Raw genomic sequence first — 67,985 nt, forward strand, 5'->3', positions numbered from 1 at the left:
TATCAAAGTGGGACAGAGGGAGTAGTGATTAAATCTAATTTCATTTGTATTTCCTGAATTACTATCCGGAAAATACTCAATTACGTGCACAAGCTTTTGTTGTTTATTGGAATTTGTTGATATACTCTACTCTCCATAAATATTAGTGCAAAACGTCGTGATTATGAATTATGAATAATTCATTGGTCAAATAAATGACCGGAAATGCGTAGGAAAATGAATCATCATTGCCAATTGACTAAGGCAGCACATGACCACTGACGAGGAGACCCAATTAAACTAAGGGCCTGTTTGCCAAACAACTTTTTAGCCAAGTTTATCTGTTATAAGTTTTTTAACAACTTTATTCAGCTACAGTAACCTCAAAAATTTTTCAGAATTTTTAAACTATTTTAAAATATACTTCAAAATATTTAAAAATTTACGTACATCAAAATTTTTTTTTTTTATAACTTCTACAGTAAAGTTTTGGACAAGCATTCAAAAAATTCATTTGGCAAACGGAGCCTAAACGAAAGGTTGAAGTATTTATATTTTCAGGTGTGCTCCAGTGTTATGTCGCCAACATTACCTGCTGTCGTCAGCTCAAGTGACGACGCTATCCTTTCCTTTGCTACCATTAGTTTTATTTTCCACCAAAAATTAAGTTGTATTAAAAAGGACAATTAGTTTTAAAAATGAAACTCCAATCTCCCTTCTTTGACCGTTGCCTGGGAAGCTGCCGGAAGAGGTGCCACTGGATTTTTGGTTAGAGGAATTGGACAGCAATTTCCAGGGAAAGAACACAACAAATATTTGTTGTTGTTGTTGTTTTTTATTTATTTATTTATTAAAATACCCTTTTGGCTGCATAAGAACAGTAGAAATTCTGAAATTCATGCTGTATTGGAAATGGCATCATTACGGTTAAATTATCTACTATTTGTTCCACATGCCTTATGGGACGAATTAGACTCGATCGATTCAATTATGAAAATAACAATTGGAGAAGTAACTGCCATAAAAGTTTACAGGATAGTTTGCAATTTGCCTTATTTATTTATTGATAAATAAAAGTTTGATGCATTCGACTCCGATCACTATCAAGGAGTAGTACATACTCGTGAACTCATAAGTCGTTTATAAAGGTTCTTACAGACCGCTCATTAATACAGTTGTCAGATTAGCAGAATTCAAACAAGATCGTCCTTGAACACAGCTCTTATATCATCAACAGTGAAATTCGAACACACGCCGGCCTCGTCTTTAATAATTAAGCCACCTTGTATTGATGCCCCTATTCCCAACTTTGGCCAGCACATAAGATAAGATAGTTAGATTTGTGTCCCCCAATACACACAACAACCCAAGCCCACAAAACAAAGGGAGAGCCAGAGGTCCTTTGATTCTTTTTGCCAGCTCTGGCCGGCCCAATTAAAGTGAAGCTAATGTTCATTCATTCTTCACACGACAAGTTGAGTTCAGCAACAACTCATTCCATCGATCATATTTTCCGTTTCTCCAACTAACAATCGATAATGGCAGATTCCTGATGTTTGATCTTAGACATGATTTTGACAAGTTATAGTATTCGATGAAAGAAACCCAACAAAATATGACACAAAGTGCAACCTTCATTGGAAAAGGCCCCGCCCACTTCACTTTATACTGCTGAAACTGAAAACCCTGTATCTCTTTTATCTATCTCGTGTTTTAGAGTAATGAAGTTTTGTAAAATAGCTTGTTTTAATAATAATTTTATCACCTTTTTTTTTTTTTTTTTATCTTTCCTATCATTAAAAGTGTTATAGTAATTGCCCTATACAATTTTTCCAAACACACTCAGCCTGTTTTGGATAATATTCCAATAAATATACAATCTCATTGCACCACCTATTCCAATAAATACACAATCTCACTACACCACCTAGCTAAAGGTTTGGAGTAACAAACTTGCTTATTGTACATACAAGTATATGTATTAGAAAAAAGGTAAATATTGGGACAGAAAAGTGCCAACATTATATAAACCTTCAGCAAGTTGTCATCCATAACCTGCAAACAATCCAATTCTCTCTTTCTGTATGGCCACATCTACATTGAGAACTTATAAATCACAGAAAATCATCCAACGAAGAGACAAAAAGGCAAATTTGGCGAATCATATAGGAACAAGATCATCAACTGTATTCCAAAATGATCAAACTCTAAGATGGAATAATAGTTTAAGTTAAGTTGAACCTTAGTATCAAAAAGCAGGGCATATGGTGAGAGATATTTTTACAGTTTCCATATGATGATTCCTTGTTGCTTTAATCCCTAATTGTATTTCATGCTCTAAAGCAAGGATAATGTTCGAGATTGGTTTTCAAGAGCTCTAGCCCTATGCCTTCTCTTAAAGATATCTTGCCTGAACTTTTTGGTTTCCCACTGTATGTCCAAGAAGGGCTTCTTCTCTATGCTTTCTTTTTCACTTTCTATCATTCGCTGCCTTTTTGCCACTGCCATTGCTGCAGCTTCATCCTCCTCCAGCTGCCTTTTCACCTCTCCCTGCAGATAATAACCATAGCTACCATTAATCATTCTACACACGCACATGCAGTGCCACATGCAACCCTGCATTCATAATTGATTAGGTTGTTTGTATCTTTCAATACGATAAACGCTATTGACAGAAGTCCAAAAGTACCTTTAAAGACTGATTGTATGTGATTTCATTTTCCCAACCTTAAAAGCATTCACATAATTATTTTCAAATGCAACTTGAACCAAAAGTACTACCAAGGCAACAAACCCTTGGTAGGATAAATGCATTTGGGAAGCATAATGTGAATCATGATATGTATTGCACCTACGCTAACCTGCTGAAAAAGTGTTTAAAATACCAAAAAATCTGTGTTAATCAAGATTGGCCATTGTCTACTTCATTCTTCACTTTATACTAGACAGATTTGGTCTAGATCCTGAGGAATTTGTGGCTGCTTAGTCTCGACTCGCAAAAGACAGGGAGTTAGGCCAGACAATCCCCAAAGCACTCCAAACCTCTCACAGTTTCATTAGAATCCATTTGCAAGAAGGTGACTTCTGAAAATTGGAGTAGACTGCTGAAAGAAAGATCTATAAATATGGAAGAATTCTAATCAAATTAATTAGATCATTCCTAAATGAATGTAAACGCAACCGAAGATAACATTAACAAACAGAGGATCATAAACCTGGAGGTCCTGAATCAGACTATCAAGGGATTTGATTTTTCGATGTGGCCAACGAGGAATACCAAATTCTCTGCACTTCTTCTTGAGTACTGTAAGACCAACTTTAAGATTCTTTGAAGCTTCAATAATTGGAAGATCAAAGTACTTGGCAAGATCTTCCAATGCAAGTCTTGCTATATCTTTGGTTGCAGCCCTCTTTTGCTTCTTCTCTACTACACCTGCAATCTTCCATCTATTTATAAACCAGTAGACATTAACAGAAAACAAATTCCCACATGGAAAAACATTTAAAACTTATATCCAATTATCTTCTATCGTTCTGGTGAAAATGGTAAAAGAAACCTTCAAGACAGACTTGTTTTCCAACATGCAAACTTTCTCAACTGGTCTACAGGTTTACATATATGCTGACACCATTTACCTGTGATTAAGATCAAAATTGAGTTCTAGCTCTCATCCTGAAACCTTGCTAATAGCAACCTTCTTAGAACTCATGACTTGAGCTCCTTCGGAATTATATCTCAACCATGAATCTTATAAGGAAGTTAGGATTTTCCAGAATTTCAGTTTAGCAGGTTCATTTGTGAAAAGAAATTGGATGATATGGAGTTCATGCCAAAGCATTCCAAAGAGGCGATAGAAGTTAGAATACATTTCTGTCAACTCCTTCAGAGTTCTTATGTGTATCACATTCTGTAGAGGACCACAACTTCAATCGGATACCATTGAGAACGGATATAGATGGAAAAAAAATCTCTGACACCCTCCTTCAGCTTATTTTGGCGCATTAAGAAGGATAGTAATGCAAAGCAAAAATGTCTACATCAGACCATTTTCTCAATAGATAAGCCATCACCTTTTATAATTCTTGGAGCTTGTCAAACCTCTTCTTTTCCATTCCACGGGTTTTAGAAGAAATTGATTTCTTTGAATAGTAAGAGACATGTGTTTTTCTTAGTAGCATGAACATCAATTACAAAGCTCTAGTGACAGCTGATACTTGGACAAGTATGATTTTGTGTAACTTTTTGAAAGTGGAAAACAGATGTGCTACTTGCTAATACAAGTTATTCTTTTTTATCCTAAAACAGCTCATAAAGAATTGATTGGGTATAATATAACAACCCTAAAAGCCTTTTCACCAAATGACGAACCACAATGTGTGTCATTCCCATTCCTTCTCATGACACCATAGTCCAAATGAGAATGAAAGTGTAGCTTTCTAAGATGTAATTGGTTATATAGTTGAAGTAAAATAAATGTAATTGGTTATATAGTTGAAGTAAAATAAACATTAAATCATTGAAATACGAGAGGTAAGTATTTTAAGAGAATTCCTTTCTTCATGCCTAAATGTCAAGAATCACATTTACAGCAAACGACCGTGTGAAAATTTCAAGTCTCTAGTTCAAAGACCACCTGTCCACCACAAATGAGTGAGGGGTACCTAAAAACCATATTAAGCATAACATTTGTTTTTTAGGGTACATAAGTATATTGTTAAGGAAAAGGGTAGTGGGAGAGAGACAGGTAGGATGCTCAGCTTCAGGTTTTGGAGGACAACATTGATCATACACCTTAGACATTCTCTTTTCTTTTCAGAGACCACAGAAGTTGAGCGGTTCAGATAGTTGCATTTTGGTACATATTCATAGTATATATAATGACCACAATTCATGTATACTTGCGTTTTAAGTGTCACTCTCCATCTAAGGAAAGTAAGTCATTGTGATCTGAATTTATCTATTTCGTTTAATATGTCAAGGCCACATACTTTAAAAGCACACTTCCCACGTGGACAAGGCGTTCGGCTTCAATTCTGTGGATCACTGACGCAACAAGGAAAAACCAATGAAAACACTTCACTACGTCAGTCATATTAGTGACCTCTACTAATCTACCCCACCCTTGAACTTTTTCCGTTTTCCTTGCGTAATGATAAACTTTATTCGTTTGTCATAGCAAATAAGTATATTCTGCGTTCACATAATACACATGGACTTTACTTCAGAATCACCGAAGACAAGCTTCCAAACTCACTGATCATCTTTTGTCATGGAGAAAGAAAATGACTTTCTCTTATTCATTTAAATAAAGAGTTTTGAAGTTTAACCTGCTGCATTCTGGTTATTCTCTTCATTATCAGATCCAGAACACGGAAGTGAGTTAAGATCCAACACAGGCACATGCTGAGCCCTTTGAGTAAGATGACCAACATCACTGTGAATTTCCTCTCCTTCTTCAGGTAAAACTTTTGATGGATCTCCACATTCTATTTTGTGTCCCAATTTGAAGATCATTTCAAGATCATTTGACAAGGACGGGATTGATGCCAGCTTAGGGTTTCTACATGACAATGGGCAGCAACAAAGCAAGTTAAAATGACCATTAATGAAAGCAAGATAACAACTATCAAACTTGAGTGCAGAAGAAATCATTGTGTCTTTGGGAAGACGTCAACGACATGCTAACGTGAATTTGAATTTCTAACCCGTCTTGACTCTTGAAGAGAAAGCATATCACAATACAGCATGATGTTTGATGTAATTGTCAGACAATTACAGAGCAGAAATCACTTCCACAAGGAGTAGGCCTTAGCCAAAAGTTAAATACTAGAGCTTAATTTGTGAATGTTCAACAAAAATTCAATTGTTAAAGGGGAGAAGCTTCAATGACGTAGATGGAGATGTTTTGATTGGGGCCAAAGACAACTTTTAAGGCTTTTAGAATACGACTGGTGCCACAAATCAATACTAATTCTGGTTTATCGCCCACTAGTATCCTTTCAGAATCATCATGTAAAAGAAGCATTAATAACACGAAAGTTGAATTTTGAAGAATTCGTCCTGAAACAATCTTGAAAATAATTTTGTCATCAACTCTTATACATTCAAGCCATATCACTGGTGAAATGGATGAGGTATAGAAGGATCAAGTTCCAAGATATGGAACAACTTGGTGGATGTACCCTATCTTTTCTTAGAAATACAAACACCTTAATCAATCAATTTAGCAAGTATACAGTAAATGTTCAGCCAGCTCACAAGCTTATGGAGCCATAAATGACATCAACAAGTTTTCCTACTGAATAAATCAGCCTTTTAGTTTCACTGTCTGCCTTTTACAGGAACAAACGTAAGGGGAAAAATGTGCATTTTTACCATGTTCAGTCACCCGTGTTGCTATTTTTCTCAATGTTAGTTTCATCAATTCATTAAATTTCTGAAGTCCCACATCCAAGAACCATTGCTAACAGCAGCGAATTGCACAGCGGGTCAAAATAAACAGTTCTTGTAAAATATAAATAATCAGAAAATTAATTAGACTTAATCAGGGATAAATATTATTAACAAAGAAAAAATATAGGAGATGGAGAACTCAGTAAATTTGTGATACCTAGTAATTGACAAATCCTCCGGAATCATTTCCAGATTAGGCTGCTTGTCTAAGTCCATGTTAAACACATAAATGCAATCCCAAACACCATTAGCCATCCCTGCAAAATGTGCTGAGACATCAAATTTCTGCAGAGTGAAAACTTTGCCAAGGAACTTCATCTCCTCATATTCAAGATTCTCAAGAAACAGATACTCCCTCTCTACGACCTCCTCTGCCCCTCCCTCCAATTGGTACACATGAATACTCCTGATCAGCTCTGAGAGAAAAGTTCAAAAATTTCAAATAAAAAAAAGAAAAAGAAAAACATACATGCAACATGAAAAAATTGGCAAACATATTTTATCTGCATCTTTAAGGATATCCCAAATGGAATTTTTTTTTTTTTTTTAGTTAATCATGCAAAACAATTCAGAACCAATGAAATCGAATAAAGAAAAAAAAATAAAGAGTGAAAATGAAAAAGACTAACCTTTGTGAATGCGGTTTCGAAAGACAACAAGTGCTTTGAGAGGCGGGGATGCTTGGAGTGAGGCCATGGAGAAGAAAGTGGGGAAGTGATATTAGTAACTGTTTTGGGAGAAATGAGAGAACAGAGAAGAAAAAGAAAAAGACGAAGTAGTAGAAGAAGAAGAAGAAGAGGCTTAAAGAGTTAAGAAGAGGCTTGCATGAGCCTCAGTTGTCACTTCCAAGAGGAGAGAGAGAAGCAGAGTGGAGAAAGGTGGTCAACATATTTATTGCAACCTTTTTTCTTTTTTTTTTTTCTGTGCGCTGTATTTTGGTTTCTTTTCTAACCTCTTTTGTCCCTTGGTGCAATGAAGACATGGCATTGAAAGCTGATGAAGAGTTCATCTTTAAAACTACTTGCTACCAGACGCTGAATTTCACTGGATTTTGATCCCTTTTTACCCGTCTTTGCAAAGATTTTTCCCTTTTCGAGACTAACGATACGAGTGAGGAGTATCTACGGCCTAATGTACAGGGTCAGATTTTGATAAATGTGTGTGTTGGCGGGTGGGGGGGGGGGGGGCCGGGGGGGGGGGAGCTATTTGATTGTATTTATGGAACGTCTATAATAACATAAGCCACGAGCAAAAATGTAGTTATCTTTTAATTTATCTAAAATACCCTTATTCAATGTAGATTGTTATTAGTACTCCCTCCGTCCTACTTTGATAGTCATGTATTCCTTTTTCATTTGTTCCAAATTGTAGTCCACTTTCCAATTGAAGAATGTAGTTGTATTTTAATTTTTCTAAAATACCCTTATTCAATGTAAGTAGTTATTACTATAAACCTACCCCATTTAATGAGAGTTGATTCTTTTTTTACCATCAATTAAAGTTCCCATAAAGTTGTACCATATTTAATGTGACGGTATTTTAGGAAAATAGCAATCTAAATTTACTTTTTCAACAAAGTTAATTATTTTTTTTCTTAAATTGTGTGAAAAAAGAAACATGACTATCAAAGTGGGACAGAGGGAGTATAAAGTATTTTATTTAATATAGATTGTTATTGAATATAACCTACCCTATTTAATGTAAAATGAGGATGGATTCTTTCTTGATCATCAATTCAAATTCCCATAAACTATTAATTCAAGTTCCCATGAATAATTAATATAAAGTTGTACTCTATTTAATGTAAGAGTATTTTAGAAAAATAGAAATTTAAATTTATTTTTCCAACAAAGTTAATTTCTTTTTCTTAAACTGTGTGGAAAAAAAAAACTAAAACTATCAAAATGGGACAGAGGGAGTAACATAATCCACTAGGATATTACATTCAACTGGAACGTCTAAAAAGGATAATTAGTAGTACATTAATGAAATAGAAAAAAGTAATTAAATACTAGAGCATTTATTAGTCAAAAAGCATATGGTAAAGATTAAATTTAGTCATGTATCCGTAACCTTATTTTTGGTGGAGGTTTCTTCTAGTACGAAAGATGTGATTTCGAGAGTCATAGTCACATATACGAATTGAAATTATGAGATTTTAAATAATTATTGCATAATTGTCTATCTAATAAGAGGTGAATATGCCATCATTATTCTTGAGAGATTCAACATGTAATACCTGTCTACGCTAGTAATTTTCCCAGGAAAGTTGGGAACTGATATCGAATTTCCTTTCCCACAAGTTGTAGTAGTTCAATAATGCCTTTAAAAGCTTGTGGCTTTATGAGATTACTGCTTTCTCTAACAACGACGACCTTTAAAGGCGTGTTCTTGCACTAGTTCCCAGATTCTCATGCCTTGAAACCGTCTCTTGAAAGCTGCATTATTCCCAAATGTAAATTCTGAAGGCGCAGGCTCTGGCCTCCAAGTATCGAGAGTCTTGTTAGATTTGCCAACAAAGGCGTGCTTTCCCCGCTTCACCCCTTTTTGAATTGAACTTTTCCCGGTTTGAAGGAAGGTTTTATCCAAGACCAAGTGTTAAATATTTCTTCATTCTGTTCCTCGGTCGAATTAATCCTCTTCTTCATGTTTAGAGTAGGAAATGAACATCTCTGAAGATGTTCACATTTTTCTTTTTCTTTTTTAAAAAATAATAATAAAAACTGGCGTTGTTTGCTTTTGCTTCCCTTTTGAGATGTGGATAGGTACGATGCTCTCTCTGAAAAGATATCTAAATTAAGGCAAATTCTTCATGTATCATCTAAAACCAATTTGTGGAGAGGAAACAAATGTGCAAAATCGATGCTTTTCTAATGATCAAATGACTTTCAACATTTTGCCAAATTGGGCAAAATATGGATAGATAGTAACACTCAATGAATCCATATTTTTAGTAAATGGTTCTTGTAGAATGTGAATGAAAAAGAAAAGCTCAACTTCCAAATGTGCATAGAGGAGTCCCAATCCCATTATTGCCTTGAAAAGATCGTAAAGATGGAAAAATGACCCCTTGCACCAATGCACCAGCTTCAAAATCACAACTTTTTAGCAGCTTCACTTCTCCGATTACATTTTCGAGGCTCGAAGGGCCAATCCCAACAAATGGAAGATCATTAAGTCCTGGCCCAATAATCAAGAGCCTGGAATCAAAATGGCTAAGCGGGCTTTCTCACAAGCCAGTTCCTCACCTGCTGGCAACATCACGGGGCTGGACCTTCCACTGTTAGTGTTGGATTAAATTTGACAGTCCGACAGGCAATCCTCTGCGCCTCTCAATATCATTTTTACTTTTTATTTGGTCAACCAGCTGACTCTTTTATTTTGGGTCAATGCCGATAAATTTCCTCAGAAAATGTCTAATTAAATCAATTCACCTCCTCTTACAACAAATTTCTCAATCAGCTACTGCAGAGCCCAATCTCAGGCTAAATTTGAACATGTGCAGTTGACCATTTTCGCGCGACAGTTTGGATAGCTATTATTTGGTACATCACAAACACAATTTTCAACGCACCTTTTTATCTCATATACATCATATCATAGAAAGTACTACAATAATTATTTCAAATAATGTCAAATCCAAACACAAGTGTTGATACACTCGAGTACTAGGCCAGATTGAGCGCAGTGCGTAGCGAACCGTTTAGGCAGACATAGCATCTCAATTATTATCGTACGTATCTTTTTTGTTCTGCCAAACTAGAAATGCGTTAAAATTTGATCGAGCCAGTTGCTTCATTATACAAGAGACTAAATATGGGCAGGTTGGGACTCACCTGCGCTAAGAATGAAGCCAGGTGACAAACTGCAAGAAAAAGGAAAACAAAATCATTGGCATTAAAGATGAAACTGTCCAATAGTACAAGTATATATATAACTCCACAACTCAGGTGATTCAAATACGATGTCACACAAGATCTACATCAGGCGGACTTTTATCATCTCCCAGCTCCAACAAAGCGGGAAAGGACAAAATTTTGATAAGTAAAAGAACAAAACGGAGCAAAAATTACAACATTATGGTGCTTATCCTACGGAGACAAGCATCAAAAATTACCCCGTGGTAAACTAGGGAGGGAAGATCCTTGGTTTTTGTTTTCTCAGGATCCTCATTCTCGCTAGAAAAAGGTCAAAACACCTAGGAGTCTAATTGCTCAAACGCGCCATCTTCTGCAACCTCAATGGATGAGGTCGCCTCTGGAAAAAATTCTTCGTTGGGATACATCTTGTGAAAAAGCTGCCATTAACAACACAAGTGTCCTACTTCAGTAAACATGTTCATGAGCAAAACAAAGAATTCATCTTTAAGTGTCAAGAGAGAAATATTAAAATGGCAGTTTTCCTAAATCTAAATAGAGCATCTTATACCTTAGTCGTAGCATCTAGAAGGTTGTTGTATTGTAGATTCCCATCAGGCATAAAGGTTGAACTCACACAACCAAATGCACCCTACAAATTACAAACAAATAAGGGCCATTTGCTCAAGAACTTAATGCACATTCTCAATCAAAATAATATAGGGATATGGAAACCAGCAGAGAAGAACTGGAAAAACAAATGACAAATACTTCCAAGCATAACCATTAACACAATGAGAATCTCAACGAGTAGCATAGGAACAAAATACCAACCATTGTGAGCTCCTGTATATAAACTGTACTCCACAGTAAACTGGGTTTCAATCTTAACACTGTATTTTCACCATGAGAATCAGTAGAGTTTTCCTCGGGTTTCCCAGAAATAGGAATTGAAAACAAAGCATTCATTGCTTCATTTACCATCTTCTTCCCTTGTCCAACATCTTTGCATAGAGTCGATAGGTAAACGACAAACCTGAACCAGGGAAGGAAGAGCATCAATCAGTAATGCACTCAAAATCTCTGAAAGACTCATTAGAGGGCAAGGTAACCATGCAAGGGCTAAGTGAGACAAATTTATTCGGTAACTTACATGCCAGAGGGACAAGCAGCAACATTGCTACTCAATTGGAAAACTCGGACGGATGTCATCTGCTCTGCAAACAAAGCTGGAGACAGAAAGTTAAATGTAAGCTAGTTAACTAAAATAAAAAACAAGAAATGACAAGATAAATGCAGAACTCACATCGAGGGGGAAAGAACACCAGACAATTTGCAACATCCAGTTTTAGGGAACTTTTTGTGATGCATATTCCCCTAACCACCTTTACTTTTTCATCTAGCAGGCCAAAATCATGGCCACCATCTGGCTCAGGATACAAGTAAGAAGGAGCGAAACCTGATGGAAGAATGAATGAGGGAGCAAGGATCAGCTTATGGCTGAATAATTCTTGACCAGAAAGCAACTTAACACCCTTATAATTCCCAACTTCCTGCAAAATGATGAACACAAACTCATACCTTTCTCATCATTTTTTAGACTACCATATATTCCAACAGGGGAAAAATATCAATTACCCAAAAATAACATAAAATTCAATTAGACCTTATCTGCTAGTAGACCAACCACAGGCATTCGCAGGACCTGCATGAAAATTTTGAAACTTGAGGTGAGCGTGGGATTTCAACAAAATAATAAGAACCCTATAAAATTCACAGCAATTAAGCCCTGAAACAGAATAGATTTAAATAAAAATAAAAAGTACAGAATGAAGTAGGATAAGAATAGTAGATACACTTAGGGAAATCTTTCTCCTCTCATTACATTTTCTCTTCCTAAACTTATCTATTCTTTTCCCTTCCACTTTTGGTGATGAAAACCAAATAAGAAGAAATCTAGCACAACATAAGCAAACCAGAGTTGCTCAAAAAATATGTTTAATCTATCAGGCAGTACTTACATAGATAGAACCTTTAACGGCAGCACGACGGCAAAATGCTTGTAGAAGTTCTCCTTGCCCGTAGAGTGGATATATCATGGCACCAGGTGCATTAGGAAACCTAAAAGCATAATACGAGCACAAAGCACCCATTAATGTGAACCTTAAGGAGCGCACAGAATCAGCACATAATATCTCTATTCTTGGTTGACAAGAAAAGAAAACTAGTTGCAATAAAAAGTTGAGACAACTTTGCTTCAAGATAGAAGCCAATCATTGCACCTAGCATTGTGGTAAATTCATACGATTAATCTTGGTAAAGTAGAGGATGCTTATTGAAGTCAATGTCCTGTAATCTCTCCACCTCCAATATTTCAACACGGAAGAATCTGTTCCTATCACCATATATAAGAAATGTCAAGCAAACAGGGTACACGAAATAACCTGCCTCCAGATTTATGATAGAGTATTAAAAGATCGATTCCGTCTTTCGTCTTGAGGACGTCCTTGCAGACTTCCAAGTTGTCTTGTTCATAATGTGCCATCGAAATTGCATACAAAATAATCCTAGACAAGCAGAAAGGTTGTGTAAAACATATGCTAGAAATGCAACTAAACTTTAAGTGAAGTGGGAAAATAAAAAGGGGAAGGAAAAGGCCTGGCAGAAAAAAGGAACAAAGATATAATTTAAGAACTTTTGAGTATTACAAAATGCAAAAAGGCATCAATAGTTACCACAGGAGGATCAAGCATAATCAGATCACGTAATAACAGCTTGTAAACAAATGGATCCAAGCATATGTCCAATCATTTCCAAATGAAGCTTATGAAACACCAATATAACACACTCAAAGTTAAATCCTTTCCGGATCAATTAGAACCAAAACAGCAACAAAAAGAAAAGGATAAAATTCCAGGATATAAGAAATGCAAATTAAAATTCAAGTTGGATTCGTAACTAGCCTAACATTTCGTAAGCATATGAAAGCATAATGAAAGTGTAAATAAACAAAGCGCTCTCAATAACAGAGAGAAAGAGCAAGTGCAAGAGCAAAAGGCGAATCGGATCAGTACGATTTTAGCTTCTGCGACAACCCAATCTTCCGGCTCAAAAACTCCACAAATGGACTCTTTAAATCTTCCTCAGAAATTTTCTTGCTTTCCTCGCCACTCCCATCACCAAAATGATCCTGAACAAGCTTGAAGAACCTCATCAACTGATTCTTCTCTGTAAAGCTCAAGCTCTTATCCTTGAATATGGCACTTCGCGAATCTGGTACATTCCGCAAATTCCCCTCCTCACCCTCACAAATAAAGCTAGCATCTACACTCTTGAACTCCATGGAGTGATTAATCTCCGTTTTCAAAAACAAGTCGATCATCTTATCGGCACAGAACAAGACCCTAGGCCCTGCTAAATCGAGGTTGAATTGGTTTGACTTCTGGAGAATTTCGGGGGAAAACACGCTGGTTTCGATGGAGGAGTAGACAGGGCTAGTGGTGAGGGGAAGAACGTTGAATTCGCCGGAGGAGCTGGGTTGGGTTTCGGGAGCGGAGGGTAGGGAGTGGGTCTGGAGGAATTCGGTGAAGTCGTGGAGATGTAGAGAGGCGAAGTGGCTGCCGTAGTAAGGGTTGGGGTCGAGGTGGAGGACGGTTTTGCCGGAGCTGGACGCAGCGGCGGCGAGGATGGATTCCGGGAGGCCTGTGCCGATGACGATTAGATCGAAGTTGGCGGGTTCTATCTGAGGATACGACATCGCTTCGTCCATGACAAAGGAGGGAAAAATTTTTATCACCAAACTAGCGAAGCACCAGACTTTATGACTTTATTCCCTCGCATTTCTTTTTCTCTCTCTTTTTTTTTAACTTGCGAATCAATTTTTCTTTTCTTGGATACGGCATACCGCATATCATATATTTCCTTTATCCATCCTTCCATAAAAACATAAATCTGGATACTATTTTGTTTTGTTCCTTCTCCAATATAATTATATCATTGAGTTTCTTTTTATTTTTTTCGTTCACACAAAATTATCTTCTTTGCTTTTATCTTCTTTTTGCTCCTAATCATTTCATCCCAAAAATATACTTCATTCTTTTACATCTAAGAAAATTTTCCGAGGAGAATAGTGTATCCACACTTTGGCCACGGAGTATTTCACTCTCATACCATCGGCAATCTTTTGCATCTAGTAACTAGTTTCCTTTTAGTGGAGATTTTTCTATGGCGATTCTTAAAAATAAGCATTCCAGTTAGGAGTAAGGGACCCTATGAAACACTTGTCAAAAGTGAATAACTGGAACTTGATTCAATTCGAGCTTTGTTGCTGCTTTCATTTGTTCATTTGTAGTGAAGCAGTTATGTTGTACCGGTTCGAAGCACGCTGTTCAGAGAAACTAATGTTCAACCGCGCTGCAGCAAAAGCGAAAAAATTCAGCTGATTTCCTCAACTTACCCAACATTTAGCTTTTGATGTATTATAGAATTGGTTAGATCCCCAGTGTTTTATGTTTTATGTTTGATGTTTTCTCCGAATCCTCGCTCGAGCAAAAATCCCAACACTTTCGCTCGGATGCACCATCTTCTATGACCTCATTCGATGAGGTTTCCTTTGAAAGAATTCTTCATCAGGATACATGCTCTGAAATAGCTGACATGAAAAGTACAGAAGTCCCCATCTCAGTGAGAGTCTTAACATGCAGCAGAAAAGGTGTCGAGATTGGCGAATAATACCAAGACAATTTTCGTTAAACTAACTAAAATATCACCTACCTTTTCTGATGCATCTACAAGATTGTCGTGTTGCAAATTCCCGTCAGGCATAAAGGCTGAAATAACACCATCAAATACACCCTAAAAACCAAACAGAAATAAGGGCGATCAGCTGGAGAATTCAGTGCATATATCAGACCAGGAAAAAAAAAAAAAGACATGGAAACAAAGGGGAAAAATGTGAGAAACAAATGAATAGAGTAATTAGTTGCCAAAGTAAAGATGCGATGATTTAAAAGGTAAAAGAAGGAAAGCAGTAAGACACAAGCCACAGTTTGCTCTTGTATATACACAGAACTCCAAAGCAAAGTGGGTTTTACTTTCACTACTGTATTGCACTCTGATGATCCTCAGAATCTTCCTCAGAGTTTCCAGAAACAGGAACAGAAAACAAATCATTTATGGCTGTAGTTAGTAATTCTTTCCCTTGAGCTGCATCTTCACAAATTGTTGATACATAAACGACAAACCTGTAGCATGGGAGCAACAAAACGAGATCAAATTTGACTCCACAGAGCAGAAACCTAGTTAAACCAACTTTCAAGATTCAAAAGGCTGAAGACTGATGAGACAAAATTTGTCATTAGGAATCTTTGCCCGACAGCCTAAACCATATTTTGGCACCTATTCAATGTGTCTTAGAAGATGAGTTGTAGAAAATCTTAATTGCACTGTGATTGGGCTTTTCATTTTCCCCCTTCATAAAATCAACAAACTAATGCACGAGTAGCTTACATGCCAGAAGGACAAACATTCGTATAACTGCTCAAATGGAGGACTCGGATTGATGTCAGCCGCTCCGGGAACAAAGCTAGACACAGAAAGTTTGGTCATAACTACCATACAAAACCAAAGACACGTTAAAGGAAAAAAAAAAAAAAAAAAAGATTGAATGCAGGGCAGACCTTGAGGGGGATATAGCAGCAAACAATTTGCTATATCTGGTTTTAAGGAACTTGCTGTGATGCATACTCCCCCAAGTACCTTGTCTTTGGCATCCTGCGGCCTAGAATCAGGATTATAGGAGCTAATCCTGAGGGAAGATTAAACGAAGGAGCAAGGATGAGCTGGTGGCTGAATAATTCTTGACCACAAACCAACTTAACACCCTTATAATCCCCAACAACCTAAAATATATGCAAAATGACAGATATAAGCTCCTGTAGTTCTTATAACCAGATATGTTTACTGCAAAATCCAGAAGAGAAAAATAAAATACAACAAAAACAAGAAACTTGGTCAAACCTTGTCTGTAAGTAGACCAACCACAGACATCCCTTGACCCTGTTTGAACAATTGCAAACATAAGATAAGCATAAGGGTTCAACAAAATAACAAGCAATCCTCTAGATGACTCATAGAAATTCTGCCCCTCAGCAAATTGGATTAAGAAAACAGAACAAACAAGAAATAATGGGAGTAGATGATATTTCTTCTACGACAGTGATGTTTGTCTTTGCCTAGTTATCTTCCCTTTTCCCTTGTACATGGGGTAGACCATAGCCCAAACCAAAAAACTTAAGCTAACTGGTAACCGAAAAAATCCACCACAAATAAAAATGTAGCACAAATCATCAACTAGAGTTGTCTAGATGAAATACTTAGCGTAAGTTTTAGCACTTACACCAAGACAATCCTTGTCAGCAGCATGAGCACGACAGAAAAATGCTAGAAGTGGAATTACGCCTTGCCAGCAAGGTGGATATATCATGCCACCAGGTGCATTAGGAAACCTTTACAAACGTTGATAGTACTATGACATACCTTAAGTATCAACTTTCAAAATTGGAAAAGGAAAATATAAAATAAAAGTACTAAAACATAGGGCTTTCGTTTCTATTGACAAGACAAGAACAATAAATGACAATTTTGCTTCAAGACAGAAGCCAATTACCAACAGATAACAGTGCCAAATTGATAGACAAATTAATCTCAAACAAATTCTGCTTGCGTGTATCTCAATTGGATATGAAAAGAACTGCATTTTACTGAGGAATCAATTTATCAAATGTATATTAAACAGGGGAATGGATCTGTTCTAATATGGACATGCATCATGTATGTACAACAGTAAAAACATGCAAGAAACGAGGTAAAAAATATCCTGGCAACTGATGAATGACAAAGCATTAAGCGATCTATTCCATCTTTTGTTTTAAGAATGTATTTACAGTCTTCCACATTGTCTTGGTCATAATCTGCCATGGCAATTGCATACAGAATAATCCTAAACAGGTGAAAGAAACTGAAGTAAAAAATGCTGAATGCAGGTAAAATCAAAAAAATAACTCAACAACAGTGATTATAAAGATATGAAATTCTGAACTAACTGAGCAAAACATGAGCTACAGAGTAGAAGTTTTAGCTTTGAGAAACCTAATTATTTTGTTATTCTTGAACATAATCTACAAAGAAAAGAGCAAGGGCTAAATGGGTATCAGTTTGTATGATTTTAGCTCCGAAAACGGACTCTCTAAGTCCTCCTCTGGAATTTTCCTATCTTCTTCGTCATTCCCATGTCCAAAATGCCCCTGAACCAGCTTGTAGAACCTCATCAGCTGATTCTTCTCTGCAAAAGTCAAGCTCTTATCTATAAATATGGCGCTCCGCGAATAAGGCACAACATTCCTCAAATTTTTACCGCCATCTTCATCAGTCCTACATATGAAGCTCGCATCCATTCCAGGCAATTGAACCTAATGAACTCGTCTATATCCACATTTAAAATCCTATCAGTTTTCAAAATCAATTCCATCATAGGATCAGCACAGAATAAAACCCTAGGCCCCGCTAAATCAACGCTGAATAGTCCATAATTGTCAATAATTTCTGGGGAATATACGCTAATTTCGACAGAAGGAGTACATGGGGCGAGTGTTCAGAGGAAGGACGTTGAATTCGCCGGAGGAGGATCCGGGTTTGAGTTCGGGTTGCGGGCATGATTTGAGTGGGTGTGGAGAAAATCAGTGAAGTCTTGCAGAGGGAGAGAGGCGAAGTGGCCACCGAAGAAAGGGTTATGGTCGACGATGAGGACGGTTTTGCCGGCGAGTATGGTTTCTTCGAGGCCGGAACCGATCACAATTAAGTCGAAGTTGGTAGGTTGGACGGAGGAAGAAATTTTTGGGAAATCTGTTGAAAATTGCCGGGAAGGGGGAGGAGACCGTTAACTTGGGACTTAAGGAAGATGTTGGATTTTGGAGGGAAAGTGTATATAAGGTAGGACTGGTTCCACACGACTACATGTGATATTATTGGATTACGAATCTTAGGGCATGTTTTGTTTGCTTAAGATTTTACAAAAACTAATTAGAATTAGTCAAAACCTTTTTAGTAAATTATGAATTTTAGATTTTTTGACTTTTAAAAAAATCTAAAATCTGTGTACAAAAAAATCTAAAATAAAAAGAACATCAGCGGAAAAAAAAAACTAATTATCCAATATCAAAATGTATATTTTGGTGAAATAATTGATTAAGAACAAGCCTTCCAATATCAAAATCAAGTAAAATAATCAACGTAAAACAAGCACTCTAATAGAGAAATTGGAAGAAGTATGCATGCTCTATCTCATGAATTCTGATTTTTACCACCAAGGGAAAAAATATTCATGCAACCTTTCCCTTTAACCTTATTTTATCTAAGGAGATGGCACAACTTTCATTCTAATTACAATTATGCTAATTTAATTGCTTTGTGCTTATCATCATACTACTAGAAACGTAGTTCTTGACGAGAATATTAACCTTTTTTTTTTTATATATAAGTGAGAGGTCTTGAATCTTGAATCCAATACCGCTTAATTACAAATTTTCCCACTTTATCTATATATTTTTTTTACGTTTAGATTGTTTTCTTTTAAGCCAACGTCTACACTGCCTATGCGACGAATTGAGTGGAGGAAGCCATTTGCGTTAAGTTGACTGTGCTTCTCTCGCATAGACTTTTAGGTATCGGATATAGACTTGAGGAAGCAAAAGGTGAACTTGGACTTGTTCTGTTTAAAATTTATTGAGTACTGGCAAACCCGTCTTAATGGACTGGCTGAACCTTTTTGCAAACTCTTTGGTAGAAAGATTGCGATGAGGAAGACTTCCCAGTTCCCTCACTCCCATCCCAATCAAATATTTCCGTAGGCCGACAAACGACGTCTCTTTCGCTGAACCGACCCGAAAGCTTACGCTTTCACATCTTTTCTATTCGCTCCTGACGGATAAAGCTACCATTTAATTCTGATTCTATACTTTTTAAAAAACAAATAAGTTTTTTTTTTTACTACACATCGACAGAAGAAACCTCATATTCTTTCTGTCATTGCTAAACCTAAACTCGACTTTTAAGTACACTTTATAGATAAAACTGTGGTTCTTTCACAATTCCAAGGAAGATTATGAGAAATTCCTGAAATCGACGCTAGGTTATTTTTTCGTGTCAGGGGTTTAGTATTCAAATCCTATAACCAGGACAGGAAATTGCAGGGTGTGAGAAAGGTGCGAGGAGGAGGGATGGAAAAGTATATTATAATAATAAAAAAGTATGAGCCCGCCCATCCGAGGCCTCTACCAGCTCACAATAAATTGACGTCTGTATCAGAAGCTCGGCGGTTGGGTGGAAGATTTGACCGAAAAGTACAATGTGGCCGAAGTCAATCAAGTAAACAACCGAAGTTACATGTTTAACTATCCATCTGTTGCTCCTCGAAGGAAAGAACAAAACAAGCTCGCTGGACCTTCCGGACCTTGTGGGCTTGCTACATAACATGTGCGTAATAAGGGCCGCCCGACTGCCAAATATCAAAATTCAAATGTCGATGCTTACACTCAGGAGTGTGTCAAAGCGATCTTCTGACCAAAGGAGACGGTAAGCTCCCGCTACTCGAATGATTTCACAAACTCTCTGATTAGTATTACACCGCATCAGGTCAGGTCACATAGTTTAAACAGTTCAACGATGAAAGATTGAAACCAGGTGGTTTCATGTATTGTGACATACGCGTTAAAGCCATCTTTTTTTTTTCCTTCAAAAAAAAAAAATCAAAATCAAAGCCCCCCCCCCCCCCCCCCCCCCCCCCCCCCGCAAAAATAAAGTAGTATATATTCATTCACATTTCACAGGTGGTGGTGCTAAACTAAACTAGGTGCCTTCTCTTTTGCCTTCCCTTTCCAAGATTGCTCTGTCTTTTTCATCAAATTCACAAAATGGGTTCGTTTGTTTCAAGTCTTGGTAACCCAATGGCCGATCAAAACACCGGAACTTACTACCGGCAACTGTTCACAAGCTTCTCCGAAAACTTTATGGCTGCCTGGCGCAACATTTCCGACTTTCTCTCTAAATTTGAGCTCCCCGCAGCCATTTTCCCTAATGACATCTTCGTATCCACTATGACGGCCATCCTTGCACTTCTGCAGCTAAAATATCACCAGGACGGCTCAATGAACCCGTTTGAATCGCACCCCATAATTTCCGCGCTTGCCATTACTAGTTTGCTCCTATATGGCTTAGCATACAGCACTGAAATCAGGCTTTCATCCCATCCTCCTCGCTATTCCAAGCGTTTCATAAATGTTGTTCGCTTCAGCCTGTTGCTCACTGGTTGCTCTTGTTTAGCTTCCATGGCATCATTCCTGTTCCCTCAATCGGTTAGGCCTCTTATATTTGCATTTTTCTTCATAAGGCTGGCAGCTGAAATGCTGTATTGGGTTTATCCAAAATTTCATCAGGAACTTGGAACATTTCACGGAGGATGGAGGCGCATCCGACAGAGCTTCATAGGCATCTGGAGGCGCATCACTCAATGCTTTACTAATCGGGCCCCAATTCTTCCACTTTGACCACATAGATTGTTTGCCTACTTGGAGTTGGAGTGTTACAGCTACAGAGATCCACATGTTTCTTTTTTCCTTCCATTAATATTGTTTACTTGAAGCGATTTTTACATCAGTGGCGACGGAGTACACCAAGAATGTAATAAAAAAAACAAGCAATATTGCTACCTTTGAGCCCCAAAAAAAATTGTAGGAACGTGAATCAGACACTTAAAAAGTCTTTATAATTATCAAGCTTGTCATTAATGGGGGTGAGTCCGTTAATTGTAACTGGAAAACAAAATAATAATCATACTTTTTCTCTTTTGTGCAACACATGCACTACCACAGGCATTAAGAACCAGAAAGAAGGGACTGCTCTTCAAAAAAAACAAAAGAAAGGACACATGCATCACCGCTGATTGATTTTTCTTCCCATGAATTCCTTCCTTTTTCTAAAAGAAAAAATAACAAAAGAAACCAAGTCATCAAACAGGCCTTTAAGGACCACATTACTTGTTTAAGCAAGCGATTTAAAACTCACAAGACAGTTCCAAGTATTTAGTCCAAAAATGAAATGTAAAACCTATAGATATTCAACCTGTAATCAACACAGAAATACTGTTCTTGCTTTTCATATCAAAGGTGTTTAACTGTTCTGGCTTTTCATATCACAAACCAGACCCAATAATTGTCAGAGTACATCAAAAAACCCAAGACAAGATACAGTTGTCATGGTAAAGAAACCCAAATGACCCATTGGAAGAGATGACAAAACTAACATATCAGCTATTTCTAAACATCATTTATCTTCACTGTCTTGATCTTGACTCTGCTCGTCTAGCTTCATCTGGCGTTGAAGGGAACAGCTCTATGTACCGTGTACCAATCAATTTGTTGTCCCTACACATGGCTTTCTTGGCCTCCTCAGCAGAACTAAACTCAACATATGCTTCTCCAGTAGCTTTTCCATCATGACGATACCCAATATGCACTTTGTCATCTGTCAGATTAAAGTCTCCAAAAAACTTCACAATATCTGACTTCTTCACAGAGTAAGGGAGGCCACGCAACTTCAGCACCTCAGTATACTCCAACTTATCCTTGTCAAGAGATCTCTTTGGACGAGGAGGCGGCGTTCCATGATAGTCATCATAACCACCATCATAATGCATCTCAGCAGCTATAGCATGATAATAATCCTGCTTTTTGCACCTGAAAACTTCCACATATCTCCTTCCCATGTTCTGCCTATCTCTCTGAAGAGCAAATTCAGCCTGCACAGGAGAAGCAAAGACAACAAAAGCCTCCCCAGAAAACCGTCCACCTTTGCTTACCAGGAAAACATCCACAATGTCCAGCCCAGCAAAGAACTTGAAAATGTCAATATCTGTGCAGTCGAATGGAAGACCCCTCAGACGAACCACAGGAAACACAGAGGACTGATATCCACCGCCAAAGCCATAACCGCTTGAACCGCTGCCAACTGCGAAGTAGGGATTCGATTCCATCATTCTTGGTCTCTTTGAGCCGATCTCGTACCCGTCCGAAACCCCCCCGCTCCCCAACATTGCCCTTCAATTATTCATACCCAACAAAAAGGAGAAACCCCCACTCAACCTTGTTAATAAAACCAAACCCAACCCATGATGTTCCTAAAACCTAGAAGTCATACTCCTATTTTGCCTACAAACAATTTATTCATACTTAAAGCAACCCACCTTTGAACAAAAAAACACATACTCATATACACTTACCTATAAAAATAATAACACAAATACAACCAGAACAGGGAATATTTGAAATGAGAACGCGAACCTATATTAACCATGATTAGAATTGCTTCTTTATGCAAAATAAGATCCCCGAAACATCTATTGATATGCCACATTACCAGGGCAAATGACAATTAGCTGACAACGTAACAGATGAGGCTAAATGTGAATCATTGTGCAGGGAGCTCGTGCAGGTAATTTAGTAACTAAAACCAAAATTTATTTTATACTTGCAAACCTGAAACACTTTTTTTTCTAAAATTTCATATAAAAATTAACTAAAGAAAGCAATCAGTTATTCACAAGTCAGGACCAAACAAGAAAAAAGAACAGCTTAAGAAGCTTCATGCATAGGAAATTGATTAATGATCTCCAAAAAAATCCCAAAGTTTGTTAAAAAATTGACAACCACCCTAAATTCCCAAAGAATGTAACATATATTATTACATATATATTTTTCCTAATTCTAAACTAGCTAATGGGCCTGGGAAAATAGGGAAAACAAACAGCAGGTCATTTGTTTTATTGATTCCATTCAAAAGCTTTCGATACCTTTTGATTTAAAAACATGGAATCAAAACCAAACCCAGGACAAGCTGATAAAAATCAGAGGGGAAAAACCAACAATCAGATAAAAATCAAAGAGAAAAACCAACAAAGAAGAACCCCCCCCCCAAAAAAAATTTGTACCATACCACAAAAACAGGGCAAACATGATATATAAAACAATAAAATTTGACATTTTTTAATGTTTGTAGCAAGATTCTGAATAGGTTTTTCCGTTTCCGTTACAACATAACTTTTATTCCCTAGCAGTCAATCCTAAGGAAAAGTCGAACTAAACCTAAATCAAGCAGCAAACAATTAAAGAATTAAACCTAAATCAAGCAGAATATACAGAAAACCCGGAAATCAGATTCCATGACATACATCAATTATTAATCCCTTCGTAAACCAAAAAAAGAAAGAAGCAAAGCAGCCCACTACATAACGATTTTAATCCACAATCACTGACATAACACATAAAATATCCAGAATGAACCAAAAATCTGGCTTAGAAGCTTACCCCCTTGATCCGTACATGGCTACAGAATCTTCTTGCGAAGTCCTCCTCCGGAGAGAGAAAAAAAAACCCTAGAGAGAACAATCACGCGCGATGACACTGATCGTAATTTAGAAATATGCCCAGCTGGCGAATGTGATACTGTCATAAATACCTGTTCCCGCTGATTCTTTAGTCATTTACATAAATACCCTTATAGCTATTACACATAATTTAACACATAAGGGTAATTTAGGAAGTAACTAAAGACTGGAGACAAAAGGTCTTTCTTCGGTCTCACGACACCGTTTTGAACTGTCAAATAAGGAAAATAAATACCGTAGTTCATCAAACGTGTTAATTCTTGGAAACACAATATAGTATTATTAAATTTAGGAAAGTTACCCATTAAACTGAGACTGAGAAATCTTTCTGACCTCTCAAACTTGGCCCAGCAGTTTGCCTTTCACCCTACTATTACTACATATAGATAGTACACTAATCAACAAATATTGCTCCGTCTTTTTTCAGTTGTAGTTTTGCTCTGCAGCCTCTCCTTTCTTGCGTGTAAGAAGAAATATCGTTGACAAGTAAGAACTAGAAAGAAGGCTTTCAACTTTCAAGGATGGTGGCAATGGCTGCCAATTCAGGAGAGGAGAATCGGGGGAAGGAAGACAAGAAAAACAAGCGCATTCATCCTACCATGAGAGCCAAAAAGCAGAGCTTCAGGAAAAGAAAAGACTGTGTTCTGAAGAAAAGTATGGAACTCTCTGTTCTTTGTGATATCAAGGTTTGTGCTATTGTCATTGATGCAAACGGGAAGGTTGAAACTTGGCCAGAAAACAAAGATGATCTGATGAAAATTGCTAAGTTGTACAAGGATTCTCTTGATAGGAAAGATGGCTGTGATAAGAAGAGGGCTGTTGAAATTGAATGCGGGCAGGAGGCTACCTCAGAAGCTGCTGATCAGCATCAGATCACTTTGCATCCGCAGCATGAATGGGAAGACACTGAAAGTTGGATTGAGGGATTATTAGGACCATCAGAGAACGGATTCTTGAGTGACATAAATGTTCCTATGAACGATGATATCATATGCCTGCCTGCTGCCCTGTATCAGGATTCTTGTGATGGAAAAGATGGGAAGGAGGCTAACTCAGAAGTTGCCGGTCGTCAGCTTATTTCGCATTCCCAGCACGAACCAGAAGAAATTGATAGTTCCATCGAGGGATCATCAGCGGACGAATTCTTGAGTGACATCAATGACCCAATGAATGATAACATGCCTGCCTGCTGCACTGGTTGCGCGTGACGACGAACAAGCAATGGAACCAGGAATTATGGATGATCAGATCAATCCCTGGTATTTTTGGTGTAATACTACCATCTGATTTGCATGTATCACATTAAAAATTTTTGTTGCTTCAGAGTTTAGATTATTTGTTTCAGGTTATTAGTCATAATCTAACTTTTCCTTTGACTTTTAAATTAGGATTTTTTTTTTTTTTTTTGGGGGCTTCTGCTTATGGCTTCCAAGAGTAGTATCTTATCTTATGCATTCAGGAACTTTATTAATTAAATAAATAAATATGTATTCAACTAATTGTGACCAACATGACATTGGGTGAAACTTTCTCGCAAAATTCAAGAATAAACGCTGCATGCTTTAGTTTTATACCAACATTATTTACGCACATTTGTTCTTTACTAAGAATAAACACTTCCTTCAGGTGAGATGTTTCCGAGTTTCTTGTTTTTGTAAAATATAAGATTAATTAGAGAGTTTAATTAGAGAAAGAAAATAAATATAAAGATGGTAGGTAAGATTAAATATAAAAAAGTATATAAATGCAAGAGAGGGGTAATTATCAATATATATATATATATATATATTGAACAGGTCAAAGCAGATTTTGCTTGGTTGACAATTAAACTACATCAACTTAAGTACTATTTATGATCAGCGTGGGGAGAATCTTTAAAAAAAAAAAAAAAATCAAAGTGTGGGGAGAAGGTTATGGAGTATATATACCGTCTCCCGTAAATAATTAAACTAGAGGTTTCCGAACTTGCTTCAATTTGACATCTACAATACCAAACAAGATTTAGAAGAACTTCGTCCGAAGCAATTTACCAATACACTGAATTGTGGATACGCACAACGGTGAAAAAAGAAATAAACAAAAAACTCAAATTTCTCAAAATAAGCTTTGTATCTATAGCCAATTTCCTGCTCTGCTTTAGAACCTCAGACCTCGCCCGGCCGCCTGCTTAGCAAATCTACTTGAATACTTTTCGGCTGATAATCTTGCTAACCCTGGAAGAAACTATTAGCCAAGGTATAATCCCAACCTGAAGTTGTAATAGACAAGTAATCAGAAACCTCATAAAGGTAAAAACCTAACTGCATTCATGGACTAAACAATAATTTTCATTTCCACAACCCTCTGTAACCTGCCTGCCCAACCCAGGAGGAAAGACCGGAAGTTAAAGATGCAAAGAAATGACATCGAACAGAAGTGTGACAAAGAATGAAAAGACTAAATCGAGCTGCAGGTGTAATTAAGGATTGAGTTGATGACTTATAATACAGGCTCGAGTATAACTCAAAAGGCACAGGAAAAAGTTGGAAGTATATGTGACAGACTGGTAACCCTATGGCGAGGCAGCAAGCATCTTGATCAACACGCAGCCAGATAAAATTTATGATTCTAATAGACCATGCTTCGAACAATATACTGTTAGTCTAACGGCCATAGATGGAGAAATTTATTGCTCCCATGGTCACGAGTTTTACGCATATACAACTATCCACTCTTTGCATGCCCTCCTAATGCCTTAGAAAAAGTGTTCCCCACAGCCTTGAAAGGGTTCAACTCAAGACAGTAAACTGTGAACTTAAAGCATGCATCAGACACTAATGCAATTCTACTTTCCAGATATTGTACTGTATTTTAAGGCCACAATATGAAAATTGCTCTATTTACCATGACATTGTCGTTTACAGAACCTCCAGCCCTCCACGACAAAATTTTACCTGAAAGGAAAAGAAGTATTTCACCAAATCAACGTTGCACTTAATTCATCAACCAATAAATGGATATTATTGTCTAAGTATTCAAACATGTAGGAGCAAATTAATTCTTTTTGAACAAAAGAGGTGATCAGCACATTTCAAATGCCATTTGGGTGTACATTGCAAATGCTATAAAAAAAATCGGCATAAGAGTATTTACCAAAAGGTTGCACAAGTCTCTCAGATATGGCAGCTACAGGGATCCTCCAAAACCAAATAATCAACACAGCATATGTAAAAACCTGTAACAGTTAACTAGTTACCAAAAATTTAAGACCTCTTGGACATCAAATTCTTCATCTATGAAGTATTACCTTTACCATCTTCAGGACCTTTGCGTGTGAGTCGTATGACGATTTCATTACATTGCTATGCATTTCTTGAACTGCATACCACATAAAGCAACACATCAGCTTCCCATTACTCAAGGAACATCATATCCATGCTTCCCTTAAAAAATAAGCAATGCAGGCTACATTCTAAGTAAAGGAAAAATAACAACTAAAGTAGCAAAGAACTCAGGATGTGATTAATTCAATGAGATTACTTGGAAACTGGTTATGCAAGAGAACAGAGGCAAAGAAAGGACGAACAAGTTAGTCTCATCATTGGCCTACTGACACCTGAACAATTTTCCCTAGGCCTACCGTGTGTTTTATTGGTTAGTCCCAAGATACCATATCAGAAACATTCAAAAACTTCATTCTAACAATTTCAGGTTCATAATATATATTTGGAGAACCAGCAGAAGAATGAGAAGTAAATGTGTTGGTGAAAACCTCAGAATAAACCTCAAAAAGTGACTTCTGGTCAAAAGGCTGACTTTAAAAGCCTAAGCTTCCGATGTAACACTTACACCTACCCTCCTTTCCTCCAACTAAAAAGAAACACTGGACCTACTCCATAGCAGAGACATAGATAGAATTGTAACTTGTGCTGTAATCCTAGCCAAAGCCTAGTAGGCCACATTGTCAAAGGTTCCATGAGTCCCAGGTAGTATTTAACCAAGAAAACTTAAAAAGATTTGTTTAAACGAGTCCCCCATAATCAGGTGATGTTTTGCAGTGAATTAGAAGGCTCTCAAAACCTGCTTCTGACTTCAGGGTGTACTGAAATATCAGATATTTCACCAAGAAAGGCACCTTCTTTGGAAAGAAAAAGAAAAATAAGTAGAACTCAAGTTAAGAGGCAGACTCTTTTGAAGAGAACGTTGTAGAAATTCTGGAGTATTGTCCACCTTAAAAACATCTGATTTTGAAAACTGATAAAGTAATTCCTTATTGCCCATAAGAAGTGGCAAGAAACCATCTCTGTATCTTTGCATTTTTCAGAAGTTCAAAAATCAGTTTATATATGTTTGTTATTTTCTACCCAACTGGAAGAAAACAATTAAAAGACAGATGCCTGGGGATCTATAAAGCAGGACCACAGAAGCAAGATAAGTCATTTGTCTATCTCTGTCGTATCTCTACTTCAAACGGAAAAGGATTAAATAAGAACATAGCTGACAGACATCTAAAGTTCAACCAATTGCATACCTTTCGTTAGCTCCTTCTCCTTAGCTGCTGCCATCCTCCTGAGTTTTGCAGCTTGTGCAAATGTTGAAGGCCTGAAATAAACATAAAATAAGAGTTCCACCTTGTTATAAGTACAAGGAATGAGCACCCAATACAAAACAACTTCTACAGGACACAAACGCCAAAGAAACCAAAAAGACCGAAAAAGGGAACATGTGCAATAACCCTGGAGAACTGAGGGATTCACCGACCACATGGAAAAGAAATTAAAATTTATTAGTAAATTTATTAGTTGTCAGAACCATAAGAGTCTTGAACCTCCAACTGTGACCATCTGTGGCAGTAATATTAATGATAGAATGTGCATTAAATTTCAAACAGAAACCATGCGTTCTAGTGTGCATTAAATTTCAAACAGAAACCGTGCGTTCTAGAGTTTCTGTTGCCAAGCTTTTTATAAGCAAAAGTTGGTCAGATAAAACTATTCTTCTAAGCACCTACACTTGTTCAATAGAAGTAAATTGGTTCAACGATCCTTTAGCAAACCAAACTTTCATGCATTAAATTTGAATTATCATATGCATCATTTCATACTTAGGACAATAGGTCTAAAAACTCAAAAGAGAAGGGCATTAGAAACACAATGAACAACACAATGAACTTAAACCAACTGAGGCTGCTTGCAAAGAAGACTCATGATACAAAATAAGCACTTACTAGGTAGTTAACCACAAGAAAATAAAGATAAGAGCGATCAAAGGCCTGTTAAAGAACTCCTAATACAAAAGCAAGGTTAGAAGCCGACCACACTTGGATAGAACTCATTGTACCAAACTGAAAGGAAGCAGTAAGCAATACTAAACCACATGGGCAACTATCAGGGACAGGCAGCAATAGAAATGATAGATTTATGAAGGTGAATGAATAAAACTGTAGTAGTAGAACGCACTGGTGGTAACCCACCATCAAGTTCACATAACAAAAATCTCATGTACGTTTATGGGTGACTGCAACGGTTTCTCCATGCTATCCCGCAAAGCAATCAAGCTAAGATATAAATCATAAACAATCAACTTGAGTCTCAAAATGCCAATAATCAAATATCTAATCACACTTGCAAAACAAAATACAACCTCAAAATTTTGAAACTAAATATTTCTTCACAAAAATTCACACACCAAAAATGCCGAAATTAATCGACCCTATAGAACTATTAAACTAGCACTACAGCATCTTAATGAAAAAGCAGCCCTCACCCTGAATAGGAATTAGCTTCCTTCAATAGCTTATTAATCTCTTCCCGCAGCTGAAGCTCTTCATCAGTCTTAATTCCTTTCTGGATACCAATATTTTTGGGAAAAAATGATAGCATGATCAGGAAAACTTTTAAATTAAAAGTGTCAATTTAGCATAAATTTCTTCATAGCTTAACACGAAAAGCATAAGGTCATTATCAATTACGAATAATATCATCCCTAATTCATGGTCTCAACTTTCGAGAAAAGAAGACAGTATATTAATTTGCCAGCAGTTAATGCTTACCCAAAACAATAGAATTCGTAAAATTGATTTGCTAGAAATTTACTAAAATTGCATACCTTCTTGTTGAGTTCGAGATATCTGGAGAGCAGCTGGAAAACCACAACAATGAGGAAAACCAACGGAGCTGCCAGAGATTTTCCATGTTCTTCCAATCCTTCCGCCATTTCTCTTTCGAATCTATTTATTACCCCAAAAAAACACCTAGATTTTTAGTATATTATAAATAATTATTCTGGTTTTGCTTACTCGGTCAATTACCATGACGATCAGGATCCAGGAAGACGGAATTTCTCGGGTCCTTTTTTCCCCCCCTTCAACAATTCCTTTTGATATGGGGGCTGGGTTTACCTACAACTACAAGGCCGAGGACCATGAATTGGACCAATCGACGCGGAGGTTCGACCGCTCTGGCCCAAAGAGGGGATTGAAAAAGACTAATAATTAAGAAAATTTTTTTATATAATTCAAATGAATTAATATTTTATACAATAATAAGATTATAATGCATATCATATATATAATTTATATTTTAATTTCAAATTATGATTAGTTATCATATATTAAAAACTGACACTATATATACTATAACGTTAAGTATAATTTAAATTGCATTATATTTTTTTGCTCACTAACATGAACTATTTCCATAAATTTATGTGAAAAAAAAAAGAAGAAACTCCGGAACAAGTGACTATTATTTATGGAAAATTTATATACTAAGCCACAATATGACTTAAGATAAAAATAAATTAAAGGGATAATTTTAGATGCCTCCCCGAAGTTTCTCACAATATCACTCAGTTCTTCTAAAGTTTTAAAATTTCACTTGCCTCTCTTGGATTAACATATCATGTGACATTTTTATTCCATTGGAGGAAATACATGAAAGGTAAAAATTTATTCCAATACTACTCTTATATTATTCCACTTATAAAATTTATAACAACAATAACAAATAAAATAAGGTTAAAATTTTATAAGGTGTAAATTTCTCAATGTAAACTATTTAATTTAGCTATATTGGAACAAAAGCAAAATTTGCACCTTCAAAAATTCACACATACGAAGAGATTATTTTAGTTTTCAATACAACTTAAACTACGCTATTAATTAAAACATATTTCCCCCAAAAAAATCTTGACTTTCTTAATTATAAATGTGCACAGAATTTTTTAAGATGTTAATTACTCACAAAATCCTGCTAAATTGTTGATTTTGATTAGATTTAATTTATCCATACCATTTGTTGTCCTACCATGACCCTAATGTAAAAAAATATGGACCATTATTAGCTAGAGATTTTTTTTTTTTTTTTTGCATTTTTTGGTTAAATAGTTATCAAGAGCAAGGTAATGTTGTCAAATTGTGACATTTGATAGGAATATTTAGTCTTTAACAAATTGACAAATGAGATTTTAAAAATTTTAAGGGAGTTGAGTGATATTTTGACAAACCTCACGAGACATATACGAAATTATCCCTTTATTAAAATATGGCTCAACTCCTTAATTTTAGAAATTCCATATTTATGCCTATCATTCAAAAATATTGTGATTTTAAATTATTTTTTATAAGTAAACTCTTTGTTGCACACGCATGCATGGTTAGTGGGTAGGTTTTGTTATTGGAATTTTGCTACAAGGAATTATGCTCTGTAGTTTTTTTTTTTTTTTTTTCTAAGAAACAATTAGGCCCTTACATCATTTGCATACGCACTAGTCAAGCAACTTAATTGCTAGGAATTAAAAAAAAAAACCCTATTAAATAACACTATGCTAATATGCGTTTACCTATGGAACATTTTAGTTGGAATAGTTAAACGTAGCTTTATCAGGACTTAAAATCCGTGGCCCCGAGTTTTTTTATTTTAGTAATATTTGATTCTCTATGTCACTCCGGTAACTTTGGCAAGCTGCTGGTTTTATGGTTATTTATTCATGGAGCCTTAGAACGTCAGGGCAGGCCACTGTTTGAGATTTGTACGCATATTTATTTTAGTAATTGCCAAATCTTGAGATTCTTGACAACATTTGTTTTGTTTGATCCGATTTGATCTAGCATCAGCATAGACACTGTTTAAATTTTATAAGATCGTGTAATGCATCGATTTGTACGTCATTTGTTAGAGTTTGGCTTATTAAATTTCAATATCAATTACCTTTTTTATTTTTGAGTTTTACGTGTACCGACTCATCATTCCAAATATTTTTTGCTGATCATTTATCACTCCATGTGAAAATTCTTCGACTCTATCATTAAATTTTAATTAAAAAAAACTTGGTAGAAAACGCATAAGAGATGTTATTTGATAGGAGGTTATTTAAAATATTTATTTGAGATAATTACTGTAGTACTTTTATGATATAATGTATATAAAATAAAAAGATGATTGAAAATTGTGTTTATAATATAAGTGAAAACAAAATTGATTGTTTGCAAATCTTCCTATCCAAACAAACTCTCGAAACAGTAGACTTGAAAAAAAAAAAAAGCTCCGCTACTTCTTTTTACCACTTGAAGAGTAACATTCGCTTTTTAAAATAACAATAACAATACTAATGGGCTTGTTTGGTACGTGAGGTTTTTCCATGAATTTTTCTTCTGCAAACTCTTTAACCAATCTAACTACCATAATTTCAAAAAAATTTTCAAAATTTTTAAAATACACACCTTAACTACTAAAAAAAACCAAAAAAATTTCTTTCTTAAAAAACTCACCACCCAAATAGATCTTTCTTTTGTTTTTTCCCTTTCCGTACCTTAGCCTCACGATTAGCACATAAGGGGGAGAGAGAGGGTGTCCAATGAAACGGGAGCGGGAGATGAGAGAGTAGAAGAAGGAGGGAGAGAAAAAAGAAAGATAGGGACTCAACGGCGTTGAGGACCGGGAGGAATGGGGTGGTGGCAGGTAGGAAGGAGTAAAAAGGAAATGAATAAGAAAATGAAGAGGTAGAGGTAGATAAAAAAAAAACAAAGAAAATCCTTTTTTCAATCCTTAAACAGTTTTTGTACAAATTTTGCACTAGATTATAGTAAAATTTTTAACAAACAAAAAAAAAAAAACACATGCCAAATAAGTTGCATTGATAGAAGATTATTTGAAATAATGTTGCGTTGTGAAAAATCTAAATCGTAAGTCATTTTTCAACAAAATAAGTCGCATGGCGAGATTTAACAATCCAAAAATATATGATTTGTTAAGTCAAATGACGAGGACGGAATGTAACCGTAAAATGCTACGTGACATTGTTGAATATGCAGCAGCCCATAAAAATAATTATCCCCATTTTTTATTAAAAAAATAAAGGTTCAAAATTCAAATACTAGTAACATTTTTGAGTTATAAGTACATCACATTGTAAAGGCTTTAACTGATATTGGTTGCCACTTACAGATGCTAAAGGTTTTTTTTTTTCGCAGCGATAACGGCTTTGTTTGAATTAATTGTTTTTTAGAGTGTTTTTCAAAAACTTTACTGTAGTTGTGTATATGAAAAACTTTTACTGTAAATGATTTTTTGATTGTTTTTAAAAATATTTCTAATATATATTTTTGAATATTTTTATAATTTACAAATTTTTCCGAATATTGTTTTAAAAATTTTACACCACCCACCACCCACCGCCACCCCCTCCCTTTTCATCCCCCTCTCTCCCTTCTATTCCTCTTCTCATCCCCTCTATTTCCTCCCCCCCTCCTCCTCCTCCCTCTTTTCTCTCCTTTCTCCCTTCTCTCCCCTCCCCTCCTTCCCCCCAACCTCAAAGGCCCAAACTCCTCTCCTGCTCGTAGGTGGTGGTTGCGACTTTAGCCACCATTCTAACCACGATCGTCTTGGTCGCCGCTCCTAATCACAATCAGATTTGATCATGACTTGGAAGGTTGTAGCCAGTAGAGGAGAAGGAAATTGGGGGGGTGAGGAAAGGGAAAAAATAAAGAGAGGAAGAGGAAAAAAATGAGAAGGTGAGGAAACATGGGCGGAGAGAGAGAGATGGTCGTGGGTGTGGGGGTGGTGACCGTGGTGGTGATGAGTAGTGGTGTATTTTTTTTTTATATTTGGAATTATTTTTGATACATTGTATAGATATGGTGTTTTTGAATTATTTTTGTTTGTGTATTACTGTAATAATGTATATGAAAAACTCGTTTTTCAAAAATTAATGAATCTAAACAGAGCAACATTTTTATAACCTATTCTATTGTATTTTAAGAGGAAAAGAAACCTAATTGACACCCATAACATCCCACTCACAACCAAATTTTGAAGTTTTGACGGTGACGGAGACCAAATGGCGATTGGCACATATGCTCAAGGCCAGTTTTCATACACTTGACAGTGAGATCAATTGAGTTAAACTTTCTACAGTTAATGCATGCTGTGATTAATCATATATTCATTCCAAATTGCAACTTTACCATATTTCAGATTAAGAAATATGTACTGATTTTGTTAGACAAAAAGAAGTACCTTTGCCTTCTGGATGATTATTAATTATGATGTCTTAGGTTTGGTGCATAAGTGCCGTGTACCTGTGTGTGTGTGGGGTAAGCGTCAAGTGACTTAGAAGTTGCGATGACACCAAGTACATTTCAAGCTTAACATAACAAGCAATTGCAAAGTTTAACTTAATACTATGAGATAAACATAACAAGCAATTTCTGTTTTTAAAAGCTTTAATCATTTTTTTTGTATAAGAGGCGGTATGAACTGTTAATCCTATCATTTAAGATTGTGATTAACTGACTAGTATATTGTAGTAATCATTTTAATTGAGAAAAAGGTACTATTATTGGCGTACAAATAATGCATAGAGGTTCTTGTACACCTAAGGATAAATGTGGGATTAATTGACTCTACCAAAACTTGGTACGACACCAATCTTGTTTGTATCACTTAATCTACACACGGTCACATATTAGATACAAACCTCGCTTTAACCAGCAGATTACCCTACACATGTTGAAAACTTGTTTGTTAAAATTTTTGGACTCCCTTAATCAATCAAATAAAATTCAATCATTATGTAATCTTTTATTGGAAGGGATTTCAACCTTGTAAGTGAGAAAGTTAAAGTTTGTTTGGATTGTTATTTTCTAATGTTTTTGTAGAAAATTATATTATAACTAGTTGACGTATATGAAATAAAAAGATGATTGAAAATTGTAAATTTTTTTTGGAAAAAGTGTGTTTGTATATCTCATTTTTTTAAATAAATATTTCACTTGTATCATAAATACATTTTTCAACTCATTTTTTTATATTTATAATCAATTTGTTATCTCACATATATTATATGAAAAAAATGTTACAGTAATTATTTCAAATAATACTCTCCCCAAACAATTCTACATAGAAAATGTAGAACAATACTTTTGTTCTATCCATAAATATGATGCAACTACAATTACTAATACTTTTGTTCTACATAGAAAATGTCGAGGAAAAATTAAAAAATAGCAAAACAGAAGAACCAAGATGAAGAATATGACAACTACACACAAAATGACAAAAATGTCCCTAGAAGTCACTAACGCGGATTTCAATCATTTCATATATATCGAGAATTCTTTAATAGGGCCACAACGACCCCGACTGAACCGTCATAACCCAAAAGAAGGTCTAATTCCGTCATTTCACAGCCAAACTACGACACGTATGGGTCAATTACCAAAAACCCCTCAAGAGATCCCCTCCCTCCACGTGTCCGCTCTGTTCCGCCAGCGATCCATCGGAAGGCCATTATCCTTCCCCAAAGAAGCACAGAGAAAACACAGAGCCAAGCGACCCCCAACGAAGCAATTCCACAGGGGCTTACCTCCAATAGAATCAATTCACTCGGATCGATGACGTGTCCGGAGATTTTTGAAATCCCGCCCAAACCAGACCGCGGACTTGAAATTGTTTCTGTGATTCAATTTTCTCTCACAAAAATAACACTACTCTAACTAGTCACACACACTAGTTTCTCTCTCTATCCCCCTCCTTCAAACCCCTTCTTATCTCTCCCTTTCGCAACGCACACAACACAACACGCATTACCAAAGGGCTAAAGCATATCCCTTTGTTTCCTCTCTCTTTCTCTTATTCTTATCTCTCTCTTTCTCTGCCTCGAGGTATGACTCGGTCGCCTGCCTCCGCTCACTCGCCCGGTTCGCACCGGTTTTAACCGATTCCTGAACGATTCTCACTGGTTTTCGTGGTTTTCTCGCAGGTTTCGTCATGAAGGGAGGCAAATCCAAGGCTAAGGCTGATACCAAGTGAGTTTTGTGGCTTTTCGTTCGTTTTCAGTATTTAATTTTTTTTAGATCTATTGCGTCTGTTGTTCGCCTTTTTTTTGTTGTCTTCGTTGTATCGTTTATCTGATCGTTTCTATTTTTTATTGAATTTCTTTGCAGGCTTTCTGTGAAGAAAGGTGCTGCCGCTGGGAAGAAGCCGGTGAAGAAAGGAAAGGCTGCCAAGGATCCTAACAAGCCTAAGAGGCCTGCTAGCGCTTTCTTCGTTTTCATGTAAAACATTCCTCGCCTTCTGTTTTTCGATTTTGTTGCTTGTTCTGATTTTTTTTGGATCTGTAAGCGTCTGATATGTAGTTGAGTATTTGAATAGCTGTTATTTCATTTTTTTTAATTTTTAGTACGGTTTTTTGTCGAATTAAATAGGGAGGAGTTTAGGAAACAGTACAAGGAAAAGCATCCAAATAACAAATCTGTGGCAGCTGTAAGTTCGTTTTCTCTAATTTCGATAGTTTTTTACCGTTAGATCCAAAAATCTCGCTGTTTCTGTTGATGAACCTTTTGGCCTTTTTAACTATTATAAAAGCTTTTTTTTAATTTTAAATTGATTTGGAATTTAGGTTGGTAAAGCTGGTGGAGACAAGTGGAAGTCCATGTCCGACGCTGTGCGTAATTTTTTCAAATCTGAAGTAGATTATTCCCGTTTGTCAAAAATTAACTGTTTCTAAATCGACCGTTTCTCTTATTGTTTTCCTTGTTGATTTTAGGAAAAAGCTCCATACATAGCTAAGGCTGATAAGAGGAAGGTTGAATATGAGAAGAATCTTCAGGCTTACAACAAGAGACTGGTATCTACTTTTCACGTTTGAATTCAAAACCATAATTGTATCTGTTCTGATTTATTTTGTCGTTTCTGTAGATGTTAATGCTTTGAAAATATATTATTTCAATACAGGCTGATGGACCTGGAGCCGAGGAGGAGGAATCTGACAAATCTAGGTCCGAGGTTAACGATGATGAGGAGGATGATGAGGAAGGAAGTGGAGAGGTCCTGTGAATTAACAATTAACTACAGTTCTTATTTTATTGGTCAGAAGATAATTATTTATGCTGATGTTTTCATTGGTCTGTATGTTGCTTACAATAGAATTTAATGTTTGTTTACAGGAGGAGGATGATGATGAGTAAAGGGACTGTGGGGGGCCAGAAGTTTAGGATGTGAAGAAAAATGTCATGACCTCTACCTTTTGATTAGTAGTATCCTAAGATAAATAGTTTCTTTTTTCCTTTTATGGTTTTTAATTTTTTTTGAAGAGGTTAGTTGAAGAAGAAAAGAAAAAATTAGTTTTCAGTAGCCAGGCAGTTGCTTAAGCTGCGTCCATGGCTTTGTACTTTTATCCTTTTCTATTATGCTTAATGATAATGTAGCTAGAATTTGTCTACGTTTGGCTCGCATTTTGTTCTTTGAATTCTTTTCCTAAGCTTTAGCCTTGAGCGCTGATTCACATTAATTGAGTGTGTGTTTTATTGATGTGGAAGATGTATGAATCCGTGATAACTGTTGGAGGAGGTTGCTTTCTTTGCCTTTTTAATTTTGGGACCAATTTGTTGTTGGTTGTGTAAACGCCAGCAATTTGCTAGGTGCCTGCCGATACAAGAAAAAGATGCACAGAAAGTATCTTCGCGAGATATTTGGTCAGAACCTAATCAAGGTATTAACCTGTGAAATGGCTTCTAGTTAGGACTTGGCCTTTGAATAAGAGTTTAGGGAATTACGATTTCCAGTTGCGAATAATAATAGGAGCAGGAAATTACTTAGGACTTGAATGAATGCCTGTCGATAGTGATCATATATTATTGGAATTTCACGGGATTTCGAGCTTCGTATTCTTTTCTCAACCTGTTACATTGGCCAATTTTTCTTGCAAGTTGCATTGAGAGGATTCTATAAAAAATAATTATACTGCTAATGCATAAAAAGTTAATTTTGAAAAAATTAAAATTGTTGTAATGTTTTTGTAAATTGAGAGTTTATGTTTGTTTGCGTCCTTTCAAAATCAGTACTTGTACACTGCTGCTTAATTCGCTGCGTTCGAGTTGCCTTTGCTTGTTTTTTTTTTTTTTTTGATTCCTATATTGCTTTTGTTAGGATCACATCCCCTGGTCTGGCAATTCAATTTTCTAACTGTAATGCCAGCAATATTTTGTATTTCAATTCCAATTGCCCTTACTTTTTAGTGCTGTAGCGTACCTATTTGTCTTTTTCAATTTAATAAAGATTCGGGATTGCCCAGTACGGTGTTTAACCTGGAAAACCTTGCACGCAACGAAATTCTATGGGCTCTCATGAAAAATCCGTTTGATAAAGAAAAGACTGAAAAGTCAATCGGTTTTCACCACATGGGACGAAAAGATATTCATTGGTTTGGGATTCTGGCCAATGGGAAGATGTTGAACGCCAGGCCCCTTTGGCAAATTCAACGATTTGATGACAAATATCTTTGGCATATTGTAATATTGGGTCCATGTGCCTTTCATATTTTATTTTTTTTTTCTGTGTCTTCATTAATTGGAGTATTATTCCTTCTCCCTCTCCGCGGTGGAGAGGTTGAGGCTCAAGAATGGGTCCGTTTTCCGTGTGCATCGCATCGTCTACATTTTGGCACATGGAAGATGGAACCATTGTTAATTTCTCTATTTATTTTTCTGTTCAATAATTGATTGCCAAGTTCTTCTCCTTTGCCTGTTGGGTTCAAAATAAATGATTGTTCAAAATAAACGGTCGGTGCAATAAAATGGCGAATTTCCAAAAATAATGTAAATGAGAGAAAAAGTCAGATAAGTGGTGTTGTGTGATAATTGAACGGCCTCCGCAAATGAAATTATCAGCTATTAAAAAAAGAATTCTTCTCCTTGGCCGTGCACTTGTGTAGGTGGCATCTTTCCCATTTCCCACGAAGCTTCTTTTCACCATAATTATTTTCATTTTACTTAGTCAAGAATTAGAAAAAAAGGGAAAAGAGACATTTTACTAATTACTCTCATCTTCAAATTAGATTTTGTTTTAGCAATATATCTATCACGTGTTCTCTTCTCTGGAAAAGAGTTAGATTGATTAGTAAAGTGTGAGGAGTTATTTGATTTAAAACTCCCTATTGATAAAAAAAAAAACAAAATCTCTTATTCTTTGGTGCATTAATCAGTTATGTTTCACAATAAAAAGTTATACCAGCACTTATCATCAAATGAAAGTATTATGAGTTTACATATACTCCATACAATATTCATTTCGACCGAGTTTAGTTAATTAATTTTTTTTGGAAAAGGTTTTCATTAATTAAGTTGATCACACTTGAAACTTCTCGAGCCAAAACTCTAGCCCACAAATGTATAAAGTCCGCACCCAGCTAGCAACTAGGCTCGAGTATTCGAAAAGAGCGCCAAAACTACGTCGTTGGTCTAAATTTCGCTTCAAAAAGAAGAGTGAGAGAGTTTTAAAAACCTGCGAGAGCGAAGGGGAGGAAAGAGAGTAGTGAGGCAGCGTCGGAGGAGAAGAGGAGATATGGCAGCGGCTGCTCCGGCGAAATGTTTTCTCGTTACCGGTCCTCCGGTAGTTTATACTCATTTCCAAAGCTCTCAATGCTTTTTTTTTTTTTCTAGATAAGTTTTATGATGTTGAATAATTGGTGAATTTTTGTCCGCAGGGCGTAGGGAAGACGACACTCATAATTCGAGTGTTGGAGAGCCTAAAAACTGCTTACCCAAACTTGAAGGTTCAAGGTTTCTATACTCGTAAGCGCGCTTTCTCTATCTATATTTCTTATTCTTATTTCGAGGGAAAAACGTAGCATTTGAAAAACCTAGTCGAAATGAATATTTGAATTGAAAAAAAGGTGAAATAAGAGAAGGAAGTGACAGAGTAGGCTTTGAAGTGGTGACGCTCGATGGACGTACTGGTCCTCTCGCTTCCAACAAAATCTCCAGGTATTATTTCGTCATTTTTTTCCTCGTTTTCGTTTTTACTGCTTAGTTACCGTGACATTTTCTCGTCATTGTTTGAGATGAACCGTATGTCATATTTGATTTTTTCTCTGAAGTGGAGAGAAGCAGTTGATCGGGCTCATTGCTATGTCTTTTGTTTTGTCTGCATCAATTGTTGTGCTCGATTAGTTGAATTCTTTGTACAAGTAATGCGAGCTTCTGGATAAAATAAGTGTAAGATACTTCATTACTTCTGTATTAGCATGAATATTGTTTTAAATTCTTATTAGCTCGAAGTTTTTGTTAAATTTAGAAATTTAAATTGAGTAGGTGACCTTGTTTAGCTCCTTCTTCTATTTCTTCTGATTTTGGCTGAGAATTTGTTGTTTATTCCTATGAAGAGGTGCGTGCAGGTGATTGAGAATTGTATTGTGTTTGCTCAAACAAGACATGTTTAGTAAGTTTTGGAAACATTCAAGTGATGCGGCTGTTAATTTCACTGTTTCTTTCTCTCTGTGGCTCTTTGGTTGTGGTTTGAAACTTTGTCCAATGTTCGCGAATTTTTAAGTAGTGAAGTAATGCTGACTTCCAATCTTCTTAAAGTGGATTCAAGGGAAGAATCGTACAGAACCTGATAGGCTACTGAAGATTGTTTCTCTAGTTATATCTTTTGACTGGCCCTGGCATTAGATGGATCTGCAGTTTGGCTTTGTCATTTTCAACTCTGTTCCGCATTTTCTTTTGAATTAGCTGTCTTTGGTTAGATGATCAAGCCATTTGTTTTCCTGCTTTGTCTTTTGGAATGTTGTCATGTTTCTGACATGGAGTGGGTGGTAATGGTGATTTGAATTTTTTTTGGCATTCTTTTGTCCTTATTTTTCCATGGCAGCGCTGAGTCTCTTAGATGGCCTACCGTAGGGAGGTACAGAGTAGATGTGGCTTCCTTTGAATCACTAGCGTTGCCAGAGTTGCAGGTGGCTTAAATAACTGTCAAATCCAGATTTAAACTTGTATTTATTTTTTCATTAGATCTTTAGGTTTGATTCATTTGTTAAGTTTGCTTGCATTCTAAAAAACTCTGTTTACTAATTGATGGAATTTTTATGACGATGATTTTTGTTTCATAGGTCAAGGAAGATACTGAACTTTTTATCATTGATGAAGTTGGTAAGATGGAGCTGTGCAGTTCTTTTTTCTTTCCTGCTGTACTAAGAGTCCTGCAATCAAATATTCCACTCTTGGCTTCTATTCCCATACCAAAATCTGGCAGAGATATACCTGGAGGTTTGTGTTTGTGGACCTCTAACTATTTTACTATAGTTGCATGCACCACCTATTTGGAGCTCATTGCTGGAATCAATTATCTATTCATTTTAATCATACTTGAAGCCCAAATATTGGTGCTATTTTTCTTCAGATGATAAACCTAATAGGCATATTGAATGGGCTTAGAATCTGTAAAACCGTAAGACGAGTCTTTCCATCTTTCATCTTAAAAAATTAAAAAGGCGGGAAAGAAATAGTAGCACTTTTTGGCCAGAACTAAATTGATTAATGCATCTCTTTGTTATTGAAGCATAACTATGCTGTCTGCAAATTTGCAGTTGCAAGGTTGAGAAATGAACCTGGTGCTACTGTTTTTACGTTGAGTAAAAATAACAGAGATGCCATGAAAGAGCAGATCTATTCCCATCTGACAGACTTGCTGCCTAAGCTGTAGATGTCTTGACATTACGGTACTCATACTGCCAGTACACACTTAAAATTTTGAAGATATTTTCTTTAGCTGCTCCTTTTATTTTGGAATTATTTCTTTGTGTGGAGTATGACGGAAGCATTCCCTTAGCTGATAAAGCAATTTTATGCCTTAAATTACACCATCTGCATTAAATGCATAAACCATATTGTGTGCTGGGTACTCTTCCAATGTGCTTCCTGCCTCGAGGGTCTTTTGTTTGAGATAGCCGTGTATGTGGTTGCTGAAAATGCATAAGCCAACTGTTGTCCTGGAAAAAGTTTTATAAAATTTTTCAGATGTGTTTTCTGTAGTAATTAATTGAGGTTGATTCAGTTTTTATTGCCTTGCATACTATCTTGTTCTTAGAAAAGCTTTATGTAAGATCGAACTGGTATCTATTTTTGTAAAGTATTGGAAAAATGGAAGTATCAGCAACTGCCAAGTTTTCGTAGAAGTATGCGGATGCTTTTCTTTGTACTTCTACTCCGTGGTAGTAGTTTGACTCGGAGAGCAACTTTCTGGTGTGTTGGTGGAGATTGGAATTAATAGTTCAAGTATCCTTCTCTCTTTTCGAGGGAGTGTAACTAGTTTCTGCTGTTGTTTTTCTTGCTGTTTTACTATTACAGCTAAGAAACCTTTTAGAACAGTTTGCATTCAATTGAAAGGGCAATTACAGAAGTGAAACACTTGAGCTTGGGTATAGGAAAGCCTTTGTCAGTTTGAATCAGAAATGGGAGAGGTGAGAAAGCGTTCCTTTTAGCTTTTTGTTCATTTGGCACTTGATTTCAAATTTGACTTGCCTTTTCTATAATTTATTTTGGCATCTTTGTGTCACTCACTTGGGCCTAAAATCGCCTTTTCTCTTTAAGCATAATTGTCATCATACCGTCACCAAAACTATAGCTTTTTGGCGTTCTAGCTGTAATTTGGCATTGGAGCCGAACAAAGTTTGATTGCTTTAAGAGGTACCCCGCCATTCGAGAAACTACATCAGTACAGCATGTCTTTTGACATATATGCCTGGCATGTCGTTATATGATGATTGACTGATTAAGGAACCCATTGGAGCCCATTAATTTCATTTTCAATACCACAACCACAATAGGTGCCCATGGGCTTGAAATGATTTGAGTTCATATGAAAGCTGAGAGATGTTAAAAAACAATTCTAAAGAAGGGAAGTAATGAAAGTTTGAGGATTTAGCGTATTTTGGCTGGTATAGTTCTTCAGGGTAGACCAAATGGTCCAAATAAAGTTCAGTTTACGTGACAAAACAGTGAACCTTTAGAAAGTAAAAAAGAAAAATATAGGGTCTGTTTGGTTGGAAGTAAAATATTTTCCTTGGGAAAATATTTTCCGTGGAAGTAATTTTCCATGAAAATCATTTCCCTTTCATCATTTTCAGATATTTGGTTAGCTTATTGAAAATATTTTCTTACTTCATTTTTCTAGTGTTTGTTTAACTTTTGAAATATTTTTACTTTTATCTCTATCTTTACTTTCTACACATTATAACTACATACTTCTTCCCATGCAAAATAAAAAAATTTATCTCATTGTTTAACTTTAAAAAATTTTGGAGAAATGTATATATGAATAAAAAAATATCTCCTTAAGCAATAAACAAATTGCTAACCATTTAGTGTCAAATATCAATCACATGCAATGCTTATTGTAACATATATCTTGCACTCTCACTGTTGAAAGTTTCTCTAGAAAAGAATGTTTCTATTATACATAATTAATTTCTAGCATAGGATGAGCATGATAAGGTTTTTTTTTTATTTTGAATATACTAAAGGGAGGGTTGGGTTGGGTGGTACGGGGAAGGGAGTGTAAGGAAGAAGTTTTGGGTTCGAATCCTCCTATTTACACTAAAAAAAAAAAAAAAAAAACATACTACAAGATGTTTTCAGTAAGTTTAGAACATACTACAGGCGGGATGCATGCATTTCGGAAAACAACTTCAGTAAGTTTGGAAGGGAAATTGTTTTCCATAAGATGTGTGAAAATATTTTACATAGGAAAATGTTTTCAGTAACTTTTGTGCAACCAAACACGGGAAATTAGGAAAATATTTTCCTGGAAAACATTTTCACCCGAAACAAACGGACCCATAATCCTCATTAATTTACAGGAAAAAGATATTCATTTCTGTAGAAAAAAATGCATATAAATACACGACAGTTTGAAACATATTGACCCAAAAATCTACCTAGGTAAACCATTTCAACAAATACAAGCAGCGCATTCCTTGGCCAGGGTTTTTAACAAATTAGAATGGCTGTACAAGCAAAAGAACTAGTGATAAACAAATGGAAGGTTGGAAAATAGAAAAAATAATCCAACACTTCGGTAAAATATATTTACCAAACGATTAGAAAGGATCAACTTCGTTTGTCATTTTCAGTAAATCGCAAAACTTCTTTGGCCATTGAAGAAAACGATCTAGCGGTGTCCTGCATCTCGGAAGATTTCAAACTTATCCCCTGCATGATAAAACAAATTTGTCTTAGTTTCTGGTTAAATCCTAGATGCTTGCGTTAAACAGGTTTCAGGTTGTTGGGATTAACGGTGACCTGTTTTGGCACCAAACCATTCTATTGAAACTAAGCTTGTAAAATCTTCATTTGTCAACAGTTCTCCATAATCTAAATCATCTAAAAATTGTTTGGTATAAGGGAAGATGATCCTTTAAAGGTTCTCTTGGCAGAAAGGTATAGTCAGGAATGTCTCATCTGAGACTGTTTTAGGAATTCCGCAAGAGAAGATTTAGTGATATAAGTAATGCTACCAATTTCGATATATTGATGTTTAAGGAAATATAATGACTTGAATTTATGAGAAGAGTCCATTACCAAAGAATTTGAGTAATTTGCAAAAGCTCGAGAATTATTTACTATAATGTGCTTTTAGTGCAACATTTATAATGAAAAGACTAGATATCTTTACGAGTGAAATGTTTTTCTCTCGAGATTTTCTATTTTAAGCAACTTAAGGCGTCTGTCTATGTAAGAACTAACTTGGATTACTAAACAATAGTCTTTTTGCTTTTTCGTAGGAATCGGTTAACGATGAAAGTAAACAATAGTCTTTTTGCTTTTTCATAGGAATCGGTTAACGATGAAAGACTCGCAGGCTATCTCAGCCTTCATTTGATCCTCTCTCTACAATCTAGTAAAGGCCTGTGTCAATATTGAAAGGAGGGACAGTTAGACAATACCTGCAACTTCTTCAAATTCTCAGTCAGCTTTGTTTTAGCAACAGTTGCAACACATGGTTCCTGCACAGAAAGAAGGAAAGAGAACGTTTTAGGTTTTGATGCACCTTTTTTGGTGCTTCGAAAATAGCTATATGCAGCTTGTTGTCCCAAGGCAAGAAAATTTCTTCTACTTTCTTCAATCATTTTCACCTTGGTGAAAATCAAATTTCAGCTTATACAAAAATCTGTGATTTATTAGCAGTTGAAGGCCCCATGATTCTAGTATTCTTCAATGTCATTATTATCCAAAATCTAAGTATCTGACAATGACAAGTTTATCAAGCATCATTATTTAGTAGCATATTTTAACTATGGATACTTACACCAGTGGATGTGTATCCATACTTTTTCTTTATCTGGTCAACAGAACCACCCTTCTCGTCTTGCATCACTTCATTTGTTGACTTTTTATCGGTCTTTACCTTCATATGTTTAAATCTGCCTGCAAATTGAAGAAAATGAACGCCATTGTCTTACTAGAAATATATACAAAAGTTAACACTCATCTGCGACAACAATAGAATGGCAAACTGGACAGATTAAAAACGGAATTCACTCAGAAGTGATGTGAGACGTACTTTAACCTTGTAGGCTACAATCTCGGAATAACAGTCCTTACAATCCTAGATGACTATAGTCGTGACATAATGCATGAAACTAAGAAAAAAGCAACAAGTAAAGAAAGAGGTTCATCCTGAAATCACAGGCAGACTAACCTTTAAATGTCTGAAACGTATCTGCCAAATTCTGTTTGTTTAGAGCTGCCATTACTCCATATCCTTTCTGCTTCTCACCAGGATCTTCAATGTCAATGTCATCTTTTCAAGCGCAAAACATGTCATTATGGTTGGTTGTGTTAATGACTCAGTGTAACAAAACATGCACACAACCAAGAGGAAACTAGATGTTCATAAAGGACAAAATTGTGAATAAGGCACAGCCGAAATAAACTCAAAAGCACCAGTGTCGAACTAATGTATTCAACAGCTGCTGGTGTTGGTACAAATTAGCTTTTTCCTTGAGAAGAGGCATATTAATAAAATAGTTTAAAGGAAGTACCTATGTCCAGATCAGTGTCATCTTTGCCCGCACTCTTTTCTTCACTATCTACTTCTTCTGGAAAGTTAGCAACTGAGAAGATAGTAGACAATGCTTCAATACTTTCTTTTGCATCTTCAACTTCCACATCTGTCTCGCTCTTTGCTTTAGTCCCCTTAATATCTTTAATAACAGATCCGAATAAACCCTGTTGCTCCAAGTTAGACAGACAGTGGTTCAGTTTCTACACTTAAAGAGTCTTGGGCAGTTCAGGTAGTTTCAAAATGTGTACCTTCCTCTTTTCTTTATGAATGATGTGTGAGGACTCTTGTGCAACCATTAGGTGATGGGAATGGACTTGGGAAGCATCATCCAGAAACCTAGATAGCAGATGAGATCATCACAAAGGAAAATCAGCACAGAATCAGCCTAGGTGATTTCCCCACATTTCATACATGGGAGATCAGAAAGTACTTCCTACTACTTCCATACGGAATCATTCCCATATTCTAACAATGTGGAGGTTAGATTAAAGTGAACAGAATAGGCATTAGTAATCATTCCCGGAGTCAGTAATGCCTCTTACCTGTAGATATCCTTTTGGAGCGATACTGAGATAAAAAATGCTTCCTGATCACCTTCCACCTGCAAAGTTGTGGTGTTATAATCTTGAATGAGGTATAGAATATCAAACAAGTGAAGCAGCTTAGAGATATTAGTATACCAAAATCATGTCACCGTTGACTGAGAAGCACACTGAAGTGTTAGAAATTGAGTTCTGCTTTGGAATTGAAGGTCTGAGGCCTCTCACAGAAGTTTCCTTTAGAAGAGATAATTCTGGCAAGGATCTGAATTTAAGTAGATAAGTATTTCGTGATCCAGACATGTCAATCAGAACTTGGGAAACATTACAACTTCATATATGCAATTTAGTAGAAACTACTCTTTTCCTTCTCATACATGTACAACTATTTCCAAAAGTAACAATTAGAGCAACAAAATAACTTATCCTAGCAGCAAAATTGATACATCCTCTCTCAATCAACTGCACGTATTCAATATTGCAGGTAAAGTTCACAGCCATAACTGACTGTGGAAGAAGGATGGTATTCATGTACACAACTAATGTAACTAGAGTAATTGATGGAGCAGAATTAGAAAGAAGAAACACCTGATCTCGATCTTTCCACTCGAAAATAGAAGAATCAACCCTGAACCAGGACTTTCAAGAATTGATGCCCAGCAACAAGAAGAGGAATGGAACTTCTTCTTATTGTGCACCTTCTTAATACCCTAAACAAACAAAAACAACATCTGCCAAAGATCAGAGGAAAGCAGCTCAAGTACTTTCTCCATGCGTTACATGTACCTAATGATGACATGTTTTCTAACCTGTAGAATGTGAACCAAGGAGTAGACATAAACAGCTTTCTCAGAGCAAACCACCACTACTTGTTGCTTTGATTGTGGACTGTCAGAATTCCCCTTGATAGTTTCTGTCCTTTCTGATGTGTTAGGACACCTACTAGATACCTCCAGTCCATCTGTAAAGATTTTACAGGGAAGGAAAGAGATAAAACTTGACTGATTTTAAATGCGGCCATGAGCTGAGCAACATCTCAAGGAAAACAGGAACAAAAGAAAGAAAAAACTTAATAACAAATTACCCAAAATCTGCATGTACAAAGCTCTAGAAGGTTTCTTAGGACGTATCATGTTAGTGTTGAGAGTATTTCCTGATTCAGTGTCGAGTGCTACCACAGAAGAATCCTTAGTTGCAGCAACCAAAACATTCTTTTCAAAACCATGCAAGCTGCAAGTTACAGATTGCAAAGAGATTATTCCTGTACTGAGTTCACTTGCAAAATGTCTCTCATACAACAAAGTCGGTCCCTCAAGATTAATCAGGCAAACCTGTATAAGACGTTAAAACCAAAAAAAAAAGAAGAAAAGTTAGCATCTTCATTTATATAGTTAAAAAATAATGACAGAAATATATGTGAATTAATCAAAATCTTTCCTAATCATTATGCATTAAACGAGTAAAAGTATACAGTACATTCTTCCTGATAGTGGCCTTCGTCTAAAGGGTGGTCACTGTTACTAGCACACCCAAGTCCAGTGCACCATTCATATTCTAAGTCAGAAAGTCTCAAACTTATCCCCGTTATCATCCATCAACCAACTCCTCCTCACACATTTACCATACAAAATAAGTAAACCATACTCTTTAACCATTCATAAATTCTGAGGAACTATAGACAACAATGTAAATATTCAAAATTAGATGCCAATAATCTGAATCTAGGAGAGGAAAGCATACATATCCTTGATCTGTCCCAACTGCAAGATATTTAGCATTCTGGATTGAGTTTATGAAAAGTACAGCTCCATTAACCTGCAGAAGTTTAATACTCTGGATGACGCTACCCTTCTTCGAAACTCCTGGCAATGAGCACATGCAAAATCGTTAGAAGATATGTGTGATTTTTGAAAGCTCAAGTACAGTTGGAGTGAGCATGAATGAATATGAATTTGACTAAATATACAGCTGATGGATCAAATAAACTCATGGGCCTAGCAAAGAAACAAAAACAGTTAGGTAGAATTTGCCATTTCTGTTGAAATTTTTTCCGGCATGCAATTTACAAATTAGAATCTTTAACAAGCAACTTAGATTTGATGACATGATGGCTCCTACGCCATTATGAAGGAAGCTGCTTTGTGGTAAATGTTTGGGACGTGTAGACTGATGTTTTCTTCTACCGCGGTATGTTAGAATGGTTTCTCTAGTTCAAACCTACAATGTATGACATGACAAAAGATTCAGTGAAAAATATTCCCAGCAACATCTCAAAATACCTTGCAGGGACAAGAAACTGGTTTCTGGGGCAAAGAGCTCAGGTTTAAATTTATACATCCGTATCTGCATAAAGTGCATGATGAAAGCTTAGAATCAACATGAAAACAAAAGTGGATATCTTTCTTGTGTCAATTTCATGAACAAAAAGACTTTACCAGTCCACCTTGATCGCCAGAAACAAAGATCTGCAAATCACTAGTGCAATACAGTGCTGTCAGTGGTACACCACTTAGAGAAGTATCTTCCTCACTCTGCATATGATCAGTCGCTATGGAATTAAGAAAAGCTAGAGGAGATGAAATACATTATAATGTTGAAAGAAGAAAAAAGTAAAGCAGTCTGATGTTCTCAGCAGTTACATCTCAAGCCCATCTGTAGATGTTAAACGTGATGATTCATTGAAGTTTAGTAGAAAAACTTCTCGTATGATTGAAATTTGGAGGGCACACCCTTCAGTAAGGCATATAAAATAAAGAGATACAAACTCTTTGTGATGACAGGAATTGTCAAATAGCACTTCATAGTTGAGGGAACAAGTGAGGAATGTCGGAGTTTTGGCTTCTCCTGCTAACTAAGGGGTTATTTCTCAAACTGATCCATTAATTTACTGCTTCCCCAGAAGAGGAAAGGAAAACAAGAGGGGCACTTGACTATCTTCTTGAAGGAATCTAAACTGAAAGCAGAAGTATCACATCCTGTATGAAATTACCTGCTGAGTTACTGATAGAATTGGACGCATGAGTGGGCAAGAAACATCCCATATTCTTATGGCTCCATCGTCATGTCCAGTTATATATAAGTTCTTCGCCTTTGAAAGCCCCCTAGGTTGTGTTGAGTTTGAGCTCGTTCCATCTTTTTGTGTTGTCTCAAATGGAAAAAGTGGTAAGATGTCTTTTGCTAGTGAATTATAGTCCTAAACATTTTCAAAGAAGTCAAATTGTTGAAAATTAAGCAAGGAGGAGAAAAAGAAGTAACATAACTCAGTCACTACCTGATCCTTCAAGTATAGGAGATGTGGGTTATCTTGCACGAATCTTGCAACTGTGATACTTGGATCAGCAAATGGCAATTTCACCTTTATCTCCTTTGGAAGTGATGGGGAGGACTTGGATTGGCACTGTAATAGGTACCTTTCAATGAGGTAATCGTCATAGGTGTATATATGACCTGACTTTCCAAGCAAAAGGAGAGAATCGTTCTTTTGCTTGCATTGTGGATTAAAGCTCGATACTATCTCCAGATCAATAGGAGATTCGTGGGTATGGAGCCCCAATTTGATTGTACGGGATTCAATAGTATCATTGAGTAGAACTACCTGCAGATTAGCACCAAGTTAGTACAAAAATTAAATAAAATCAACTAACAGGAGAGCTAACATAATCATCAAATGAGTCCACAATTAGAGAATCCTTCAGAACAAAAGTTGTGGCTTCAACATGGTTCACTGACTCTCATAGTTAACTCTGGGATAACAAGATGCCTTACTATTATATTGACAAACACCCTCCACAACAGGTGTGGAGAATTTTATGCTTTTAATCAACAGAAATATTGAAATTAGTACGACTTGTCATTGACTGGTGTTGTCCCATATTGACAACTGAGAGTGCAGTAGATTAAGTTGAAAGCTAAATAGTCTGATGAACTGAAAATGTTTTTGCATGACTTCCCTGCTGTCACAATCGAAGTCACATTTTTGTTTACTGGAAATGACATGAGCACTTAAGAAGAAATCCTATATTCAAGACCACGCAATGGCAGCATCCCCGTGCTTTAAATTTGCTATTAATGAAAACTTAAGTATACACCTTTATGAGTAAGACAAAGACTCTTATAATAACTTGTGAAATCACAATTTTCAGAAAGGACATTGGATACCCAAAAAAAAAAAAGGAAAAAAAATCAAAGAAAAGGAAATGTTACTTGTAGCAAGTTTGCTGAAGGATAGTCAGAGCTTCCTATGACATATAATCGACTTGCTTTTCCATCTGCATAATCCCACCTTAACTTTGCAATAGGTATTTTGTCCAGTTTGTATCCAAGATTTAGTTTAATAACTGGACCATTTTGAGCATAAGGGTCCTTCTCTTTTGTTTGTTCAACTTTAGAGTGCAAAGGAGCTGGAATACTCCACATGAAAATCTCTCCATTGCTGTATCCCACAACTACTTTGCTTCCAAATGGGCAAGCCCAAGTTGCTGCAGTCACTTTCTTTGTTTCATGGGATGTTGCTTGCAATGTTGTCCCACCAGCAGTGAAAATGGCTTTGCTATCTTGGATGTCCCATAATGTCATAAAACCATCAGTATAAATAATAAGAACCCTGCATCAAAATCAAATTGTTGGGGAAAAAGGCCCACAGAGAAGTTGACAAAATAATGAGAGTCCAAGAGAAAAGTAAATCAGTTTGTCTATTTCCATATCAAATTCTACTTCTTACAGCTGCTCGTGTTTCTGGCAAAATAGCCTTACCTGATATACAATTTAGAAAGGAATTATACAAATGGATGCAGATAACGATAATTGCGGAAAGAGCATTCACAATGAAGGACGATGTTAACTCTCTTTGTTATTTCTATTCTGAATTTTATGATTTGATGCTGCCTTATGCATGTAAGTCATTACTTTGCTACGGCATTTGAACGAACAAAATGGTACCTCTTACTTTCCGCTGTAGGTTGAGGCAGTATATGAATGACGGCAATATCAGCAGGAACTTGACCTGAATTCCCTGTAGGAAGGTTAGTCATCAGGATTTGTGCATAATAGATGCTGTTGCATCTTCTCTCACTACAAGGTATTGTTAATTCCTCTACGTAGCCGAATAAATTAATTGTTGATTACTTTGTTTTCCCACTCTCAGGTAGTCTTTTTCCTCCATTGCTCAATCTCAAATATTCATAACCACAAAACCAAAAAAAAAAAAAAATTGACTATAACACTCCGCAAAAATCTGAGAAAGTAGGCAAAAAAGTACGTAGTACTATATCAAAGAAACTGTTATTCTCTCACCGTGGGATGCTGAGAGTGGTATATGGTACTTCATCTGCTCTATAATAGTTGGCTCTTGATTAACCTTGAAAACGGAAACATTACCAGCAGAATCTCCAAAATACCTGCCATATACATTTATAATCTTTAGATCAACTAAAGTCTTAAGTTATTGATAAGGTATGCTATTAACTACTGAGTTGCATCGAACGTTGTATAACTTACATGTATGGAGCATGAAGCATGGATGTACAAGAGGTGATTTCCTTTTTGAAGTCATGAACATAAGACAAGCACCTCTTTTCTAGATCCCAGACCTACATATTGCTTAAACTAGTAAAGATTCAAGTTACTATCAACAAAGGAAATACTCAAATACAGGAAAAGAGACAACCCACAAGCAGAACTAGAGTTTCTCCTGACTTGATAATCTCTTAAAGCTTTACCAGACAAAAGCAAAACAACTTGTAAAGGATCTCAAAATTGGTCAACTTGCCTCAATGTGATTATTGGAATTTATGTTTACAAGGATTTGTTGGTTCTCGATGAACTGCACGACAAGAACTATAGGTCAAAATAAGTTGCAACACTTCCCAATCCACGTGAAAGAATCGGTTCATGTAAATTATCACATGAAGTACAACACATCAAAATAAGTTGCAACACTTTCCAAACCAGGGGAAAGGATCGGTTCATGTAAATTATCACATGAAGTAGAACACATGCTGGAGGGCCAATAGATATACATACTCATGGTTCTAATAGCAACGTCAATAACCAATATCTCTCACCACAGACGGAAAAAATTATGAAAGCTGAAAAGCACGCTATAGGTGGACTACCTGCAGAAATTTGCTTGGCAACACTTCAGGAGATTCCAACAAGGTCTGGCTGCCATTTTTCCCAAATAATTTAATCTGACCATCCCTGCAAATATTACGACAATTGATTTAATTAGTAACAGACTCAGACGTGACAAGTCAAGCATCACTATAATGGGTTAATGGTGCAATTTGGGATCTTCTAGCCTAATGCTGGACATCAAATGTCAAGTACAAGAAAAGATGAACTCTTCAGAATAACGAGGTTTACTAGGAAAAAATCATGCGGAAATCTGCAAATCCATTGTCCCACATAAACTTACGATAGCACTAAATCAAATGCATTTGTGTATTTTCACACTCAAAATGTTTAAAAAGTAAAGACATTTGTAGATTTAAAGTCAGTAAATGAATGACACTTTCGAGAAACACAAGTGAACCATGACGGTGAAATTCTGTCAAGTAGAAAGAACGGAAGCTAAATTTCCATGAGTGGTCTAAATGATTTATTCATCTCATCATTGTAACAGAGACTCACCTAACTGAAATAGCTAAAATCTTTTTAGGATTATTGTAAGCAAACAAATTAGCTCCTGATGGGATGCCATAATGGAAAATCAAGCGGGGATCTACATCTTCAGGTTTCAAACCATCTGTCCCTCCAGGCTGCAACAAGCATAACAAAGATCAAAACACGATAACTGGTATATTTCCTACCTTAGAAGTCGCTACTAGGCAAAAGTGAACAGGGCATCTATACTGAACATTCATAACTGTCAGATGATAGAGAATTTCATGGATCTCTAACTTTTCATTCTTCACCAAATAATAAAAAAAATTACTACTTGGTACCACAATAGCGTATATTATGACAATTTCTTTCTCAAAATTCACATGCAATCACAACGAGACTATAAAGAGAAAGGAAAAACCTAAAATTCAAAATGCAAAAGCATCCATTATTACTTTTATTATCAATCCTTTGCTCTACTTTAGCACTACCAGAATAGTGACTAATTGTTCCATTATGTTATTCAAGAAATATGCATCTACAGAATTTGTCAAGAATAGTTTTTGAGTACTTGAACATCATGACCAAAAAATGGATCATTGAGTATACAAAATAGAAAATGGTAAAATTTAAATTCATTTGGATTAATTGTTTTTGGGAGTGTTTTTAAAAAAATTTACTGTAGCAAAGTTTTTAAAGTATATTTTGAAATATTTTTAGAATATATTTTGAGATATTTAAGAGTAGTAGAATTTTTAGAATATATTTTGGAATATTTTTTAAACATAAAAAAAATTAACTACTTTTTAGAATACCTTTTAGAGTACTTTTTAAAAATTTTTATAGTATTTGAAAAACTAATTTTTGAAAACTGATGAATCCAAACAGATCTGTACTTTTAGGTTCCTACTTTATACGTCATCATTCAATTTGAAATTGCATAGTTTGCATTGTCATACGAAAAAGCATCCTCAAATCAAATGCTAGATTAATTCCCAAGTTAATTTGCTTGATTGCTAGAATTGCAATTCAATATCATGCAGATGAGAAAGTTATATATGTAATCATGCTCCTATTGATTTGCTAAAGGCTTAATACCTGGTGCACCTAAGTGGGGGGCAGCTATCCTTTTCTATTTCGAGTGATTACCAACAGCAATAATATTCCATACATGTCACCAATAATTGGACATCACTTAGTATTCTTAATGAATATGTTGCCACGGTATTTGCCTTTCTTCTACATACGGCTCAAGTGATTAAACTTCATACTAAATGGATTAGTATTTACTAATCCAATAATTCCTAAGGAAACTGTTGGATTAGTGCATCTGGGTCTTGACTCTTGCGTATGGGCTTAACAGCACAAGGGGACTACGGGAGACCCGAATTGGTGATTGTGGGGCCTCTTAAACATAACGGTGGTCTTAGGATACAATTTGCACGTTGGTGGCTTTAATTTCTTCCACCGCCCATCACATGCTCACGGAACCGAAGGAAGATTTCTCTATAAAATTTATTATTCTCAGCTTAGTGCAGCTGTCTTTTTTTTTTGGTGTAATAGTGCAGCTGTCATGTGTACTTGATCCCAAAAAAAAAATCATTTATTCTCACCAAAAGCATTGGGTTAATAAGGAAAAGAAGTCGAAAGAAAGCGTAGTAATATGGAAAAGAAAATCATTTATTCTCACCAAAAGCATTGGGTTAGCAAAGGAAAAGAAGACGAAAGCAAGTAGACGCCAAAGAGAGAAAAACAGTTACGACGATCTCTTTATGAAGACCCATATAGTAATCTGGAATATTTTATACCTTGACCACGAAAATTCTTTTTTTTTTTTGTTTTTTCTTAACCTTATCCCAGTTGGCCAACTTATGGTTTCGACTATTCCAAGTTGTTTTACTTACAATTGCCCGCATTCCCTTCTAAGTGGGCAAGTGCATGCTTAAATTCTAACTCCTATTGCTGATTTTTGGCTACGAGAAAGAAACAATTTGACGGTGAAATCACTTTTAACATAAAATGCAGGGATAAATTAACGCATAAAAGAAAACAACTCTTCCCCTATAGCATCACTCTTTATCACTCATAATCACCGGCACCCCCATGCTTTTGCCGCTTCACTCCATCTACCGGCCCCTCGCCAGTCCCCACATATGCAGAAGTTGTCAACACGAGATGTCAATAACGGCCAAATACAGCTTTGACCCAATATTTACCTCCAATAATTGATCACATCCGGCATAAAAAAAAAAAACACAATATTAAATATGCTTGTTCATTTCCTCCTCGTTCTTTCGGTCAAGGGGAAACAAACAAGGACGAATGCCTTAAAAAACTTTAAGACGGTACCAAGGTAAGCCAAGTAAGTTAAACACGTGGAATTGTTGAGGTCATTTATTCCAATGGTTAAGGTAGGACTTTAAAGGTGCTTTCTACTGTCAAATTCAGGATTAAAATTTTGATTAAAATGTGGAAAGGAGAGGGGGAGGGTGAAAAAAAAAAGTCAAAAACATTGGGGCCGGATGTCTTTGGATAATTATCCTAGTCCAGTAGCTTCAAAAGTAACACGTAGCAGAGATTAAGATGTAAACGACTTTTAACTTCCCAATCGTCTTTACACGGTCAAAAAATAATACAGCGAATTGATTGCGACCAAAAAGTGAGCAAATTAGTTGAAAAAAAGAAGAAGGCACCAAAAATTAAACAATGTAAATTCTATATCTTGCCTTAGTGTCGCATATCAAAACAAAAGGTAGTGATGACATTTCATTTAGTAAACTTTACAGTCAGCTCCGGGCACACAAACCTTTATCTTAACCGAAATGGATAATACACGTCTTTACGTGACTACATACTTTTAACTCTAACTGCCCAAATTTCTAAATTAAAAAAAAAAATGCACTAACACAACTAAATTCCCAATTCTCAGGTTGTTTTCGTGGTGTGCTTTTTCACGCCCATCATTATCCTAGACACCTAAGTGTTCGTTAATCACATTGAAAGTTGCAGTTCAATTTATGTATTTTAATGAGATAGTTAATATCTTGTCACCTTCATAGGATGCGCACATCACTGTCATGTGATCAAAGCCTTGAATAAATCGTACCCCAAAAAAAAAAAATCTATACTAATTTAAACCTATTTAATCCCGAATCGGTAACTTCAATATGAAGATGATTCTTTTCCACAAACACACTATGATAGGTCCAGCCAAAAAGCTACCGAGTATGAACAAGATCAAGAGCGGATTCTCAGTCTATATACAATTCGTGATCTGGCATGTCCAGAAGAGCTCAATTTCAGGCATATTGAAACCATTTTATAGTAACTACTTCACACTTTTTTTGTACCGCTACGGTTCAAACAAGCTAATGTATTGGGACCTTCTAAATAAACAATTCATTACAAAATTCAGAATTATCGAAGAGTGATCACACCGTAGCTTTTATTGGTTTCAGTATTCAACAAATATAATGATAATTAAAATTAAACAAACAAATCAACAGAGAAGCAGGAATTCGAACTCAAGCATACGATTCCGAGCTCCTCGAGAACAGAGCATTCTGATGGAAAACTACTCCAGCGAGTAACAAAAATAAAAAACAACATAGGCACTTCAAACTATGAGACGACGTCATTTTCCAGTTTGCAGAGACGAAACTTTCAAATGACTGTACTAGCAGTTGCAGAATGCTGATTAAAGTTCAAAAATTAGCATTCAAATTCGCCTAAAATAGCTCCAGCAAAATATCCTTTTATTATTAAAATTTTTTGCAGTTTCTACAAATGAAAAATGTCAAATCGTCCAAACATCAGATAATTTGCATATAAATTAGGAAATGAAGCAAAAACTTACCTTCTTCACGAAAGAAGCCTTCTCCACAAACTTCTTCACAAACATGTCTACAGATAAAAATATCTCTCTGGATGAAACGGAAATATTAACGATGAAGATAAGCTTGATGAATTTACGAAGTTAGGAAAATGAAGCCTCTGCTTTTTTTTTGTCTCTCTTAACTTGGAGAATGGAAAGAAACCGCCGAGGAAATGAAAGTTTGAGAAAAGGAGACCGGAGAGTGAGGGCGAGAGACGATTTAATACAGTTTCAGGTTTGGTTTTTTGTTTCTTTTATTTAACTAGACAAGTGGACAGCCTAATTGATCAACGATGGTTTTGGATTGGGACACGTGGCTGATGATTAAGTTTGTCCGATACTTGCGAGAGAGAATCAGAGAAAGAGAGAGGCACATAGATTTGGACGGTGCGATTTCATGTTTCTTTGCTTACCAACCGCTGTTGGAAACGACAAAACTTGGAAGAAGGTAAGCTAAGGCAGCGTTTGTTTGAAGGGAAAAGTGTGGGAAAGTGAAGGATAGTCTTGCTCATAGATTACCTTTTTCCTCAAAAATTTTTACCCATTTTGTGAATTACTTTTTTTATCTTATGTACATCAAATCAATATAATACATTTTTAATAAAAATTTAAAAAAATAATCCAAATGGGCTTAATTTTTATATTTTTCTTTATATGTTTTGGTTGGTACGAATGTTGAATTTTTAAAAAAAAAATTTTTTTGGCATTTTCCTACTTTCCTCTATTTTGTGCCTTACAAAATTAGTAGGATTTTAAAGGAAAATAGTTGGTTACTCACAAAAATTTCAATAACTACTACTAAATTTTGAAAAACTTTCCTTTCCTTGTTCAAATTGGATTAACCTCCCCATAATGATTAAGATTTAAAGACGCTGAGATGTTGGAAAACTCCCAGTGATTTGATAAAGTTTAGAGGAAGATGACTCGTTCTATTCCAAAACCTTCACGCTGAGATGTTGGGCGCGGCTTAAGGTGGTTTTATAAAATTTTCGGCCAGCGGCCCTTCAACTAGCAAAAGAACACGAGCATTGCCCCTACCACAATGGCCAAGTCTTCACAAACTAGATTTATATTTTTTCATTCTGCGTATTACTAACAAGACGCTGGTTTAGAGGTTAGGCAGGAAAAATTGATTAACTAAACTTCCCCTGTTGAAGATTGTTCCATACTCCTTCACAAAAAAGGGAAAAAAAAAAAAAGATTGTTCCATACTTTTCTTAAGTATTCTTTTATTAATGGCGCAATCATCCATATCCATATCATATCATATCATATATCCTATCCTCCCTCTTCCAAAATTACTGCTTTCATGGGCAAATGAGAATCTTGCTTTCACCTGTTGAAGCTTTATCTTTTATTTTAAGAACCTTGCTTTCACCTATTTAAAAAGTCATGTTGTTTCCCTAGCTTCTTTCCATATGGTACTCATGTTTGACATAAAAATATTAACTCACTTGTACCTTGTCTATTTGCTCTTTTCATCTTATTTCCTTTTATTTTGACAATCGCTTATAGAAAGTCTAGCATTTTTCACAATTTTTAATCACCTTTTTGGTAATCAATCGATAGAAATGATCGCTTGTTATTCATACAATTTCAAATGAATCCAGATCTTAACAAGGCCGATCCTAAAAATCCAAATAACAAGAAACCATGCTGAAAAATGTTGGGGTACGGACAGAAGAAGCCAAGAAAATCATGGTTGTACATTCTAAAGGTCTAAATCTACGTAACATGGCAAAAATGACAACGGGTTCAATCATCCGTATTTTGGCACCGATAGATATGTGGCAGGCAACCAATGGTCGTTTGGACGGTTTATCACTACAAAAAATTTTAAATCATGATAAGATGGAAGATTAAGGATTCAAATTTTATTTCCTATTAATGTGTTACTATACATAGTTTCTTCTAGATCTATAACGATGCATAGTTTATTTGTATGATTCATCGGCTCCTCTAAGTTCTATTGGATCTCTGTCTTTTCCTCTCAACGTAAGTTAGAGTGGGAGAAGGAATAAGTTAAACTATGCTGTTGTTGACATCTGATTATATATAAAAAAAAACAAAGAAGAAGATACGTGGCAGGCAGCTGTGGGCTGGCTTTACCAAACGTTTGGCGAGTCCCTGGAGAGTGGACCACCCAGTCAAAATGATTTCTGCAGCTGGATAGAGCCACGGGTTATTCTTCAATGATTCTAAATTGTACAAATTAGAGAGCAGCACGTGGACTCTATTACTACCAGCTTTCTCTCTCTTCTTTCGAAGGAAAAATCGTCACAAGTACGTTAAGCTCGTTTTTTTTTTAATTTTATTTTATAACTTCGGCCTTGAGTTCTGAGGAAGATTTCAACTTGCTAGTGAGGAGAGGTTATGCTGGTGTCTTCCTTATGGGCCTCAAAAAATGATTGGGCTTCGTTTACGGAAGCAGCGAAGTGTTGCCTTGAGTATGCCGGACTGGCAAGCGTGGAGAAACGTCCCGGAGGTTGGGCTCGGAGAAACTTAAATTTAGTTCACGGACAGATGTAGCATGTGGCCCAACAAGGGAAACCATTTCTCTATGTCTTGGTTAAAGCTTTGATTTAGTCACCAGTAATCAAACTACCGACTACGGATTCAAGTTCATAGGCTACCGGTTGCAAGAGATCAAGATGAAATTCGGAGACCAACAGTTCTCACATTCAAGTTCAATTTTGTCACAGGGAATTATATATCTCCACCTGTATGCTCAAAAATGTTGCTCACTATTTCTTATTGAGAAAAAAAAAAAAAAAAGAGATCAGAGTATTGGGTCTATTGGAAGTCATTGTAGTATTTGACCTGTGAGGCAAACAATTTAGGCTTCAACTTCACAATATTGAAGTGGAAATAGATCCTCCTGAATCAGTGAGAAATAAATTGGGAACTCCTCGTCTGACACGGACAGAATCTTGATTATCTTTTTAGCATTAAGGAGATCTTCTGATGAGAAGCACAAGTCTGTGAGTTTGCATGTGATTCATAAACTTGACCAGTCAGAAGTAGCTTTACCGCTCTCATCATATCCCAACCGAACTTAATCATTAAGAGACTGGAGTAGCTCGTGAATTTTTCAGCCCAGCTTTGTTTGGATTGCATTTTTCTGAATTTTTTATAGAAAAATTACTGTAGCGATTTGATATATGTGAGGTAAAGAAGTGTTTGAAAAATGTGTTTACGGAAAACGTAATAATTTTTTTAAAAAAATCTGCAATTTAAACGCAAAATTATATATGTGTGCATGTCTGCACGCACGCATATATATATATATATATATATATATATATATATATATATGTATATATAAATGAAAAATAGCAATTGATTTGGGCTTTTTTTTTTAAATCATGGTTACTTTTCCTTATGAAACCGAAGTCAATTTTCTTTCTCTTTTAAAAGAATTCTTTTGGGTTATTAGGAATTTTATTGAGTCATGTTTTCTCCCTTAAACTACAAATTCTATTCATCAAAGAAGAAAAGGGATAAAAACCCCTACCACAATTTGTATCCAAAAGAAAGATGGGAAACGATCTTTTTGGTCCCTTATGTTTGGGGTATTAGTCAATTTGATCCCTTATCTTACTAATTTAATCCCTTAATTAAGCCCGTGTAGAAAACATTTAACGAAAAATTGGAAAAGTTCAAATGAAAATAAAATTTGATTTTCTTTCTCTTGTACAACAACTCTTTTAGGGTATTCCATGCATTAGAACCTTTTTTGATTCATTTTTCCCCCCCCCTTAAAACTATAAATTCTACTTTCAAGAAAGGGATACAAGCAAAACTATAACTTGTATCTAAAAGAAAGATGAACAAAAATGTATTTATGAGCCTATTACCATTAGTGTTGATAATGATATTCATGCAAGGTACGTAGCTTAGTATCGATTTATTTGGTCCCCATTTGATGGTCCATTGACACGACCCCGTATTAATGGGATTTCACTCACTAAGCTGTAAGCTCTCACTCAAATCTCATGCTTCCAGATTTCCAGTTTCATGCACATGACGCACGCATTCTCCATCATTTGATGGGCTTTTGCTTTTACAACTTCAAAGCCCCACCATACATAGCCATCATCTTCATGAGTTGTAAGGGCATAGCCTTTGCCTTTCACCAAGCCTCTACCTAGACGCATATGTGCTAAGGTAGCATAAAAGGGCATAAGAATAATGGCAACCCTTTAATTTAAGGTTGATTGGGTCCTCGATTGAGTCTATACATGCATGTGTGATCTGTCTGCTTGTTCCTCACTTTTACTCCGCCAAACTTTCCCCTCACTTTCTGTGTATAATACATGCATCTTGGAAAGAGAAAGTTGGCAGCTCCATGTTAGAGTCCGGCTCCTAATAAATAATAATAATATTATTGCTAATAATTAACTCATTAGTAGTAGTTTTTTTTTTTTTTTTTTTTTTTTGAGGATATGAAGGCAAGCACTGAGTGAACAGACGCAAATGCTTCCATTTCCTATCACGGACCTCACAAAAATTTTTGTGTCCAGTTCAAATTGGCTCTTATAATTTTTTTTTTTGGTGTAAATTTGTATAATTTGAGTGCAAATTTAAAATTGTCTACAAGCTAACCGAGTAGTTAATTATTTGTTCTTCAAGAAAGGAATTGCCATTATACTATCCTATGCGGCTGCTTAATTATGTAAAGTACTTAAACTTTAGACTATTAATATGTGAAATTTGAGTTAAAAGTTTAAGATTTGCACCTTGAGATTTTAGATTATATATGAAATATTGACTTATAGAATTTGGGTTGAAATCTCCCTTCTCCCTCTTCGCTGTTTAAATCCCACATTTCTCTTGCTAGAATATATATATATATAAAAAGAGAACATTCCACTTTTTATTGTTGATACTTAATTTTTTTTTACTGTAAGTGAGAGGTCTTGAATTCGAAAACTCTCACTTACACTTTCTTCCTACATACCACTCAATCCATCTCTACCCCTTTGTTGATACTTAACTTCCTTCATATGTATTCTTTATATGTTTCAATAAAACTTGAAAAGAGCTTCTAATAATTACAGTGAAAACTCCAAATCTTACAAATTTTGGGTTCATATCCTCTTTTCTCTTTCCCCTTTCTTGCTTCTTAAATCCTACCATTTTTTTTGCTAAAATATATTTAAAGGAAAAAAAGGCGCCTGCACGGTAACCCTTATCACATTTTTATGGGTGCCATGTTAAGTGGAAACCAGTCCATAGGATTAAATGGAAGGGAGATATTTGCTCGGGAGATATTTGCTCTACTCAATTCAACCCCTTTTTTCCATTAACCAATATATATTTTAGTGCACGAAAACCAACTACTACCATTAACCAATATTTCTCTTTTTCCACACAACTTCAACCTCATATGACAATACATTATTCAAACTTTGATCACCATCTCCTACAAACGAAAATGGAGGATCCCATCCCTTGTTCTGACACCTTGAATGCTACTAACAAGAAAGGAATTTCACAAAAATGTCTTAATTATAGGAAAGCTCTTGAAAAGTAATTAGAAGTCATGATCACTCAATAAAGCGAAACTGCAAGTTAAAAGTTCCGGCTAGACTAATTAATACAACCAATAATTATACAATATCAAATGTGAAGTTAAGAGCATTATGAGCTGCAACTTTTAAGTAACATAAGCGAAATCACATTTATTGCTGATCGTGTGGGTTTGCCTCAAGAGTTGCCGGCTTTTGAGGTTAAATTTCGGATTAGGTTTAATTAAATAATTTCTTACTTCTGTAAGAAAAGAAAAAAGGAAAAAACTTTGCAGGGGGTTTCTGAGGTTTGTGGGGGGTCTTTATCCCTTGGTAGCAGCAGCCTTACAGGCTTCCCTACTCTGTCTATCCCACATCGTTCTTGAGGGGGTTAAGGGTTGGATAGTTAAGTTCTCAGATTTACCTCAAGAGGTACCGGTTTTTGAGGTTAAATCTGGAATTAGGTTTAATTAAACAATTTCTTACTTCTGTAAGAAAAGGAAAAAGGAAAAAACTTTGCAGGGGGGTTTCTGAGGTTTGTGGGAGGTCTTTATCCCTTGGTAGCAGCAACCTTACAGGCTTCCCTACTCTGTCTATCCCACATCGTTCTTAGGGGATTAAGGGTTGGATAGTTAAATCCCCAAATTTGCCTCAAGAGTTGCCGGCTTTTGAGGTTAAATCTGGGATTAGGTTTAATTAAACAATTTCTTACTTCTATAAGAAAAGGAATAAGTGTGGGCTTATGTAGACAAATTAGGATGTCTCTCGTCCCGTTGTCCTTGTGTCAATCTCGTGCCTGTTTGACATTTGAATTATATACGCTGGTTTCTTATTAGTCACCGACTCACCGTAGAATGGCAGAAATATCAAATAGAAGAACTCTAGCTAGGTGTGCCTCTCGAATTCCCACTTTCGACTAAAAAGAAAAGTAAATTTATTTTTAAGTGTCCACAACATTTCTAGGGATAATGAAAAAGTACTCTGTCGATGTTTATATTGTTTATCATTCACTCGTCTAATGCAATTATTAAAAACATTTGTTTAAACTTAGTTTGATTTTTAGCATAATAGAAATTGCTACTCTAAAATATTATCATCACTCTCTTGCAAATTTTATGATCCAGATTATGTTAGAGGGATGGAATTTAAGAAGTAACAAGAGAGAAAGATATTTGAACTCGTAGTTTATTTTTTTCAAGTTTGAACCTTAATTATTAGATCAAAATCGATTCTACGGGAAAAATTCTAGTTGGTCCTTGATAAGAAAATATACAAGTTTGTAGAAAGTCAATTAGGTCTGTGTTTTTTTTATTAGTTACTTGTTTATTTGTTGCATTTTCTATAGGAAAACAAAGACGTGAAGCCAAGAGCAACTTAAGACGTTTTAATATGGCGCCAAATGGGGGCCGTCGTACGTAAAAGTAACTGTTTCGGACGTCTGAGCTGCTTATTCTTTTTTATCTCAGTGTTAAAATCATTCCCTTGCAAGCAACAACTTAGTCGGATGACAGCAAAATTGTCAATTCAGGCAGGTCAATGACAGCGACAGGCTAACGTACTCCGTTAATTGACGGCATCAGCCAGATTATCACCATCCGGGGCCAGGGGATGTGGGAGAGAAAATCAGGTGTTTTTCACACACACCACAGGTCTACAACTGCGCTTGAACTTCTACCAATTGGGAGCAAATCATGGCTGACGATTTGGGAGCAAATTTTTGTAGAGCTTTGACTTTTCTTTTATCATCAGCAGTCTAACAAATCCCATTTGCACTTATCCACTAATCTGATAATTTATGAATTGTTTTTCCATTTTCTAATTTGATCAACAAAATATTGTTAATTTTATGACTTGATACTCAATATTTTAGTTTAAAATCAATTGCGGTCAATTCCCCCCTTACATTTTCTTACTAAAGTAAAAATTTCGACAAATGAACCTGAAGCCCCGAAATTACCTTCAAAACCCCTGCATACAAATGTGCACCCCATTTCAAATGGGGTTACTTTATAGATCCAATGCACTTTGCTTATAGTCGTCTACTTTTTGAGTCCTCCCACTGCAGCTTAATAAAAATTTTTTTCTCTTTTTTTTGTTGACAATTTAATGATAAAGTCCATGATTCAGTATTAATAAAACTCCGTTCAAAAGTGGAGTCTAAAATACAAGCATGTTTGTTTATTTTTAAAACAACAAAAAAAGCAAAGGATCACAACTTGAAATTAATTCAAATTTCGATGATTTGTCAAAGGCAGTTATAATTAGCCTTGTGATCTCAACTATTTCCTCAGCTTCACAAAGTATCTCAGATGCGAACCAACAAGAATTTAACATTAATTTTTTATACACTGATAGTATATATATATTTTTATCATTAGATGCATGACACATAATCTGAATTTGAATTTGAAATCCAAATTTTGCATATGTATCGTGCATTCAACCGTAATAATGTATACATTATCAGTTTATATAATAATTATTCTAAAATTTACCCCACCAACCTTTTAGAAACATATATGATATCAAGTTCAATTAAAACTATATGTTGAATTAGGATCATCTTTTCTGTTCGTTGTCTTTCTCCTATCTCTTTATGACCCATATTTACAATGGAAGAGGATGTTGACATAAGAGCTGAGTGACCAGGCTGTGGACAAGCCAAGAGCACCCCTTCCTAGTCCGCTTAGTCGGTTGAGTAAACAAACTCGGATTCTAGCATATCTTCGGTTGAAATATTTACTAAAATTCCTATTCCATAATTGACTTTTAACAATTTAGTCCATTTGGATCGACGATTATGTGGAAAATTATTTTTTGAGATAATATCGTTACGCTTCTTGAGATATGATACATGTGAAAATAAAAAAAAGTTCAAAAATAAAAAGTAATTGAAAAAAAAAACATATTTAGGATGCAATAAAAATTTTTTGGAAAAAATTTCAATCCAAACACTAAATACATGAAAACCTGGTAGATGCCATCGCAAGTCAAAAGAGGCCGAAGACAACATAACCAAGCTGTCAAACTGAAGCCTGCAATTTTTTCAACGCCCTTATGGTGGTCCATGTACGTACCTGATCTCTATCCTAACAACTTAAAAGAAAAAAAAGGAAATACAAAAAACAAAACGGGCCAGAAAAAGAGAGAGAAGACCTTTTTGATCGCGTGCAGGCGACCGAGTGATTATTCCAGCAATGGACTCTCATGCTAAAAGGCAAACTTTTTTCACTCAATGGTTGTTATTGTTATTATACTTATCAGTATTTGTATTATTTGTTTTTCTTTCACTCACTCTCCTTTTCTCTTTCTTCTCATTCCACAGTACATACTTTTCATGCATTTCTCCTCTGTCAAATACAGAACTTTCTCTCTTCTCTTTCTTTGCTTCTCTATCCAAATTCAAAGTCTTAACTAATCTTACAACTGTTATGGCTGAAATTTGACTCCTTTTACAAGAATCCCTGAAAGTTTTGATTCTGCCCGAGCATTAAGCTTCTGCTGATTTATTAAGTAAGTCCCAGATTGTGCTTAATCATCATTGTACCATCCCAGATTCTAAAAAGATTAAATTTTGCTGTTGATGGTATGAATTCGAGTGTCTTATAGGAGTTTTCGTCTGGGCTTATCTTTGAATTTGTTATGAGCCTGCTGCTTTCGTGTTTCTTGATTGTTGTTAAAAGTTTATTTTCACTTTTGTGGGATTTGTGTGATGGGTTGGTATTCATGTTTTTTTCTTTTGTTGGAAGTTGAAAAATTGATCATTCCACTGAAGTTAGGAATGATGCTTCTATAAGTAAAATTTTGCGTGGTCGTTGTGCTTGGATTTCTGTTTCTAGTGTACTAGTTTTAGAGTTGTTCATTTCTATAATGGCATGAACTTTTTGTAGTCGGTAAATCATGCGCACTACAGCATTTGCTGGATCAGTCAAATTTTCTACTTTTACCTGCAATAACGTCACTTTATTAGCTTGGAAACGTATAAGATATAGGAAAAAGAATAGGAATTTGGATCACTACATGCTGTTGGGAATTCTCAGATTTTCACCCATGATACAATTAATTGCAATTTTCAGGTTGATAGATTATTTCGTTGTGTTGCATAGTTCATGTATTTAACTAATTATTATTCATCAAGTGTTTAACTTTTATACTTGATTCCGTGAACCACATGCCAAAATCTGAAGAGGAACTTTAACCTGAACTTGGAAGTTGCTTCTGAGGATAAAAGTAAAGAAAATACTGTGCGACTATTTGTAATACAAAATGTCATTTATACTTGGCGCTTTTCAACTTTGTTATATTAAAATGGAAAACGAAATCGCCTAGCTTCTAAAGAAAAATGATATATCAGGCAAAATGATTTTGTTTTCCAATGTTAATCTACTCAATCTCATTGATTTGCAGGTTTTTTTAAACCAATTTTGAGGGGTGCTTTCTGTTTGATGACATCTGGTAGCTTTTCGTTTTATGCAATGATACTGAGATGCCTTCCTAGGAAAATTGGAGTTTCTGGGCTGTCCCACAGCCTGAATGGGAAGTTTATTCGACGTCATTGACTATAATCAAGGCAACATGGCTAAGAAAGTTGTTACACAAAAAAGACAGGTTGATGGTGAGTATATTGTACGAAGTATAGATGGCAGATGGTGTGCTAGAACTAGCTATAATTCTATAGCTTATGTTGGCTCCACTTAATTGAATTTGTATTGTTTCAACTGAAAATTACTGTCTCTTTTTGGCTTTTTTTCAACTCACTAAGGTGATTGGTTTTGGACTCCTTGGGTTTACTGCTGTGCTGTAAGCTCTTGCTTTACCACGTTTGGTTCAAGGCCGTGCATTCTCTTGTTTAAGAATTTGCTAATTCAGTTGGATGCCTTAGAAAAATCAAGTGGCCACTTCTAATTGATTTGAAAGTAAACACATTTTACATATTGTTTCCTCACGAGATTTATATTGCTTTTGTAAACTCGTCCGCAGGTTTAGAGGCACCTCGAAACAGCTTGGAGCTGCCAGTAGAAACTTCCCAGAGCTTTCATGGTGAAGACAATAGAATGGTACAACTTAATCACACTTATTGCATTTAAAGATTTCTCTATTCCCATTTTCTTGTTAATCGTTTCCCGCTAAAGAACTTTCAGGTACAAAGATGTTGTAGTCAATTGATATGAGCAGTGTAAAGCAGAAAATGTACAGGTCAAGTTGGAACATTAAGGTCTGGAGTAATCATAAGAATAGTGTTTAGGAGAGGCAGAAGAGGTGATTAAGGGTGCTGTCAATATTCAACTTTCTCTGTTAGATCCTTCTTAACCTTAGCATGTAACTAAAAGATGTACCTGTATCTCCACAATA

At 35.8% G+C, this 67,985-nt stretch overlaps 9 protein-coding genes across 24 annotated transcripts in view; 3 read left to right on the forward strand and 6 right to left on the reverse strand.

Annotated features, from left to right (window-relative positions):
* Positions 1–2,145: 2,145 nt before the first annotated feature.
* Positions 2,146–7,296, reverse strand: LOC113697769 (protein RKD5). 6 transcript variants are annotated; one of them, XR_011817370.1, is made up of 6 exons: positions 7,063–7,296; positions 6,591–6,849; positions 5,308–5,540; positions 3,195–3,412; positions 2,865–3,096; positions 2,390–2,529 (listed from the first exon to the last, which is right to left on the reverse strand). XR_011817370.1 is itself a non-coding variant. In XM_027217350.2 (5 exons), the coding sequence occupies exons 1-5, from the start codon at positions 7,127–7,129 to the stop codon at positions 2,317–2,319; spliced, it is 990 nt and encodes a 329-aa protein (XP_027073151.2). In that variant the 5' UTR covers positions 7,130–7,296; the 3' UTR covers positions 2,146–2,316. The 6 variants fall into 6 exon arrangements, 4 of the variants coding, with proteins under 4 accessions (XP_027073151.2, XP_071912569.1, XP_071912568.1 ...); XR_011817369.1 differs by having other exon boundaries at positions 2,401–2,529; positions 2,841–3,096; XM_027217350.2 differs by lacking the exon at positions 2,865–3,096 and having other exon boundaries at positions 2,146–2,529.
* A 2,973-nt stretch (positions 7,297–10,269) lies between these two features.
* On the reverse strand, positions 10,270–14,233 carry LOC113699097 (rab escort protein 1-like). 2 transcript variants are annotated; one of them, XR_003450364.2, is made up of 10 exons: positions 13,365–14,233; positions 12,735–12,857; positions 12,312–12,411; positions 11,957–11,995; positions 11,597–11,843; positions 11,444–11,519; positions 11,125–11,326; positions 10,862–10,942; positions 10,551–10,730; positions 10,270–10,298 (listed from the first exon to the last, which is right to left on the reverse strand). XR_003450364.2 is itself a non-coding variant. In XM_027219192.2 (9 exons), the coding sequence occupies exons 1-9, from the start codon at positions 14,057–14,059 to the stop codon at positions 10,632–10,634; spliced, it is 1,662 nt and encodes a 553-aa protein (XP_027074993.2). In that variant the 5' UTR covers positions 14,060–14,232; the 3' UTR covers positions 10,306–10,631. The 2 variants fall into 2 exon arrangements, 1 of the variants encoding a protein (XP_027074993.2); XM_027219192.2 differs by lacking the exon at positions 10,270–10,298 and having other exon boundaries at positions 10,306–10,730; positions 13,365–14,232.
* A 238-nt stretch (positions 14,234–14,471) lies between these two features.
* LOC113699098 (rab escort protein 1) lies at positions 14,472–18,280 on the reverse strand. 2 transcript variants are annotated; one of them, XM_027219195.2, is made up of 7 exons: positions 16,688–18,280; positions 16,309–16,347; positions 15,969–16,096; positions 15,799–15,874; positions 15,384–15,533; positions 15,064–15,144; positions 14,472–14,941 (listed from the first exon to the last, which is right to left on the reverse strand). In XM_027219195.2, exons 1-5 carry the CDS (start codon positions 16,711–16,713, stop codon positions 15,389–15,391), a joined length of 414 nt encoding a protein of 137 aa, XP_027074996.1. In that variant the 5' UTR covers positions 16,714–18,280; the 3' UTR covers positions 14,472–14,941; positions 15,064–15,144; positions 15,384–15,388. The 2 variants fall into 2 exon arrangements, with proteins under 2 accessions (XP_027074996.1, XP_027074995.1); XM_027219194.2 differs by having other exon boundaries at positions 15,064–15,533.
* A 3,188-nt stretch (positions 18,281–21,468) lies between these two features.
* Positions 21,469–23,817, reverse strand: LOC113699203 (uncharacterized). Of its 2 annotated transcripts, none has more exons than XM_027219397.2 (2): positions 23,706–23,817; positions 21,469–22,439 (listed from the first exon to the last, which is right to left on the reverse strand). In XM_027219397.2, the coding sequence occupies exons 1-2, from the start codon at positions 23,720–23,722 to the stop codon at positions 21,677–21,679; spliced, it is 780 nt and encodes a 259-aa protein (XP_027075198.1). In that variant the 5' UTR covers positions 23,723–23,817; the 3' UTR covers positions 21,469–21,676. The 2 variants fall into 2 exon arrangements, with proteins under 2 accessions (XP_027075198.1, XP_027075199.1); XM_027219398.2 differs by having other exon boundaries at positions 21,469–22,550.
* A 1,924-nt stretch (positions 23,818–25,741) lies between these two features.
* Positions 25,742–30,166, reverse strand: LOC113698193 (protein GET1-like). Its single transcript, XM_027217910.2, has 7 exons — positions 29,873–30,166; positions 29,531–29,610; positions 28,296–28,366; positions 27,072–27,142; positions 26,918–26,999; positions 26,669–26,718; positions 25,742–26,033 (listed from the first exon to the last, which is right to left on the reverse strand). The coding sequence occupies exons 1-7, from the start codon at positions 29,978–29,980 to the stop codon at positions 25,962–25,964; spliced, it is 534 nt and encodes a 177-aa protein (XP_027073711.1). The 5' UTR covers positions 29,981–30,166; the 3' UTR covers positions 25,742–25,961.
* Positions 30,167–35,738: 5,572 nt separating this feature from the next.
* Positions 35,739–37,486, forward strand: LOC113699246 (high mobility group B protein 3). Its single transcript, XM_027219458.2, has 8 exons — positions 35,739–35,927; positions 36,026–36,071; positions 36,210–36,320; positions 36,471–36,528; positions 36,665–36,709; positions 36,812–36,892; positions 37,000–37,092; positions 37,212–37,486. The coding sequence occupies exons 2-8, from the start codon at positions 36,034–36,036 to the stop codon at positions 37,230–37,232; spliced, it is 447 nt and encodes a 148-aa protein (XP_027075259.1). The 5' UTR covers positions 35,739–35,927; positions 36,026–36,033; the 3' UTR covers positions 37,233–37,486.
* A 1,978-nt stretch (positions 37,487–39,464) lies between these two features.
* Positions 39,465–51,782, forward strand: LOC113699308 (uncharacterized). Of its 4 annotated transcripts, XR_003450401.2 has the most exons (8): positions 39,465–39,654; positions 39,749–39,836; positions 39,938–40,028; positions 40,915–40,999; positions 41,153–41,309; positions 41,630–41,761; positions 42,390–42,502; positions 51,604–51,782. XR_003450401.2 is itself a non-coding variant. In XM_072057569.1 (7 exons), the coding sequence occupies exons 1-6, from the start codon at positions 39,607–39,609 to the stop codon at positions 41,743–41,745; spliced, it is 585 nt and encodes a 194-aa protein (XP_071913670.1). In that variant the 5' UTR covers positions 39,465–39,606; the 3' UTR covers positions 41,746–41,761; positions 44,825–45,226. The 4 variants fall into 4 exon arrangements, 3 of the variants coding, with proteins under 3 accessions (XP_071913670.1, XP_027075391.1, XP_027075390.1); XM_072057569.1 differs by lacking the exons at positions 42,390–42,502; positions 51,604–51,782 and adding an exon at positions 44,825–45,226; XM_027219590.2 differs by lacking the exons at positions 42,390–42,502; positions 51,604–51,782 and adding an exon at positions 44,874–45,226.
* LOC113699307 (uncharacterized) lies at positions 43,856–57,346 on the reverse strand. 4 transcript variants are annotated; one of them, XM_072057566.1, is made up of 24 exons: positions 57,106–57,346; positions 53,277–53,404; positions 52,760–52,844; positions 52,414–52,467; positions 52,143–52,234; positions 51,939–52,042; positions 51,585–51,648; positions 50,850–51,249; positions 49,918–50,241; positions 49,636–49,839; positions 49,082–49,177; positions 48,926–48,989; positions 48,387–48,508; positions 47,731–47,977; positions 47,456–47,607; positions 47,235–47,356; positions 46,788–46,911; positions 46,650–46,708; positions 46,356–46,443; positions 46,085–46,271; positions 45,742–45,843; positions 45,349–45,467; positions 44,987–45,046; positions 43,856–44,252 (listed from the first exon to the last, which is right to left on the reverse strand). In XM_072057566.1, the coding sequence occupies exons 1-24, from the start codon at positions 57,148–57,150 to the stop codon at positions 44,151–44,153; spliced, it is 3,144 nt and encodes a 1,047-aa protein (XP_071913667.1). In that variant the 5' UTR covers positions 57,151–57,346; the 3' UTR covers positions 43,856–44,150. The 4 variants fall into 4 exon arrangements, with proteins under 4 accessions (XP_071913667.1, XP_027075386.1, XP_027075387.1 ...); XM_027219585.2 differs by having other exon boundaries at positions 51,585–51,657; XM_027219586.2 differs by lacking the exon at positions 52,414–52,467 and having other exon boundaries at positions 51,585–51,657.
* Positions 57,347–65,792: 8,446 nt separating this feature from the next.
* LOC113699289 (uncharacterized) overlaps positions 65,793–67,985 on the forward strand; it is a 6,112-nt gene continuing 3,919 nt past the window's right edge. The window contains exons 1-3 of one of the 2 annotated variants that reach the window (XM_072057570.1): positions 65,793–65,871; positions 67,041–67,248; positions 67,614–67,690. In XM_072057570.1, the coding sequence (XP_071913671.1) occupies positions 67,167–67,248; positions 67,614–67,690 (159 nt within the window). In that variant the 5' untranslated portion in view covers positions 65,793–65,871; positions 67,041–67,166. Of the gene's footprint in view, positions 65,872–65,917; positions 66,147–67,040; positions 67,249–67,613; positions 67,691–67,985 lie in introns of those variants that run through there. The other variant, XM_027219543.2, reaches the window with a different exon arrangement.

The sequence above is a fragment of the Coffea arabica genome, chromosome 7c, assembly GCF_036785885.1.
Source record: "Coffea arabica cultivar ET-39 chromosome 7c, Coffea Arabica ET-39 HiFi, whole genome shotgun sequence".
Classification (NCBI taxonomy): domain Eukaryota; kingdom Viridiplantae; phylum Streptophyta; class Magnoliopsida; order Gentianales; family Rubiaceae; genus Coffea; species Coffea arabica.

Coding starts and splice junctions, on each gene's coding strand:
- LOC113697769 (XM_027217350.2), bottom strand. CDS start 7,129: ATGGCCTCACTCCAAGCATCCCCGCCTCTCAAAGCACTTGTTGTCTTT. Junction 6,850..7,062: donor TCGAAACCGCATTCACAAAG/GTTAGTCTTTTT, acceptor CTTTTCTCTCAG/AGCTGATCAGGAGTATTCAT. Junction 2,530..3,194: donor GTCTGATTCAGGACCTCCAG/GTTTATGATCCT, acceptor TATTATCTGCAG/GGAGAGGTGAAAAGGCAGCT.
- LOC113699097 (XM_027219192.2), bottom strand. CDS start 14,059: ATGGACGAAGCGATGTCGTATCCTCAGATAGAACCCGCCAACTTCGAT. Junction 11,996..12,311: donor CCGTTAAAGGTTCTATCTAT/GTAAGTACTGCC, acceptor ATTTTCATGCAG/GTCCTGCGAATGCCTGTGGT. Junction 10,943..11,124: donor ATATACAGGAGCTCACAATG/GTTGGTATTTTG, acceptor TGTAATTTGTAG/GGTGCATTTGGTTGTGTGAG.
- LOC113699098 (XM_027219195.2), bottom strand. CDS start 16,713: ATGCTGCTGACAAGGATTGTCTTGGT. Junction 16,097..16,308: donor TTGGTCTACTTACAGACAAG/GTTTGACCAAGT, acceptor ATCTTCCCTCAG/GATTAGCTCCTATAATCCTG. Junction 15,875..15,968: donor GCTGCTATATCCCCCTCAAG/GTCTGCCCTGCA, acceptor TTCTGTGTCTAG/CTTTGTTCCCGGAGCGGCTG.
- LOC113698193 (XM_027217910.2), bottom strand. CDS start 29,980: ATGGCGGAAGGATTGGAAGAACATGGAAAATCTCTGGCAGCTCCGTTG. Junction 26,719..26,917: donor GAGACTTGTGCAACCTTTTG/GTAAATACTCTT, acceptor TTTTCCTTTCAG/GTAAAATTTTGTCGTGGAGG. Junction 26,034..26,668: donor CTGTAAACGACAATGTCATG/GTAAATAGAGCA, acceptor TTACAACTTCAG/GTTGGGATTATACCTTGGCT.
- LOC113699246 (XM_027219458.2), top strand. CDS start 36,034: ATGAAGGGAGGCAAATCCAAGGCTAAGGCTGATACCAA. Junction 36,072..36,209: donor AAGGCTAAGGCTGATACCAA/GTGAGTTTTGTG, acceptor ATTTCTTTGCAG/GCTTTCTGTGAAGAAAGGTG. Junction 36,529..36,664: donor ATAACAAATCTGTGGCAGCT/GTAAGTTCGTTT, acceptor TTTGGAATTTAG/GTTGGTAAAGCTGGTGGAGA.
- LOC113699308 (XM_072057569.1), top strand. CDS start 39,607: ATGGCAGCGGCTGCTCCGGCGAAATGTTTTCTCGTTACCGGTCCTCCG. Junction 39,655..39,748: donor TTCTCGTTACCGGTCCTCCG/GTAGTTTATACT, acceptor TTTTGTCCGCAG/GGCGTAGGGAAGACGACACT. Junction 39,837..39,937: donor GGTTCAAGGTTTCTATACTC/GTAAGCGCGCTT, acceptor ATTGAAAAAAAG/GTGAAATAAGAGAAGGAAGT.
- LOC113699307 (XM_027219585.2), bottom strand. CDS start 57,150: ATGTTTGTGAAGAAGTTTGTGGAGAAGGCTTCTTTCGTGAAGAAG. Junction 53,405..57,105: donor AGGCTTCTTTCGTGAAGAAG/GTAAGTTTTTGC, acceptor TGCTTGTTGCAG/CCTGGAGGGACAGATGGTTT. Junction 46,444..46,649: donor CTCCAAAAGGATATCTACAG/GTAAGAGGCATT, acceptor TCTGCTATCTAG/GTTTCTGGATGATGCTTCCC.